Genomic DNA, 60,948 nt, shown 5'->3' with positions numbered 1-60,948 from the left:
TTTTGGTGTCGACATACTTGGTAAGCCCACGCATTTTTAGTTTCGCACGGCACCAACAGCACTCATGAATTCAACGAGGTGCGTAAAAAAGCATCCCACCTATTTTTTCAATAGTGTAGGAAACCTGATACCACTCTACAGTCCATGCGTGAAAGTACGATCATATACATTTGATAGAGTTATACGTGTCACTACCACCATATGGATGTTCTTTGCAGTTCGAATACGGCCGCCGTGGCAGGAAGTCGAACCTGCGTCCATTAGCATAGTCACACGACCCCCAATAAGGCTATGCTACCACGGCAGGTGAAAGCACAAAGGGAAACAGGCTGCGAAGTTTCACCGAACGTTTATTCGCCAGACTAGATTACAACCATCAGAAACTTTTTAAACATCACCATAACTAAACTTTTGTGAAAAGTGAACCAATGACTTCTGTAGGTTAAACCAAATTCTCTATCGCATTCGTTTTGAATTGCCCATGCCAGCACTGAGAAGTAGGAAGGAATTATGCACGCGAGCAGTACGTCTTTCTCGTCCATGATTCTCCTTTGTCGTGAGAAACTCAACACAAAATGCACTTCTAGTAGCAGCTGTGCACAGCAAGTAAGTACTAACGCTCACTCACCTTTGTGAAAAGAGTATTCCGAATCCAGAGTAATAACCACCACAGCCACAGCGCTAACAACAAAATTGTGCCACGCACTATGATTGCAAGTTGACACGCGAAGCGAATCGCGAGAAGCATCTGAAGCAGAAAAGTATGCAGGCACAACATTCTATAAAGTTATAGTAAACTTGCGCACTGCAGCGATAGTTCCTCCACTCAAGTATGAGAGCTGCCGCGGTGCCAACAGCCACTGTCATGGCTCACGAAAAAATACCGTCGGATGCGAGGTCATCGCTTATTTATCTCGCAAGACCCGCGTTGTAACGTACGTATACACTGCTAGGACGGTCGTTACCGCATCAAAAACATTGTCATTGAAGGGCTAGTGGTGTATTATATCCATGGCTAACGGTCACACTTGTGGCACGCACGTAAAAAGAATATAAGCAAACGTTAAGACGAAACAACTAAACGAGGTCGACGTGACCACAGAACAAAAAGTTTGGTCTGCATGCTGCGCCCTCTCCAAGTAACAAGAAGAAAAAAAAACGTGACCTCCGAAATAGCTAACGCGTAGCAAGTGTTTGCTCTCTCAGAGGCTTCAAGAAAAAAAAAGTAACTGTGGCAGTGGTCGACAGATGGCGCAGCGTTCGAAAGGCCGTGGGCATTCTAAGCACGGCTTGGGGCATCCAACTTCGTGAAAACCTGATAAGCTCTAGTAATTAATCCGTTCATTATTGTGCAACCATTTCTTAACTAAGGTTTGCCTAAGCATCAGATACAATATATTTACGCGTGCGCATGTTGTGGTATTGTTAAAAAACGTAAAAAAAGTGTAAGAAAACTTACTTGTACCTGTGCCACTCAGGTCAGTTGAAATTCATCGCTATATAAGCTGGCGCGCTTCCATGGTAGAGTGTGAGTAAACACGTCGAGGTGTGAGCCATTGGTTTTGGATGGTTGATTGTGCTGTTGTTGTGTACTTATTAGCGTATACGCAAGTGTACTTATTGCGTACTATTTGTGTACTCTGTGACCATGTGTGCATGTGTAGCTATATGGATTGCATCAGCACATAATAGGCTTTCGGTGTCCGTAAGTGGTCTTGAATGGGTTGATGCGTAAACAATCCGCAAGGGAGCCGTGATAGTGGGTAGTAACAGCAAACAAACGTCGCGGCAGTCAACTTTTTTTAATTTTGTTCAATTCCTCCAGATGGCGCCACCACCTACTTCATTGCTATGACGCTCTCATACCTCCAGTCATTTATATATCGTTGAACATCTATCTATCAAAGCTGCACTACGGATTCGGAATGGTTTCGGTGCGATCGAGTGTACGGCTTGGAGGCACAACTCGTGACCTGCGGACCCGTAAGCGCATGGATAACGTCGCTACACTATGTGAATCTGCGAGAAATAAATACATCAAGCCTAGCATGCACTCTTCAGGTGAGGGCTCTGCAGAAACCGTGTCTTTCGGAGTGAACGTGGCTTCGCTGACCGAACGAAACGTACTTGCTCCATCGTTCTCTTTCGCGATGTGTTCACTGCCACAGGTTCGTCTGCTTGTTTTTATAATCATTTCGTTCAATATCAAGCTCAGCGGGACCGTTTTTTGTAACTTTCAGTGCCGTGTACTCCTTACCAGTCGAGAATCGTTGCATTTGCTAAGCCTACTCGCTTTGCCGGGGGGCAGCCATGTTGATTTTCATAAGGAGGAACGTGTTTCTCCGTGGATGAGGGAGCAACGTTTCTCTATTTGAAGACGAACATTGGGGACATCACCGTTCCTCCCTAAATGGAGAGTACGTCACTCCATTTTTTTTAAGAGTGTACCTTCATTTTGTATCTTTTATTCAGTTTAATTACAATGCCTACCACCCTTTCATTAATGCTATAGAAATCCTCTATGTTGCCAGCTATGTTTCTGTGAATTAGGAACCCTACTCCCAGTTCTCTTCTGTCTGCCAAGCCCCGATAGCAAATGACGTGCCCATTCTGTAGCACAGTATAGGCCTCATCTGTCCTCCTAACCTCACTCAGCCCTATTATATCCCATTTAATGCCTTCTAGCTCCTCGAATAATACAGCTATACTTCCCTCACTAGATAACGTTCTAACGTTAAACGTTGCTAAGTTCAAGTTCCAATGGTGGCCTGTCCGTATCCAGAAATTCCTAGCACCCTCTGCTGCTTTGCAGATCTGACCGCCGCCGTGGTCAGTTGCTCCGCAGCTGGTGGAGACTGAGGGCCGTGAGTTAATTGACGAATGCCTACGGGAGGGGGTGGCCAGATACTGCACCAGGGTGGCCAATCCTTCTCTGGTGAGATCATCGGTGCGTACCGGCTTTAAGCCGGTACGATCAGACAGTAGACAATGCAATAATAATCATCAAAACGTCCATCTACTGCAAAAACCGGATAGGTAGAAACACAGCACATGATACCTTGAATAGAAAAAGGTTCAAGCTATTTTAATGAGAACTGTATGTAAAGTAAACCATTGAGTTCATGTTTTTTGTTAGGGGTGAAGTTCCTTACGCCGTGGGTTGTACGTCCCGTGTCGCCGTAGTTGCAACTTCCCGCTTAGTCCTTAGAATGTCCGCTGGATGGCGGTACTTGCATATAATTATTGATGAATATATGATGAAAAGATGCGAGATGGCAGTATTTGGAGTGTTCACTAGATAGACGGACGGATGGATGGACAGACTGAAAGACAGGCAGGCAGATGTACGGATGGCAGGACGCATAGATGGATGCCCGGGCGGACAAACGGACGCATGGACGCTTCGCCCCACTCATCAACATTCACTCCGTGAATATACTGTGATTTCTTTTTCGCATTTCATATGCTTAAATAAAATTTCCTCTTGCACTTCATGGCTGGGTATCATTAAAAACGGGCGTGCAATTGCAGTTTGCTAGGAGGCAAACCCCTTAGAGATTATGGATGTTTCCTGTACTTTAAACACGCCGTCTGTGCTAAGCACTGTAACGCAAGAAAACAATATGACATTTGGGATGGATTCGATGAATCTATTGACATGGCGAGTAGTGCAAATGCTCCTTGATTTCTGGTTTCAGACACTTTCACAAAATCAGCGCCACTTTCACGGGCACTTGACATGCCCCCTGCTTCCTTTTTTTAACTTATTCAATATATTTTAGACTAAACACAGCAGCCTCTCAACCAAAGCTTCCCAGTTGCCGCCTGATCTCCTCCGTGATGTTCTAAATATGCGTCACCCCCTAAATGCACTCTCAAATGAGGCAGCAACACAATATCCGTTCTAGGCCTTTACCGTGTCGTTACCGCATTTTTATGATGTGTGTTCAGTGGAATTAGTGTATAGATATAATTATTTTTTTCACTAAAGGTCCAGCCATAAAAAGCCTCTAATCACTCACAGATAGTGGCTTTTACGACTTAGAACACTTTCCGAGAACCGCCGATGCTGCAAGTTCTCCTCCGCCATGACGTCTCAGAAACATGTAACTAATTGACGCATTAGCACGGATCCCTTTGGCATAGAAAACACGTTTCCGACTTTTGATCGTTTATTTTAAGTTATAACCTACTCAGTGTAACCTACTTACGGCACTTTGTGAGAGGTGTCAGCACACATTCATCGCAAGAACGTTCCGCTTGGAGAGGATACCTTTTGAGATTTCCCGTTTGGGCGTACATGAATCCCGAGAGAACAGAAAAAGAAGCTAGTCAGGATAAACCTTGCGTGTTCGGCCCCATTCGCTAAATACGATAGGGTCGTAAGGTCGAAACTTGGTTCGAAGGAAGCTACTCAACTACCGACTACACATTTCACTCTGAACATTCCTCCTCTAGCTCTTCCAATACTACGCACGCACCTGTTAACACCGTTCAATCGTTCACTGCACTGTTGCGATTGTAAACGCACACTAAAATTCACTGAATTTGTAGTTGTATGCGCACGCTAGAATAAAGAAATGGGCGCCTTTTACTAAAAGCAGTTACTGACATATACCATTATTGATGGAACTGCATACGGGAGTCAGCTTTGTCGATTTTGATGAACCAGCGGTGAATCGTGATAACGGTGCACGAAGGAAAAACTTCTGCAGGCGCAAGGATGCATGCGTGGGCAGCGCAAATGCGATGTATAAAAGAGCGGCCATTGGCGACCTGTCCTGTAACATCGTCACAGGAGGCCGCATACCACACCTAGATGTGGCAGCTGTTTCAAGCCCTTCTTAAGTAAGTGATTTTAAGCCTTGTGTATGACGCCCTGAGAGTTGCTGCGTACGTTTTATAGGCAATATGCGAAATTAAAAGTGCCATCTAGTGAATGCAGCAGGTACCATATCCGCCATTTTGATGCTGGAGAGGTGTGACCAGTATGCGCGAACGACCCACTTGTGAACGTACGCGTTTCAATGCCGTTGACATCTGTTATGCGTCTTCCCAATCCCGTAGGTCAAACATAAACAAAGATCTGCTCGTGGAACTACCCCGTGCGTCAACGAGGAAGCTTCAATAGCTTCGGCAACTGTTTGAGGTGGGCCCCACACACTTATGCCATGGCACGGCCATTGAATTTCGTTAGCTGCAAAAGTGGTAGTTGTAAACCTGATTGGCCAAATGGGCGCAATTGTTGCATTCAATTCGGTACGACGTGCCATGACCCCATCGGGTCATCGTCATGGCGGAAGCGGACAGGACTGGTTGGGATGTTGTGGCCTAGCTAGCGCTAGATGGGCAACAGCAAAAAGCGGCCTTTTCCGCTTGCGGTAAAGATATTGGCCCGGTCCTCATGTCGTTCCTGCACGACGGTGCACTCGCGCTGATGCGCGCCCGGGCGTGAAATGTCGTGAAAGTAAAGGGCATATGGAATGTTAGTTTTACACTCGCAGGTCGGCACTAAAGAATGGACGTTACTATCGGCCCACAGCGCGCCCAGTGTGCTGCGGCTACAGTATCTGGGCCGGCCATTGTTTTCTTCCGTCCCTATGTCACTTGTGTCGTGCCACCGCATGTTTTAGTCACTAGACACGATACCAATCTCGGACCAGATCATGTCTGCGAAAGTGATAATCATGGTGGGTACCCGCTTTCCTCTCTTTTTTGTCTTTGATCAGACAATGCCTTTATAGTTTCAGGTTTGGGATTTCACCTTGGCCTCTGGTACATAATGTTCCTGCACCTGGTCATGCCTCAGATCGAGGACGTTCGTCCATTGTGACCTTTCCTCTCCTTGCGTCAGTAACTTTGCATATCCAACCCTGCACTTCGTTCCCTGCACGTAACTTTGCATCGAGCTTTTTCGGGCCGTACTGCGAATTTGTTGGCGAACACCGAAACGCTTGTTTATAGTTTTAGTCTGCACGATGGATTTTCGTCTCGCGTGTCAGCGTGTCCCAGAGATGAAATTCGTCAGGTGGTGTCTGCACTCCTGCGAATATGCTCTGGCAATCTGGCTCTGTTTTTCAAGTGGTTCATCAAGATCAAGTGTGTGAAGCCGCGTCAACGTACCCGAAAAAAGGTCAATATTGTCAATTAGGCATTAAAACTACATAAATTACTCCCTGTCGTTATAATACCGACATATTCTTTGAAATTCAGTGCTGGCATTTACAGTTCATTCTTTGTGCTCGCTATATGATAAGACAGCTTAAATACATAATTGCCTTACCGTATTAGCTCATACGCACTTATAAATTTCATTTCTTGCTATAAATTAGTTGCTGCCGATGTCCACTTCAGAGACTCATATAAAAAAACTATTGGTTCATTTTTGTGGTGCACCTCTTTGATGCTCTTGTTACCAGTGGCGTTCGATATCTTGCGTAAGGATACCACTCCGAAGAGTTAGCGGTGGTCTTGAAAAAAAAAAGAACATTTCTTTAACTGAAGCCTTTGGTGCACGTGTTGACTTCATTATCACCATCCTTACTACGACCACTGCAACAGGGCAAAGCCCAGTGGCATACTCATACACGGGCCCTGTGCTCCCACCGCACCCCGAAAGATTTATTTTTTTGACATAGCATACAGATTATAACTTAATTGACACTTGGCCACATCTACCCTGCCAAGCCCCAACTTGAGACGAAGTGCCCGCCTCCCCACCCGATGAGAGGAGGTTGCTACGCACGCATGACGATTATTGAGATGAGTTAAGAAGAACGTTGTACTTAAGAGGAAACCAACCAAAAACACGAAGACGACGAAGGAACCGGACAGCACAAGTGCAGGAATTGTCTTTAAATATTCAACCATTAAAGTCCCCATGCACACGCATATGAACAAGCTGCGCACGCATGCGTAAATGGGCCATTTGAGCAGTGTCCGCAAGGCGCTGATTATTCCAGGTCTTGCACTAAGACCAGTGATAGAGCTGGAACATTCGACAACACATGGATAAATCCTGCCATGCTTCAGCGATTCTCAGTTGATCGACAGCCGACGCTCTGTTCGCCGCTCTCAGTGCCCGCGTATTGCTGTAATCTGAGCTTCAGCTTCCTGGCCGCGACTCTAGCCGGATAAAGTTTCATTTTAGCATCGAGTCTGCGGTCTTTGTTTACGTCATGACCCCATGGCAGTATTTTATTTCAAGTATACCGTGTTGGAGCAAGCGGAGGTCATGACACTACAGCACTTTATACTCGGAAAAACAAAAACAAAAATCACTTCAGAGGCAAAAAGAAAAGTGCGAAAGTCGGCTTCTGACTTTTCATATTCGAGTTTCGTCTTAGAACATCATGTTTTTGAGTAAGTGGTAACTCACCTTATAAAACTAATTGTGAAACGTAAGCACGATAGCAAAGCAACTAGTACACAAATAAAAAAATTGGATGAGACCTCGTTGATAGTTTTGGTCGCTATTGTTGATTTGATTGATTTGCGGGGTTTAACGTCCCAAAACCACCATATGATTATGAGAGACGCCGTAGTGGAGGGCTCCGGGAATTTCGACCACCTGGGGTTCTTTAACGTGCACCCAAATCTGAGTACACGGGCCTACAACATTTCTGCCTTCATTGAAAATGCAGCCGTCGCAGCCGGGATTCAGTCCCGCGACCTGCGGGTCAGCAGCCGAGTACCTTAGCCACTAGACCACCTTGGCGGGGCCGCAATTGTTGACGACGTGCCGATTTAATGAATGAGGCTCAGTTTGAAGCAGTTGCAATGTTCAGCTCATTTCCTACTACAAAATCTCTTTTTGAGTCTGTGTAATAGTCGGCGACGGCCCATTTCGATTCCAACTGTTTTAGAAGCTAAAGTTACTCAGACGCGATTTACACTTCTGTAAAATTTAGCCTAGCTCTAGTTTTTGCGTTTGGCTCTCGCCAGAAAAAAACAAAAAAAAACGCCACGCTTTACCTTGTTTCTGTTATTTTATTTCGAAGGTTTCACAAGGCTCACTTTGATCTTATTTCTTCTTTTGCCAATGACACTGACTGATTTGAAATTGGGGGCGCAGCCAGAGCTTTTGCTGCGCAGTGGTACGTAAGAAATTACCTTGACGTGCGGACGTGTCTACAGCGGTCAAAAGGGTCGAGGCAGGCTTCAATGGCTTGCTGTGCGAGCATGGCAGTCTACTTTCTACAGGCACTACATGGTGGAACTTCCCTCTGCGCTGCAAAGGCTCTGCGCCCCTGTTTTCACATCAGTCAGTATCATCGGAAAAGAAGAAATAGGATTGAAGTTAAAGTGTATGGAAGCCTTCAAAAGAAACAAAACAGGGCAAAGTGTGATGTTACTTTAATTTATAGAGACCGGATTATAGGCAAATCCCAGTTTTGTTCCTTGCGTTCCTACCGTGCCATTTTGATATGCGTGCATGAATTAGAGGTTATAATAAGAACTTTTATGATGTTTTTATAGTGCCTATAAATGCATATTTCGGGTGTTGTAGCCTAAATGCCTATAAGTACCTATAAATGCTTATTTTCCTAATTAGCACCTGTATGAGCGCTATTTATGCCCAAATTTTGTTTTCGAGCTCAATATAAAACCGTTATTTATGTAAAAAAGACAACATTGGTATTTTCAACCACTATGAGGTTCAACAACATCCTCTATTTCTAACAACTTCTGCAAAAAAATAAAAAAAACGCTAACCGCAGTGAAATGGCACTCGCTGGCCACCTTACGCCACAGAGCTGACATGCTCCAAGCGATTGGAGGAGGAGCATGAGGAATGCAAAAGACGCTGTTTCTGCTGCCCTAAGTGGAAGCATATATCTCAGCGTCCGCAGGGGAAGGAGGTTAACGAGTGGAAGATGGGGGGGGGGGGGCCCGCCGCGGTGGTCTAGTGGCTAAGGTACTCGGCTGCTGACCCGCAGGTTGCGGGATCGAATCTCGGCTGCGACGGCTGCATTTCCGATGGAGGCGGAAATGTTGTAGGCCCGTGTGCTCAGATTTGGGCGCACGTTAAAGAACCCCAGGTGGTCGAAATTTCCGGAGCCCTCCCCTACGGCGACTCTCATCATCATCTGGAGGTTTCGGGAAGTTAAACACCACATATCAATCGGAGTGGAAGATGTGATATGAAATAAGAGCAGCGTCTATGGGCGAGGACGTGGCGACCGTCTTCCACAGTCAGTTGTCCAGTGTCCTGAAGGAACGGAAGAACCGCCCTAAAAAACCTAGGTGTTGCGGTAAGAAAGAAACAGCAGGTTTTTCTGTGCAGCCACGGGTAGAGGGAGAACGAATGAAAAACCATGGAGGGCCACACATGGAATGCTCGCCCCGCCACGGTGGTCTAGTGGCTAAGGTACTCGGCTGCTGACCCGCAGGTTGCGGGATCGAATCCCGGCTGCGACGGCTGCATTTCCGATGGAGGCAAAAATGTTGTAGGCCCATGTGCTCAGATTTGGGTGCACGTTGAACTCCAGGTGGTCGAAATTTCCGGAGCCCTCCACTACGGCGTCTCTCATAGTCACATGGTGGTTTTGGGACGTTAAACCCCACAAATAAGCCATCTGTCAATCATGGAATGCTCATATTGATTCAGTGGTGGTGAAGGCCGCCAAATCGTTATATGTACTATACAGCCTGAGATGGGTGCCGGCATGGGGGAAGTGACCCTAAATGAAAAGAAGATAAAAGTGAGCCTCGTAACTGTCTCTCAGGGGGAGGACACCTCAAAGTAGCTCACGAGGAATGGGGGTAAAGGAGGGATTAAAAGGATAGGCTTAAAAGGTAAAGAGATAGAGAGAGAGAGGAAGGAAAGAACGAGGCGCAGTGACAGCGAACGACGGAAGTAAGGAGAAGATAGGGACGGTCGCAGGAGTCCGAGGAAGGTGCCGGCATGTTTAAAATTATAGGGTGAATGTATTTAGTATACATTCACCCTATGCCTGAATACGCTTGTGCCGTACGAGATTCTTTGGTATATATCTGTAGGTGAAAAATATTAAGAAATACAGAAGAGGGCTGCAAGGTTTGCCCTAAGCCATTCTTCAAAAAATGACAGCTGCACCAATATTAAAACTGAACTAGTATGGAAATTTATCATTGCATCGAATGAAACTGCGGTTAAAGCTTCTATGCCAAGGGTTTAACGGTAAAACTCGCGTTCTAAAATGAATGAACCTAAACAGTCCTCTTCGCGCAATGGTAATTGTTTTGAGATTTTAGTATGCATCAGATCTAATATTTATATTATTTCGGTTTTTGTTGCATTCATGGCTGAATGAAATGGCTTGTGAAGAGAAGAAGCGTGCTGTATCTATGAATGTGTGTTTTTTTTTTGCATTGTAACCCACCCGCTGCAGCACCTTCGGGTAAAAAATGTGATGTGCACACGGCTTTTGTTTTGTTTGTAATTTACTTCTTTAAACACCCCTCTTTAGCTGACATAAGAAGTTGTAGTTAGACACTAGAAGTTCTTGCGTGACCAATGAAAAGGGTTCTACCACGGCGATTTTTCACATTGGTTTCCTACGAGCCACAAAACCATGATGCGAAAAGGCAAGCTTGGATCCCGTCCGATCGCCCCACGTAGCCATCTCGAGTCTAATTCCTTCCCTGCTCTCTTCGGTGTCGGAGCTGGAGGATCGCATGATGCATACGCACCAAGAAGATCGTGCGTTAGCAAGGTCACGCTCGCATGACGTACGTGCCCTAGCCTACGTGCGCGCATACGCCATCGATGTTGTGTCGTTTCAGCGTTCTCTGTTGTGCATTGCCCGCTTCTGTGGAATGGATCAGTCAGTGCGCGTACTTTAGGAGAGGCTGGCATGGATCATGTATCGTGACCGCGACACACGACGTCGCTCCGCTGAAACTGCGATCGGAGACGAGGCACCAAACACAGGCTAAGCGTTGTCAGAGTTGGCAAAGACACGATGCAGGAATGACGAGAAGACGAACGCGAGCAAAATAGGGGCGTAGTAGTCATAGCATATAGTAGCTGTAGTAGTAGTGGTAGTATATGTGGTTTTACGTGAAAAAACGCCATGATTACGAGGAATGCCGTAGTGGAGATCTCCGGGAATTGCGGCGATCTGGTGCCCTTTAACGTGCACTAACATCGCGCAGTACGCTGGCACCTACCTTTTAGCCTCCATCTAGATGCGACCACCACCACCTGAATCGAACCCGTGGCATTCGCGTCAGCAGCGAAGCACCCTAGCACCGAGGCGGAAGCGAGAAGAGGGCCGATTAGTGTATAGCATCTGGCGGCCATTGAAAACAAAAATAAAAGCAACAAGAAGCTTGCGTTCTGCTTGCGTGTTTTATTTTTCTCAGCTTTCATTCGTTGACTCATTTTGAAAGGGCAGCGCAGACACAGGAAAAAAAAAAAGACTCGGAGACAAAGAGCGCTGTCATTTTTTTTCCTTTGTCTTTGTGCTTCCCTTTGAAAATGATATGAAGCAGCTAGCCCAAACCAAAGTACTCCTTAGTCATGCCACACAACAGAACACACAAAGTACACATGCCAACTAGAATAATGTCACATGCAACTCTCTCGTAACCCTTCGTATCCCAGCGTCCACATATGTGGAAAAAACATACGAGCAAAGTGAGACTGTTCTAGCGAACGCTTCACCATAAAACTGAGTTCAAAAATTGGCGCTACTGTGATGTTTTATAAAAACGCCACCAGAAGGCAACAGCTTTCCAAGTCGCACCGGCAAACGAGCACATAAAGATGGCGTGCTACCCTTTTTTTTTTATTTCTCTATGGTGCTACACAATTCGTGCTTCGAGGTAAGCATGGAGGGGTTCTTCCGTGGAGGTAAATGTACAGTGGCTTCTAGCCACTGTAGTAGGTGCCTGCCTTTTCTTTATAAGTTTGGGATATAGGCCGTAAATTTTTTTTTATTATTTGGTGTTATTCTTAAGAAGAAAGAGTGTATCTTGTTTTTATGCAAGTTTTGTTGCAATCCGAGTGCTTCACGTTCAGTAACACAAGTCGTTGTGGCGGCGTCCACGTGTGTGGACAGCAGGCCTACAGAGTTCAGTGAAGTGTCAGGGGAACGTTGCATGGTAATAAGGGACGCGTTGCTGCTGTGCGGCTATGCACAAACGTTTGTTTCTCTGTAACGTGGTGAAATGAGTATTTTGAAACTTGCGTTTAGTCTTTCTTTTGTTCGTTTCAGACGTGAACTAAGCGACGATGACATACAGGCCATACGTTTTGAATGGCCCAGTGGAAGCGAATGTTTCGATATGGACAGCTCCGATGACGAGCGCGTTGAGGCAGAGCCATCGAGCAAAGGTCCCATCGACAAGTATGTAGATGACTCATCAGATGAAGATCGTCCACAGTAAAAAACAAGACGAAAAATATTTGGCATTGGGTGAAAAAAGATGTCCCTGTAAATGAAGGCTTTCCTGCGAGCGAACTTGTCCCGCTGGTGACTCCTGAAGAGGCGAAAACGCCACTTCACATGTTTTCAAAGCTCGTCAATGAGGAGTTGTTTGAACATTTGACATTCAAAACTAATCGCCTTCGTGTTCAGAACAACAGGACAGAAGTGAAACACGTAAGAATAGATGAGATCAGAAAATTTCTATGGGTGGTTCTCTACATGTCACTTGTGTGTCTACCATTCAGGCGCATGTATTGATCTCGACTACTGCGTCAGCAACACGTTGCAGATTGCATACCCCGAAACCAATTTGATGAAATTATTACCTCTTTCATGCCGCAAACAATGATAATATGAAAAAAAAAGAAGATGGGTATGATTGTCTCTAAAGAGTGGGCCCAGTTTTGCAACGCCTAAACAAAAAAATTTCGGGTGCCGCTGAGATGGAACCATGTCTGGCAGTTGATGAAATGATAATCCCTTTCAAAGGTAGGCACAGCCTAAAAGTCTACATGATGAAAAAACAAAAACAAAAAATGTGGCTATAAAGTGTGTACACTCGCTGGTAGGTCGGGCTACGTGTATAAGCTTGAGCTATACGGTGACAATCTTGTTTCGGAGCTGACAGGAATTGAGAATGTAATTGACGACACTGTAGCACTCTATACCCTATATACTCTATACTCTATATAAGTGGGAAGATAGTGGTCCGTTTGACAGAAGGCTGCTCAGGAAAAGAAGTGTTTTGTGACGACTTTTTTGCATCTGCAGAACTCCTCGCTGAAATGAAGCGGCGTGGGTTCGGCTGCACTTTAACTCTCAGAAGCGGGAGGACTGGCAACTGTCCATTGCAAAATAAAAAGGAGCTGAACGCTGGAAGTCGCGTCTCATCTGATTTTCGCCGGAAAAAAGAAAACGACCAGCTGATTTGTCAGTGGTACGACAATCGAACTGTTACAGTTGGGTCAAACAAACATAGTGTGAAACCTATTGAGTCCTGCCGGAGATATGACCGAAAGCAGAACTCATTCGTTGAAGTGCAAAAGCTAGCATTGTGAAAGTGTACAACCAAAGTACGGGTGGCGTAGATAGGGCAGACCATCTGCTTGCATTCTACAGGAACGACCTGAAGACGAAGAAGTGCTACGAAAGAGTAATATTTCACTTACTTGATCTAGCCGTCGCCAGCAGCTGGCTGCTATATCATGCCACAAAAGGATCAACAATGCAGCTGGCTCACTACAAGCTTCAAATTGCATTAAGTTTGATGAAAGCCGAGCAAGCCATAGGAAATATTGAAGAGCAGAGGGTATTTCGCTGCACTAGACTCTCCAACAGGGCCTCGGATATTCCTGGCGCAGTACGGTATGACTCTATCAATCACTTTCCCATAAAGATTGCTTAGTCGAATGCTCAACGCTGCAAAATTCCAGAATCTAAACAGAATACCCGCATACAGGGCAAAAAATGCAAAGTCTACCTGTGCATTGAGGAAGATGGTCCCACAAACTGCTTTGAACGGTTTCACCTATTGTAACTAGTGTTCTCACTGTCTACATATGTGGACACTCATTTTCTTGCATAATTAAACTTATGATTTCTAAATTTTCTGCGTAATTGCTTTTTCTATGTGCTTTTATTGCATATATGACAAAAAATGTTTTCACATTTGTATAGCACAGGGGAAACAAAGGGTTAATGAGGTACTGTTTTAGATGCAGGATACAATCATCAGACGGGACATTTGTAATCTGTTTTTCTGGATATAGCTAGCGTTTAATCAAGTTCCGATGAAGAGTGTACGGTGAGTGACGACATAGCCCAATGTCAATGTAAAGGAACGATGTAAAAGCAGGACCATTGCTTGATGTACGTCACTCCATCTATCTTGGGACACACGCCCGTGAGAAGGGCAAGCGACATTCAGGAGAAATTTAGAGTTTTTCCGGGACATGTAGCGTTACAACTCTTTACAGGCACAATCCTGAGTGCCAAGTGCCTCCATTACGCTTGACAGCTCGAAATTCCCAAGCCTATAGTGAGGGGCCCTCTAAGGTGTTGTTGCGACTCCGGGTCCCATGGGTCTCAGTTTGGTAGCGGGCTCCCGTCCTAGGACCCATCGTTGAACAAGTCAATGAGGTGCTCGTAAGAACGACACCAATGTATTTAGATGGTTAGTAAATGAAAATTCGAAAAGGGGTGATCAAGTGATCGAGTAGAAGTGAAGCACTATACAGAAAAACTGTTGAACTGCAGAACGTAAAAAAAAGCCTTCCGCTTTTATAGCGCCGCGTTGCCAACTCTGGGCGCATTGTCCGCGGCTTCAGCCAATACAGCATTCGATGGTCTAGGTGCTCCACCCACGAAGGCGGGGAAAGACACCACACAATGCACGTGGAGAGAGCACAGTCTACACGATGCCCAAATATGGTCACAAACGAACTGCACCGACGTTTCGCACACGTCTCCAAGATTTCCCACACGTCCGATGATCTTAGATGACCTTGGTTTCCAAGAACTCTTCTGCCAGTTGGGTGAGATTTGAAAAACAGGCTCCTGGTACACATGGCAAACTTGCCTGACTGCGTTCGGGTAGGACAATGTAGTGGTCCTCCAGCTTATTGTCAAACATGCCATTCCATTCAGTCGATCCTATGGAGAAAGGGGAAAGGAGGAGTGGTCGACTAATCCCTCGACATCGAGGTGGGCTCCCGCAAGGGCTGCAGCAGATAGTGACTTTTCCTTTCCTTCAACCTCACATACCCATCCTCTTTGCTTGCTAGAAGGTGCGGCTTAGAGGCTAATTTCCGGGGCTCCGCTTCTCCTTGAAAGGTGCAGCCACGACTAGTTTGGTTTTGGCTTTCAGCCAAAACTGCAAATATCACGCTGGTTCCGATCTTTCCAGATCCTCGGTGACTTCGAAAATGGCCCCGCCGCTTCCTTGTTTGCCTCCGAAGCCTTGCATAGAGTCCAGCTCACAATGGCCTGCCTTTCTTGGCTCGTGCGTTTTCTTTGCGCGAACCGGTCCTGCACCCCTCGTTCACTTTTTGCTGACCGGAAATTAACCTGCCTTGACGGCACATCCTTGCTTGGAATGCGTCGAAATATTTTCGTCTAGTTCACAAAAAACTGAGGGACTTCAATAATGATGACGGGAATAACAGTGTTCACCGACAGAGGAGAAATTGATCCTACGTGATTAGGCCTGACATTTATCCCTTCTGGGGTATCAGTGGTTTGGTTATCTGCTCCTGCGCTACCCTTTCCAGCCACGCCGAAAGAAAACAGACCCAGAAGAGTGTTCATTGGACAGTGGCCACTTGACTGTAGACAATAGAACGAAAAACTGTAATCTCCGAATCGCGTGGCAAAATGCATGCCGATGTTCAACCGTTGGTGCCTTTGTGCTATTTTAAACAATATTATTTTTTTGCTTCTTGTCGTAGATACAAGTGACCAACGTCATCGTTTTGAATTATTTCAATTTTGTAAAAATCATTGTGCCAATATTCATGATTTTGAAGGCTTAAAATGGTGCTTTACCTGTCGGTCTTTGGCGCCTAAAAACACTTTCTCAGTGCCTAAAAATCCGGTCTCTATGACCAGATGTTTATATAAGTGAGCCCCAGTTTTCCTTACAGATAAAGAATTTGGGTTTCTCTAGACAGCGTGGGCATGTGGCGTCGATATGTGGGGTTCTATGGAAACCTACTGTTTTTACAACCTTGACACGCTTTGTGGCTTTGTAGTGTTAGGTGTGTAACTGCGAAACTGCTCGGAGAGCATATTTATGCATGCGCTGCTGCTTCATGTGTGTGTGGGGGTGGGTAAGGGGGTGGGGTTTTCTTAAATAAACGTTTAGTTGGAAGTCCGGCGTTTGTTCTGTCATGACTACTCTTCACTGTTGAAGTTTTTTGCTAGTTTCCGCTTCCGCATATTCTAAATCAAATCTGCCAGTAAGCTGTGTTAGTGACAGGGGCATAGGCAAAAAGTTTTTGGGGGGTGGAGTGGGGGATGAACCCTCTTAAAAAGGTCATTTTTCGCTCTGTATGCGATGGCGAAAAAATTCAGAGGGGGGAGGGGGCATGGACCCGGTGGTTCACCCCCTGGATACGCCAATGGTTAGTGATATCCTGTTTCAAGCTCTTATGACAAATAGGTATCTAGATATAGTTAGTCAAATTCAGTCCCAGCTACTCGATCTGATTACTAGATTTGATAGTCTGGCGTGGAGCTTCACATGGAGTGCATTACAAAGCCCACATCTTAGGGTACCCCCACACTTTAGGGTTTTGCCCACATTCATGCTCTGTGCGTTGCTTTATACGAACTTTATGGTGATCGTCATATCGTCCAATTGTTGCTGAATCTGCCAACATATAATTAAGGTATTGTTTCTGCTTGATAGAGCATTTTGTCGATTGTACTTTTTCCTATCTTTCTTATATCTCATGCGTGTCAATTTTTTTATGCGAAGGCTTTGCAGAGTATGGGATCTTTGCAGCAAAGCACGCACTAGCCAATATTACGATGAAATGTGAGCAGAAACGCTGCCAGTTACGCCACCACCTGGTCTTGGTATACAATCTACGATTGCGTTATAGATCTGGCATGTTGGTGTGGGCCCTAAAGCACACGAAGCGGTGACTGCAGGTGAGGATTTGGATGTGCACAGTCAAGGTTCTCCATTTCGTAGAAATGTATGGGCTCTGCAATGTCGCAGTATCATTAAATGTTGACTAATGATGATGAAGGGTAAATGGCGACGATTGCATAGATGCATTCCGTAAAGGATACGAGTAATGATTTTATTGACTATAATCGCGTCCCATCAAGTATCCTAGAGCAGGAAGAACTTCATAAGTCAGTCACGTGCCATACGCAGGGACTGCACGCATACAGCATCCATGCCTTGTCACATCATGATAGTAATAGTATCGAAGGTCATCGCCCAGATCGGTCGTCGTGGCAAAATGTAATAAGTTTAACACATGGCACGCACGTGGACTCTACACACTTGCAACGGACGTGGGGTTTAGCAATGGTAATCTTCATTGTAGGTTTTAGGAAAAAAATATAGGAAAAAAAAACTTTATTAGAACATCAGTCAATGCACGTCAGAAAAAGTCTACCTCTTATGTCGCACGTGGATGTCGGCAAAAATTCTTGGAGCTGCGGCAGCATTGAGGGCTTGACTGAGAATGCCCTGCTGGACGTTGGGGTTTCAACTTGGAGCAGGGACCTCCAGGCTTGATGAGGATATGTCCAACTGTGTACAAAAGTGTCCGTGTTCTAGGTTGTAGGAAAACAACACACTCGCCAAATGTGTTGGACAGACGGTAGAGAGTGCTTCTGATAAAAAAAGTCACAGATGGTTTCAGAAACATTTAATTAAAAACATTTCCCTAAAATTTTCCTTCGTCTAGCATACCTTTAGTGAACGGTTTCGCCACGGTGTTTGTTCCTCGCTAAATGATACGTTGTCAAACCCTTCGCTATCACTCGATGGTTTAGCGTTTCATGTGTATACACAAGATGGTGGTCCAGTACCGTAGAAGCATTGTTTTCTTTTATTGACAAAACGTTTGAGATAGATAAGACGAGCAGTGTAGGTGTATAGCTGCCTGGTTCGCGAGAAATCCTGTCATTTCCGAGTCTTCAGCCTGGGCCAGCTGGTGTCCTAGGGGCGTTTAGCCGTAGCTGGGCCTCTTGAAGTCGTAGGTGTCGTCGTCGTCGTCTTGCAGGTCGTTTTTGGCGTATCCTCCCTGGGACCGGGATGGGTAGGCTGGCTCGGGCGCAGATTCAGCGGGCCTGCGCATGTGGTGTGATTGTGGTTTACGGTATACTTAATGGTAGCATTAACGTAGCACGAAGTAGGCGCGTTCAGTTATGTTGGGCAGCATGCTAGAAGAGCTTTTGTGTATGCAAAATTTGGTCGGTTTTAACCGATCGAGGGCTTACAGCGTCAAAGCTCTCTTCCCCCTAAACCGATGTATCTTACAATGTTAGATCAGAGCTCAATTACAGTTGACACCGTATCACGTTACTAAAGTGATGTAATTGTTAACCTGGTAGTTTGCTGAGTAAATTCATGGTATTACGGCTGCCGATAGGTTCACCAGATGTCTCACAATTATCGTTTTTATGCCCCTATTGTTTCTGTATAGCTTTCAAAGTATTTAGGGCTGCAGATGGGACGTTATTCGTAGCAGGCAAAGAATGTACAATTTCTGCCCATCTTACTGATGTGACTGATTCAATTGAACTACCTGTAATTTTGCCTTCACGGCAGCTCATTCAGCATTACTAAACGAGCGTCTGTCGGTGCTGCATGAGAATCCTGTCGGTCGAGACAAAAATGCATACACTTGGTAGCATGCCACCAAATTTCAGATGAGACGAATGCAACTAGATAACAGATAGACTGTGGCGACTAGAAAATGGTCCATGCTGATATGTCTATACAGGGTTGTACACTGGCACACTGTTTCCTTCCGTCGTTGGCTCAGAATGCAGCTAAGACACTTTTGTGTGTTATGAAAATATTAGGCTTGTACGAGTGCCTTTGGCTAATTGGTTCTATCCTTCATACACATGGGGACACATTTGCAACCTCTTCTTTCATATTGGTGCCTTCATGTTGTTAAGGCCCCAGCGTATAGATAGCCAACCAGAGGCTTTTATGTTTAACATACCCTTGGCTTTTCGCTTTGCTCGTTCCTTCCTCCTCCCTCTCCTTCTGGCCTCGATTCGCGAGGCACAAGAGTGAGTGATGCTGAAGAAGTTCAGTGTCATGCATTCGTTCAGCGTCACTCGATCTAAATTAGCAATTTTTGCTAAGCTAAGAAAGGGAGGGAGATAGGGTGAGTTATCGAGCCTTCTGTCATTTTGCCCACGAATGAATTTAGATTTCTCAACGAGTACATAAGATAGAAAATCTTCTATCACCTTCATCTCTCGTAGGTTTCATTGAACGCATCTGCGCATGCACCGCATGTATACATAACGTTTCATTATGACGTTTTGCAATAAACAGTTCCAGTAGCGCTTGTCCCTTGTGTGTCTTTCTTGTGTGCTGCATTTCTTTTCCTTTTGCGCTGCGTGATTCTCGTTAGTGCTAAGCGTTGGTCTTGGCCGAACCTGTAGTAGTGCGATCCCGAGGGCGGTGTCGATGGCCGCGTATGCCGGTAGTAGGATCCGGGCCGGCTGACCACTTCGTCCTGCCACGGGTAGGGGCCTCCGGGACCCCGGGAAATGCTCATCTTGTACGAGACGCCGATAGGGATGTCACCCTTGGGACGCCACGGCTCGGACGGCTCGTTGTAAGCACGGTACGTCTTGTACGACGGCTGGGTCCATGGTTCGTACCTGCGGGTAAGAAAACATGTTTAGTGAAATATTTTTGCCAGGATTACGATGAGAAGGCACATCCGTCGGTAAGCAGTGACATGAAAGATATATTTCCGCCTCCTAACATGTAAGTCTTTAACCTTTTACTTGCCAATGTTCCAAAATTGGAACATACGAAACCTAATTTTTTATTTTCTCTCCAATATATCGCATATTAAAATTTTATGTTTACGCATACTCATTGATGCTTGTGAAAAACGTAGCAGTTTTAATTTCTATTATGAACCTATGAAGAATCATTAGATAAATTTTTAAAAACAGGCATATTTTGTGCTCCTTGACCACCAGATGTTTGTTGCATTATTCCGCAGGAAAAAGTAATGTTGCAGTGAGCAAAGCAGAACTAAAATATCGGCAAATAGTTCGGAATTACGCGGCAATACAATAAAAAAATAACAAAGACAATCTAGTTTTCAGCTTGAGAGTTTTGTGCGGATGTTCCTTTTTTGGAACATTGGCGTTTCACAGTGTCGAACGCAGTGTAGACGCGCACGAGCGTTTTGCCTCGTTCTTTTTCTTTTTTTGCCTTGTCGATGGCGCCCGCTGTACGGCGCTTGGCAGAAACGTGAACATAAGCTTTCCTGGGCGTCATTTTGAGTTTGCCAGACACGTGGAAAGAGCCGCATTGAACTACAGTGCCTAGCTGCATCAATCCCTGTGAATGTAAGTAGAAAGCTACCTTGCGGCTGGTTTTATTTTTGTAGTACTGTGCTTTACACCGCAATAACTTTCGTTGTGGGTCATGGCACAACGCTTCCTCACTTTAGAGACAGCAATTGACCTTTTGTTCAGCCTTCCTGATGACGAACTCGATGGTGCGTCTGTATGCCAATTGCCGCCTGTTGGAGATGGCAATATAACTGACGAGGAGCACGTGAACGAAAACGACTTTTCTGAAGTTGTTCCCGATGATGTTTGTGGGCACGTTGAAGTTATGCAGTGCAGCGATGAAGACGTTGATTCGCCTTCTGCATGTTCGAGTCCTGAGCAACGACGAAAGAAACCAGCGGGGCGGCAATTCGCTGCTGGAAAAAGGACGCAAAGCTTCAATGAACGCTCGGAAAACAAATGCTCCGAAGCGTTCCCATACACCAGTATGGGGTGAACATGCCACGTTTGACAAAACACTTCCAGCGAGAGTCCTCCGTTGTTGCTAGAGGCATTTCCTGATCTTGCAAACATGAGCCCATTTATGCTGTTCAGCAAGTTTATTTCTCCAGGGTATCTTGGTTCACTGGCTGAACTAACTGCAAGATACGCACTCCAAAAGGGGGAGGAGGTGGACGTCACAGAAGCGGACATAGGTCAGTTTTTCGGCCTCTTACTTTTCAGCGGGTACCACTCCGTTCCGTGTGAGGACTCGTATTGGAGCACTGCAGAAGATCTTTGTGTGCCTATAGTTGCGACAGTGATGGCCCGCAATAGGTTCTGGCATCTGAAAAGGTTCTTTCATGTTGTTGACAACACTCAGTTGAAAGCAGGCGAAAAAATGGGCATACTTCAGCCGTTCTACGACGAAATCTCCAAATGTTTCCGCCAGTTTGGAGTGTTCAATGAAAGCCTCAGCATCGACGAGTCAATGGTGCCCTATTATGACCACCACTCGTGCAAAATGTTTATTTGCGGTAAACCAATTTGATTTGGGTACAAAATATGGATGATGTGCTCTTCGAATGGGTACCCCTATGCGATGAAAATATATTTTGGGAGGAACGAGAAGGACGACAACACACCTCTCGGGATCAGGGTTGTTTGCAATATGGTGTCGGTCCTGGAAGCGCCTGATTATCACGAAGTCTACTTTGACAACTTTTTCACTTCGCACGGCCTCTTGACGAAACTGGCTGACCAGGGGATTTGAGCGACAGGGACTGTGCGAGATACAACAACCAAGGGTTGTGCACTGAAGAGCTTGAAAAACATCGAAGAGGAAGAAAGAGGATCTTCCCACTAGAAGTGTGACGGGGCAGTCTGCGCATGCAGGTGGAATGACAATGCAGTCGTCACAGTTTCTTCTAACCACCTCAGCCACGAGCCTGTTGGAAGTGCGAAACACTCCTCACGATGCTCAAACAAAACGATGGACATTCGTCAACCATAATTGATCAGAAAATACAATGAGGGCAGGGGCGGAGTAGATGTGATGGACCGCCTCCTCGGAAGCTATCGACCGAGACTGAGGAGCAAGAAATGTTGGGGGAACCTTTCCAGAAATGGTTTGAACATGGCTGTCGTCGCAGGATGGCTCCTCCACTGCGAGCTTCACAAGAGTAGTGATGCCGCCGTGACGCACATCGCCTTTCGGCGGGACGTCACCATGTCCTTGCTGCAGCTCAAGCAGAAACTCACTGTAAGACCTGGACGCCGGGTTCATCTGAGACATGAGGACAGAAAAACTGATGGCCACTACATCATCTCAACAACTCAGGGAAGGTGCGCGGAATGCAAGAAGAATATAACGAATCAGTGCCAGCAGTGCAAAAAGCGGCTGCACAAGAAAGGCTTTGCCGCTTACCACGGTTTGTGATTTGCTCACTGTAGTACAGCCACTAGTATGAAAAAAGAAATTTTCATAAAGTGTTGTTATAAATATTTATGCTTTTCAGAGACATCGTATGACGCTAAATATTCTTCAGTTATCCTGAATAAGGAAACCCGGCTGAAAAGTCAATAAAAGTTGTTACAGAGAAAATGTGTGTTTTGCATATGGGAAATGCCAATGTTCCAAAAATGGAACATGCGAAAAACCATGCTTAGTCATTGTGAATGTGGCTGTATTTTTCATCATAGATAATTTAGAAGGCCAATGCAAATTATCAACATAAATTTTAGTTTTTTTCCTATTGCTTCATAGTGCGGCATTTAAAAGGTTAAGCACGACAGAAAATTGCCTGTTTCCCTCAAGAAACATCGCCGCGCTGTAGCCTAGCAATCAATAACGCCACAGCTGCACACCACCTCGCCCAAGAAGGTCTAAAAAACAATTGTGGGAGTGGAACTTATGTTTGAAAGGTAAAACCAGGCAGTCTCTATCCTACTGCACGCACGGTAAACCATTGGCGCACAGTGAAGGAACAATAGCGTTTACTTTTAACGCTGTACATGTTTAATCGTGGCAATTTGCTAGTATATCTATAAGTACTGCTCAGCGGGTATCCTATATAATGTCACTGGTTTCTGAAAAGAAAAAAAAAACCAATAGAGCCTGGCCATTAGGAATCAAGCTGCCAGTCTTCATTTTATTACCGTTGTCTGGAACGGCGGTGTCTTATGCCGCGTTCAGACTTGCCATCGAAGGGACCGAAAGCGGCTGAACTCACCGGACTTCACTCGCTTCGCTGTCCGAGCGGCTGGAAAACCACGCCGCGAGAACGGAACGAAAAATATCTTTTAACGACCGATTTTCCCACCACGCGAAAGCGGATCCGCTTCCCGCTTCACGGGTTTGGCTGCACTAGCTCAAAACACGTGATCTACCCAGCCGGCCGCGGATTCAGCTTCTGCAAAGGCGTCGGCGATGGCACGCATCGGCTCAAATCGCGAGCTAGCCGTGGAGCTCGACGAAGATTGACGGCCTCAAAGAGGACGTGTTACTCGAGGCTTGGATTACGATTGCCGAGAACACTGGAAGTAGAAGGTGCAGCAGCACCAGCGAGTCGGCATATACAAACGTTTCTCGCTTTTGTGTACTCATCCGGCTGAATACGCCGCCGCTGCCAGTGCGTTCGCGCGTGTCGTTTGTCTCCCGAAACAATGTTTGAAAAGGTGCTAGCTGTTTCTTTTCAGTAGTTTGCAAGAATAACTAGAATTCGGTACAAAATTCATTGCTCAAAAATCGGGCAAAATGAAATTAATTCTCAAGGTAGCGACGGCGGAGGTGGTGGTAGCATGGCAGAACGAATGTGAACATTTTCGAAGCGCGCGGACGTGATTTTCTGGCCGCTCTGGCATTTTAGTTTTCGCTTCACTTCTCAAGTTTGAATGTGCCTTTACTCAGTATCAAGCCATCATTCACGCTCGCAAAAAAAAGCAATTTATTTCGGATTGGTTATCACGCGAGAAGGCCTATATCTCGAGGTAAACTCCACGTAAATGTTGCCTTCACCTCTGCGGCTGAGCCCTTTTGAATTCTACTACTTCAGAATTTTTCTTAAATGAGCTCCTTCCCTGAACTCGCCTTGCTAACAAGCCAGCTAATGTGACGTCACGCCAAGCTGTTCATGTGTCGTAGCAACAGCTGCGGAGGAGTCACAGCGAAGCTACCGACATAACCAACTATAATCGTGCCCAGCCTCAAATAAGTGTTGGGGACCGTTAATAATTAACACATTTAAAGGATACTAAAGTTATAACAAGCATTGTTGTAATGTGATGAAAGTTCGTGAACACGGGGTGACGCTAAAACAGATATTTCGAAAAGGTAGCTTGTATTATTCAAGACGAGCTGCATTATTTGGCACGTGCGTGTACCTAGCTTCGTAAACCGAATCATGTACGCACAAAGCAAACACGTAATATGGCTTACATTCAAAAGGAACTTAAAGCGCGACTAATAATGAGCGACATTGGCAAAGCCGGTGAAGTAAGAAGCGTGTGGGGGCTCAACCCACTCCGCAAATATTTTATGTTTTGCATGTATGTATGTTAAGTCTTGCTCCCTAAGAAGGCAGAGTGGTTCATTTTTACCAATCAACAATTACGAACGACCCAGCAGATGCAATCAGAATTTATGATGTCAAGGCAAGCTACGCGGGAACGATTGAGGCACCGTCACCACCTTCTTTTTCTTTGGGCGTATCGTCTGGCTTATGAAGCGTCCCCTTATGGCCGGAGTGGAATTTGTTGGTTTTATGGAACGATAATTTACTAATACTAGTAAAGTCATCTCTAGTGTGCTTTAAATAACAGCAATGCGTGCCTTGTGCTACGAAGGATTAGACGAGTACCTTGGCGCAACGTAGGGTCCCCTCCTGACCGAGTAGCTGACGTCCTGGCGAGTGTTGACGTAGGATGGAGGTTCCGGCCGTGACACGACGCGTGCTGTCACCTTCGGTCCGCAGTATCCCGAGCACGAAGAGCCGCGGTAGGCGGGTTTCGATGGCACGTACACCTCCTGCACCTGTCGGGGTGGCGTCGGCGGAGTGTCGTAGTAGGTTGGCCGCGCCGGGGGCAGCACTTCTTCTCGAGCCGGCTGGTACGACAGGCGTCGGGTCGGCGGGGGACGGCGACGGGGAGGCTCCACAACTACGGGCTGCGTGTGCATAGATGTTAGGTTGATTGATTGATTGATTGATTGATATGTGGGGTTTAACGTCCCAAAACCACCATTTGATTATAAGAGACGCCGTAGTGGAGGGCTCCGGAAATTGAGACCACTTGGGGTTCTTTAACATGCACCCAAATCTGAGCACACGGGCCTACAACATTTCCGCCTCCATCGGAAATGCAACCGCCGCAGCCGGGATGCGAACCAGATGTTTGGTTAAGACAAGAAATAAATGTATAGAGGGTAGCGCTGTGGGTAAAAAGGCCTCGCTGATATCACACATTGACCAATGTTGTCACGAACTACACGTCGTCATGGCTCTGTTGAGCCAATCTCCACTGAAATTACAAGGACGCCCGAATTGGACGAAGACAGGCGAAGACAAAGTGACCAGTGAAAGACGTTTTTACATCTCCTAGTACGTCTATACGCTGTGGGCATAGTGGATTAAGAGTTTAACTGTATTGTTCATGCAGGGCCTCCATGGTACAGAGCCCACCAGAAACGCCTATTGTTTCACCATCCGTATAGTTTGCGCGCACACATTGAGTGAGGTGCTTACTGAGCCTGCATTATGCAGGATTCATTGCCTTGTAATGATTAACCTGCAACGAACATTCGTTCGATGAACCTACTCAGACTGCACTGGTGAACATAATATATGTGCTCATCTACGTGCGGCATACAACGTTGCTTGGAAGGCAGTACGGCCCGTTGTTCCTCACTCAACTGAACTGCTCTCGATGTGACATACTGTAATACTGAAACTACATACCTCAGATGGAACGTAGTAGGTTTTTGGTGGGGATGGAGGTGGAACGTAGTACGTCTTGGCTGGCTGTGGTGGGGGGACGTAGTAGGTCTTGGCTGGCTGTGGGGGAGGAACATAATAGGTCTTTGCTGGTTCGGCCGGAGGTTCATAATTGTGGATGGGCTTCTTGACGACAACCTTGCGTACGTAGGTTCGCGCGGGTGGTTGTTGCACGTACGTTGGGGGCGTTACCACGACCTGCTGCACAGGAGGAGGATACACCTGCGACAGTAGTGGACGGAGAGCAGGAAGGGGGGTTACGTTAAGGTGTACATTCTTGCTGGATGGCCACACAAGTAGGGGAAAGACAACCAGGTAGTATGACTCTTTTGTTTGGTAAAATCTGCTCAAAGCCTCTATAATGCTACATTGCCGTACTGCAGACTCAGGAGAAAGAGACATTAAGGGCAGCAAGGACGTCGCAACTCGTATGCCGACTCCGAACATGCCCTGTGTCATTGTCACGCACTGCACATACACATACAACAAGCCTGGTGTCCACACCATTTCCCAGAACTTCTAGCGAAAACAAAGCGGCTCCTACTCATCCCTGCATTTCCACTGCTTTTGCTGGGCGCTCGAAGAAGAGGGAGGAACAGGAAAATAAAGGCAAAAAAAGAAAGGTCAACCAGGCGCGCGTCCGGTTTGCTATCCTATGCTCGGGGAAAGGGGATAATAGATTAAAAGACAGGGATATAAAAAGAGGCCATTTCGACACGGGGTTTTTGAGGACTACTAATAGATAAAGAGGGCATTCGAAAATGTCTCTCTATCTAGCAGTGGTCATCATAAACACCGTACTTGCATATTCAATACGAGCTACAACACTATCTCACACCTCCGACAGCCCCTCTTTCAAAGGCTTGTTCTAAGTCGTCTCCCCTCCTCAATTATGTGATTTATGTATATCAAGAAATTATATGCATCATGTGAGCAGAATACCGTCTTTTCTCTGTAACGCCGTAAACCAGGAATATTTCAATTTAAACGAATTCCGTAATAGTTCTAATGAGTAAGGGGCATGTTCTGTCGCTCACCTTGACAGATGGAGGCGGCACGATGACCTCCTCGTGATGCACGACCGGGGGTGGCACATAAGCCGGTTTGCGCACTGGTGGTGGTATGACGACGGGCGGTGACGTCACCACGATCTGGGCCTGGGCCGGAGGACCCGCCGGTGGCGGCGGGTTGCCGCAGACACCCTTGATCGGTCCGCGAGGTACTCCCGCCGTGCCGGGTGCCGTGGAGCGGACGCTGACGTCGGCAGGGTCCTGGTTGTCGGTGCCCTGCTCGTTGGTGTCGACCCAGGCCCGGAACCCGTGCTCGTCGGCCACGTAGCACACGACCCGCTGTGACCCTTCGTCCGTGGCCAGCGTGTAGTGGCCCGAGACACGGCCGTTGGCGTCTCGTGTCTCGTGGCGCGAGTGGCTGCCGTCGTGCCCGCCGGCGAAGTACGAGAACTGGTAGGGCATGGACGCCTCCTCGGTCAGGAACTGCCCGGGCTGATGCGGCGCACGCACGACGCAGGGGCGAGAGAGAGAGAGGGAAAAGACCACGCGCCTGGTGTCGTATGCTCTTTTGATTTGCATTGCTATGATAATTTGAGGGTAGTGGATGGTTAGGAACTGTAGTGGGAAGGTTTGTGGGCTTGTTACAGGTAGCAGGACAATTTAGTGCGGTTGTTGCAGGGCAGTAGTAGTTATAGTATGACGGCTGTTTATTTGCAGGAGACTGGAAATGGGGAAGAGCTTTAGTCTGTAATTTATGTATAAAGGTTTCGGCAATGGCCTGTGTGGACCTGATGAGTGCAAGACGGCCGTTAAATGTGCCGTGTGGAAACAGATTTCCCCTTTCTGAAGTGCGGGAGTGACAGATTAAGCGGGAGAAGGGAGAGGGTGGAAGTAACTCCCGCGACGTATGACACTCTCTCAAAGATTGATGCAAGTACGCCTCGCCGTGCACAAACGCCGTTATAGGGGCGGGTAGTAAAGATTCGGAAATCTATACTCAGATCAGTAAAAAAAAATTGCATAAGTAACCATTTCGACCAATGGCCTCTTGTGTTGACATTTTTCGGCGGTGACCACACGGAGTGCCACTTCCTCGTATTCAGCATGCCGACGGTGACATTCAGAGAAAAATGGTGGCATTTGTAGACGTATGTGGCAACATCAATATCTGTGCCTTTAGAATAAAATTCAGCAGTTTTCCGGAATCACGAAGCAGTTATTGCGATAGCGGCACCCTGGAGTAAGTTTAAGAGAAGTAGCTTTTGGGGAGGTGTGCATTCGTTTTGTGACTCTGAACTGCGGTATCATGTCGACAGGACTCCAGCGTGGGGCTGCAGCACGTCGTACGTGCAGCTGCCCGTTGTTCCTACTTGCCGACATGTGTGCTAGCGGGCTTTTTTTTTTTCACCGTGACCATGACATTTCGCTTTAGCCTTTGGCTGACGTTTTGACGACACGCGAGATGTGTAGACGTAATGATGAGATCAATGCGCCGATACGCCGGAGACACGTCTGCCCGAACTCATTGGAAGGAAGCGTGCATCGAGGAACCCCATCATCGGTGAGAATTTCGCGCCACTTCACGAGCAATGCGTGAAAATTCTGTGGCACAGACGCAGCTCACCGTCGCTTAAGACCTTGGCTGAGCTTGAAGTTGGGATATACGGAACAACTTAATATGTGTGTTTAGGGAAGTGGTTAACAATTTAGAGTACTTGGTACTTGACTATAATAGAGCATAAAGCCATGTCGTAGACGTCGTCCTTGATGAGGACGTGTTGAGAAAAATTGCGCTATGATCCCTGTTTTCCCGGCGAAGCTGTGTAAAGGCCCTTGCCTTGGACCATTTTCCTTGCAAGTTTTCTGTTTAGAAAAGAAGTTTATTTACAATATGTGCAGAGAAGAAACATTTCATAACATTTCAGTAAGAAGGACACCTACAATTTGGCACATCTATGTACCAAGACAAACATCACTGCGCTGCAATGACGACATGAGTGCCAAGTTTTCTGCCATGACACAAGTTGTATCTATGCTTGCTTGGCTCAAACGCGCGCGTTTAGGCATATCAGAGTACACTCATGCTGAACGCAACTGTGCCTCACGGTAAAGCTGCCCTGCATGATATTCTATCTTGCATCTACATTTTGTGGTAACAGTATGGAGGAGTGCCTGTTGTTTTTTGTAAACCAGGTCATGTAGCCTTTACATCAATTTTGATTTATTGTTTGTTTGTTCCTACTGTTTTCATTGATGTAGCAACTTTCGTATTCACTTTCCACATACAGATAGCCGCTGTTATTCTCCACAGCAATGAAAACAGAAATGTATGAACTGCGTTGTGTAATACCGTCCGTCTCTTCCTCTCTCTTTCTCTTTCCCTTCAGCGCCACATCACGCCGAGTTTTCTAACCACAAACACGTTGCACAGACTTTTACTGCCTACTTGAACTATAGACTCATCAGAACTAAAGTTTTAATTTATTTCCCCTGGAATTAGGTGCACTGAAGGTTCGCATTTTTCGAGCTCTGGCTGCGTGCTGGCCAGCTGAAAGCTGTGAGGACATGTTTCGCATGGAATATTTATACGTAAGCATGATATGGCCTAAGTGTAAGTATCTAACACAGTGCAAGAGAGCTCTCGTATTAAAAGAATCATGTGATGCTGATTGGTTAGTAGCTTAGTCCTTCGCTGTTAGATACGAAAAATGAAACAATCAGTGCACCCAGAAAAAAAAAAAGAATTCATTTATTCGTAGGGATGTCACGTACTGGGGCTAAAATTGTCAGAAAATCTTCTAAGTTAAACTTTCACAACGCCACTTGCTTGCTCAGCGAAGCTGTGCCTAATCACTGATTAAGCTAATTGATGAACTGCAGTGACATATTTCCTACAGTAATATCCACGGTATATAATACAAGGTGCGGGAGTGATCTATAGTCCATGACCACGAGCGTACTTATTTATGGATTATTTTATGGCTTTCCTGTTTCCTGGTGCACGACTTTCGATTAGCAATTTTGTTTCTGAAGGATGCGGGAAGCGTTTCTTTTTTTTTACTGCTGGCATTGGATAGTACTGGTAGAAGTTGTGTGTGCCCGCAGTAAAGTTCAGTCAGCAGTCGACACATTTACATCAAGTTTCTTTCCACCCTTTGTCCGCAGTTGTGCTGTGTACACCTTCACTAGCTCACTTACAGCACACTTTCACTGACTAGCTCACTTACAGTACCCTCTTTCTTGTGCAATTCGTTTTTTTCCCTTTAATTTTCAAGAGAGTTGCGATAGTAAGCAGCGTAAGTACGATTGCATTGCGGCTAGCTGTAATAACACACAATTCTACTCAAAGAAGAGTGCTGCAAAGTAGAAACACACTGGCACGAGAGGGCACAAAAGAAGCGCGTTCATCTACACTTTAATAGCTTATTACCTGGCGGCCATTCTTTGCATGGCTACCGCCCACTCTTTCCTTATTAGAAACGAACAGCGCGTCGTCTGCATCGCAAACCATACCTACCGCTTCCCTCCTCTTCCACTACCGACCCATGCTGCCTTCACGCCGTCTGTGCGGTGCACAGAGGGCAAGCCTAACCCACATTCTCCTGGCCATCTCCTACCGGCGAACCGGTGTCACTCAAAACCTAGGATGACTGGGAGACCTCGCTACTCTCCACAGACCCGGTAAGCAAGAAGATTGCTGCCAGTCAGGGTACCAACGTTATGAGCTTATTGGACATGAACGTTTGGACACGGCGAGGTCGTGCATTGAACAAGGGGGCCAGGGAGGTCTCGAATCACCTTGCGATAAAGTTTTGTAGATTCGACTCGACTAACCAGGGTGGTTTGATAGATGCGCTTTCGGCAGTTTGGTTTCGTCTATTTTTCTGCTTCTGTTTTGCAGCGCTGCTGTTTAGTATGGCAAGCACGGCTTGCTTGCACCCTGCTAATCTCTCAACGGAAGTGTAGTGTACGTTAAAGCAATTGAACGTCAGAAGGTGGTGCCTGAAGGGTTGTCAGCAGGGCGTGCAGGAAGTGCTATTGGGAGAGTGAGTTGAACTAGCAGTGCACTCACCGTGCTTTCATGGTTGTTCAATGCAGTCGCCGGCTCCAGACCGCTTTGCAGCAGCAAGAAAGCGGCCACGAGGATCAGCTGCAAAAGAAACAAGAGAATCATCCATCTTGAATATCTGGCCACCGTGACTTGTAATTGAGCCCGTGTCTCGGAGCTTATCAGTGCAGTACCTTCGCAGCTGACCTAGCACAGAGTAGTCTCTCTGAAGTCGTTCACACTTTATACTCGGCGGCAACTTTTCTTGGCATTGGAGTGAAGGCTACAGAGCCAAATCACGGGCATGAATGTAGTTTTACAACAGCGACCACATTTTCACCGTGAAATATAAAAGTGCCCTCTTTATATACTACGTCGAACTAGTTGAGAAAGGACGCAGCTCCCACCACTAAGATAGTCATATTTACTTTAATTTATTCGTTGTGACTTCGCGTTTTTAAACGTGCGAGATAGTCACCCCTTTCTACGTGCAACTCAAACGCTAAGCGGTGTCTGCATCTACATGAAACGCTCATGATGCGCCCTAGTCACTTTCCATAGCGTTAGGCGATGCGCGTCAAAACTGACTATTTCGCATCGTGCTACAAAAACAAACTCTGCCCCCGTAGCTTTCCCTTCAGTGCCAAGAAACGTTGTCGCCGAGTATAGACCCTTTCACTAAAATATATTCTAGGCACTGTACTTTCACCAGTTTTCACCGATTACAAACACGGGCCCCTGATGACATCTGGTTTCATCCACCGATGTGCCCCAATAGCACATGTTAGCAAGAAGAGCTTCAGAAAATAACCTGTTCAATTTCTACACTTTCCTTTCTTTGTATGGCAAAATATATTAAGATAGATGTTCCTTTGAGCTATATAAAAACTACAAAACATTTCTTAGTACTTTGCACACGTTCATCTGAAATGCTAGAAAAAGACTTTCCTTAACCTAAAAAAAATGGCAGGTTCCAGGTACAGTGGGAATCACTGATATGCGAAGCAGGAACGAAAAAGGTTGATATTTCATTATAAAATTGGCACAACGTTACGAGGTGCAGGTAATGATGCCGTACATGGCTTCCGTGTCATGATTATCATGTTTGGATGCGCTGTTTACCTTCGTAATCTACTCACGTCTTGTGATACCAAATTTAGTATATGTGGAGCTTGCGGAACGACTGCGAGCACGCTTCACAGCGTGGTATGTTGTGAGGTTCTTACAGGACATGTGTGTCAGGATTATCATGTTTGCATCAGTTACATATTTTCATCATTCATTAACGTGACGTAACACAAAATTTGGTATATGTGGAGTTAGCGAAATGGCGGCGAGTGCATCATGAAGGGCCCAATATACTCCGATGTAGCGTCGACGTGCGCACCGTGGGCACAGTGCTGCCACGATAGCAAAACGCGAGCTATCTACAGTCTGACGCCAGGCGCGACCAGCGTCCGTCAACCGTCGGCGCGGCCAGACAGCAACCGGCGCGAAATGCGGCATGCTGCATTTCGCGCCGATGCGTTACCCAGACAACACTGCGTCTCCCTCTTTTCGTGACGGAGGGACGCCGGACGCGCTGAAACGCGCATGCGTCAAAGCAACGCCTCCTCTAGAAAGATGCCCGAGGAATGGCTCACGCTCCCAACGGAGTTGGCCTGCCTTCAGTTTTAAACAAGCCCCGCACGGTGACGCTCGCGACCGACACTATCATCACGGCGGCGGCCGGTATTAGCTAAGCGTTTTAGATGCGGAAGCATCTTATACTCGCGCCTTGTAGTGCGCCGTCCGCGCCGTCCGCACCGCTTCTCGAACATTCGACAGCTGACGCGCGCGCATGCGCCGTCGCGCCGTCGCCCACCATCTGTGCCGCGCGCGCTTCTCCTTCGAGAACATTCGACAGCTGACAGCGCATGCGCCGTCGCGCCGTCGCCATCTGTGCCGCGCGCGCGCTTCTCCTTCGAGAACATTCAACAGCTGACAGTTCATGCGCCGTCGCGCTGTATATATACTCAAGGTCGGCGCTCGCTCGCTCAGTTGCCGCTCGTCGGTTGGTTTGTACGGCGCGTCGACGTCCAAGGTCGCGGTGAAATGAATTCCAACGAATCCACAAACACAATGATCGACGTCCCTTCGACCAGCGCCGTCCTTTCGCATACGTGTGTACGTGTTCACTCATTTAACACCCCCTCCTACAACCACGTTAACCAATTCAGCCATCGACCCAAGTAAGTCGCAATTTAACACCCCATTTCACAACCACGTTAACCAATTTAGCCATCGACCCAAGTAAGTCGCATTTTAACACCCCGTTAACCAATTATATGCTCCGCATCCTCCTCAGTGTTCCCCCGAGGGAAGCTGCGGGCATTTTTTTTCATCTGCGGCCCACAAGAGCGCGTCAGTCGAGGGTTATTCGAGACCTGCAACTGAGCACCACTGTTTCAGAGGCTATGCAAAGTGTTGCGTTGTTGCACCGTCCGCCACAGGTGACGCTAGCGACCAAGAACGTTTTAAAATGAAGAAGGGAAAGGGTGTGGCAGCTGTTTTTCTTTTCATGCAGCAGGCATCTTTCTAGAGGAGGCGTTGGTCAAAGCAACGCAGAATGGCACGCACCTGCGAGTACATGGTAGGACCGGTGCCAGGCGTGGCAACGCCGGTGTGACCCAACGAAATGAACGCCGGCGAGCACGCGCACCATGTCACGTCCAAATGTATTGGCGCCTTGACTGTGACATGTAGTCGTGTTCTCACATGACACGCATCTCATAATTATGTTTTCACTAGTAACATACCTTCGTCATCCATTGACGTCACGTAATAGCAAATTTGGCATATGTAAACCTAGCGAAACGGCCGTGAGCGCGTCATGAGTGTGGCATGTAGTCATGTTACATGACACGCATGTTGTGATTATCATGTTCGTATGTGTATGTACCTATCTTGTCCATTCACGTCGCGTAATACCGAGTTTGGTACATGTGAAGCTAGTGAAACGCCCGCGATAGCATCATGAGCTCGGCATGTCATGTTGTTACATGACACGCATGTCATGATATTCATGTTAGGGTCTGTCGCTTGTGTTCGCCGTGCAATCATGTCATACCGTACCAGTTTCGCAACATGCCATGTGAAGGAAATCACCGCAAGAGTGGCAGGACCATGAAATGTAAATCATGACGTTCATGTCACGATTTTCACGTTATAACCAGTCAAATATGTTCTTCATAAAGTCATGTTATGCCATACTAAGTTTGGTATCAATACCATTATCGAAACGGCCACGAGAGCTAAAAGTCGTAGGCGGCTAGATAGATGGATACGCGCTAAGTCACCGAAGTTCGCTAAGAAATGCTTGGCATTAAAAAAAAAAAAAAACTTCAAAACGTGCTTTCAGTTTTGATGTTAGGAGCTGGTAAATGAGATGACCGAAAGTTTTTTTTTGGTAGAATGCTTGTAATCTTGAAGCCGTCTATAGCAATAATCACAAGCTCTATGCCTTTCATTTGTGCAACAGAGTAAGACTTAGTGGTTTTCAGTGACCCTTCAAGTACTTTTTGGCTAATAATGCAAATACTGTGCGTACAAAAATTAAAGGTTTGCGTCTCTACCCTGAATATTTCATTTGTTTGAAAAAGGGTGTCAAAATCTTTGCGAAAATTTGGCAGGAAGTTCAAGATTTCAAGTAAGAACCAATGACACCAAGACGTGTCTGTATAATTTGGTTGCCTATCCGAAAAGTCAAGGAGTGCATTTTGTCTGTAGCAATACAATGCCCATTCCCTTAGCTTCGTTGCTGGGATTGCCACGGGACGGCTTAAAGCTCTCCCATAGTAGAGTAACTAGTACTCGAAATCGTTACCTTTTTTTTTTCAAACACTTTCGCGCCTTGATGACACGGCCTCATGAAGTTTTTTGGACGGCAGTATTCAGCGAACCGTGGTAGAGTGCACCGTACTATATTCGTCGAACATTTTGTTTAAAATGGAACTTTTTCTGCTAAATAATTTTGCAGTTATGTAATTTCCACGCCCCATCCATCTCTTGTACATATTTGCGGAGATTTCCAACTAGTTTCATATATTCTGTATATACATTATATAAGTACATGGTATAATTATGCAAAGTGTTTGCACGTTAATTCTCAATGGCACGTGTTAAGGACACCTATGGACTTGGGCATTTTCGTAAAACGGCTTAGTCATTCGTTTTTGTTATTACGCTTGATGTATAGACACTGTTTTCATGTTTTGGTTGCGCGCCACGAGAATAAATTTTTTCGAAAATGAATGTCTTGACTTGTAGCTTGAACTGTAGCTTCATAACCGGGACAGCTTGTGGCTTTCCCAATTTATTCTCAACAATGTATTTTGGCTTTCCCAATTTATTCTAGGCTATCTATGGAAATAATCCATGCGTGGTACACTAACAGCTGAGGGCGGAGCGTATATATATGTTGTGAGGTTCTTCGTAATCGACTGTATAATTGTTAATCGCGCTAGTTTTGAATGAGGGTGTAACAATATGAACATAAAAAGTGACTCTGTGCCGCCTAAATTTTCATAATTGTTAAACATTTTCGTACACTATGCTCCCATTCTGCACGCGATGGCGCAGCTGGAAGAAATGGCCAGTATACTTCGAGTGAGCGCGACGTACAGAAGTATACATTCGCATTTATTCGGTTTCATACCTCATGCGGTCGTATGGTTTTCATCGCAAGCTACCAATGCATGTAATATAGGTGGCCCAAGAAGTAAACTACATAGCTTAGTAACGCCTTCTTTTGGGCTAGTAGGTGCCTATATAGCCAGGAAGCAATTGGTAGGCGCGTACCAGGAAACACGGGTGATAGAAAGGGCATGAACAAGCGCTTCTACATGTCCTTTCCATCGGGTTCCGTAATTCACACCTACGAATCGCTTCTCAAAAAAGTATAATTTATAATGACTGACTAAGTGGTGAGTCACGGCTAGCAATTACAGTGTGATTGTTGCATGCCCCGCCGCAGTGGTCTAGTAGCTAAGGTACTCGGCTGCTGACCCTCCGGTCGCGGGTTCGAATCCCGGCTGCGGTGGCTGCATTTCCGATGGAGGCGGAAAGGTTGTAAGCCCATGTGCTCAGATTTGAGTGCACGTTAAAGAACCCCAGGTGGTCGAAACGTCCGGAGCCCTCCACTACGGCACCTCTCACAATCCTATGGTGGTCTTGGGACGTTAAACCCCACATCAATCAATCAATCAATCAATCAATCAATCAATCAATCAATCAATCAATCAATCAATCAATCAATCAATCAATCAATCAATCAATCAATCAATCAATCAATCAATCAATCAATGTGATTGTTGCAGGGAAGAAGGTTTAAGCAAATTCAGTTTTGAGCTCTAGCCCTGTCGGGAAAAGGAGGGCATGGCACGTGCCCGTTTGACGCACAACATTTTCCCTTTAGGAGCGAAGCTGCTTATAGGACCACAGGATGTCCACCCGGCTTCAATCCGTCCGGGTGCCGTGCACATCCTAACTGCAAGTGCAAAACGGTCGACAGAGCCCACATGAAAGGTACCTGCTATACCCTATGACGATGAAGATGGTGATGAACGATGGCGATCACGGACAACGACTGGTTTGCGCAGTGTATGACGTCTCGATATGCTCTACGATGCATTTCTTATGAATGGAAACAGCCCACAACCACGAAGGGAACGTGCAAAGGTGTTTGCCAGCTTCAGGCTAAATCCGATGCCACAAAGCAGTAAGGATGAAGGCAAAACTAAATTAACTACACAACATATCATTTATGACCAATAAACATCGTATACGTGACTGTACACCGTTTTGTTACTCATTTACATGCGTGAGTGGTGAATGTCACGGGTGATTTACGGTAACACCGAATGATCCCACTGCTTCTCCCACCCATCATCACTCACTTCAGGTTGTTGCCATAATTTTTTTCAATTTTATAAAACCTCCTTGATTGTAGTAAACTCGAGATCACAAGAGATACCGTATAAGTGCTGCAGTGAATCGTAGCTTTCAGGTGTTAGTGATAGAAATTCGTATTATGCTGAAAGTACCTGAGGGCTTCGCGTCGTGATTGTTAAACGCGAGCTCGTTGTGAACTCCGGTAATCACCATGTGCCCGCAACGAGCACAGTTTTCCATGTGTGAATGCAAACTGTCATTTCTCGCTCACGATCGCGTAGTACTTATAATACTGTGCCTGCGTTACACCCAACCAATTGAATGCGACATGCTGATAGCTCAAAGAACGCATAGCGGACATTGTATTGAACTTTTACGAAATTATTATGGCGTAAATTAACCTACCACGGTGATTTAGTGGTTATGGGGCGTTTCTGCTGACCTCGAGGTCACGGTTATGAACTTCGGCAGGGGAAGCCACGTCTCACTTGAGACAGAAAGCTTGAGGCCCGCGTATTTCGGCTTACGTGCACGTTAAAGAAAACTAGATGGTCATAATATCTGGAGCCGTCCACTACAGCGCCCCTCGTAATCATATATAGTGAGTTTGGGTTGTAAAAAGCGGACAGTTATCAATTATGAGTTAACTGAAACGAATTTTACTGGACGAAGTATATTGCCCTTTCCGTTAAGAATAGCAGAAAGCTTGGTCAGTTGATAAGCATTCATTTTGAAGGATAGGGCGTGCAAACACGGCCGCAAGAAGGAAGTTAGGACACTACAAACGCCTACCAAAGACTGAACAAACACACAACGGTAAAAATAAAGAAAGAAGACGTGAAATCTTATCGGCGCATGCTCATGCAGTGTGTGAACTTATTAACCTGGCATGCATGATGGTCTACCTAAAAGATAACTGTTGAGATGTTTCATTTAATCTTTATGTATATTAATCGAATGTTCGCTATAGCGCATGCGCTACCCCTATTATCTTCATGCCATGCCTCAATCATAAGATGCGTTTTCACATTCTTATGCCGGCACGAAACTGCGCATTCCTTGAATTTTGGTGTGAATTTACACTCACGGCAATGTAAACAAATATTAGACAGTGAGCTTCCACTTAGTGATCTCTTGCGTTCCAATATTATCTGGTTAATGCAGTGTGCAGGTGATCTACGTAAAAACGGCTGCAGTCGAAAGAACCCGAAAGGGACTTTGTCAATGAGATATAATCCTACCACCTTGTAATTCTCACTCAAGCGAAGCACAGTCCACGGCATTACTTTCCGACATGCACAAAGATATGCCAACGTGCCGAACACGTGACCCCTTCAACGAACTGGACCAAAGCGACACTATTCTCGCCGTACGAGAGGAGTCTTGAATGAGTAGAAGCCATTTGCGTAGTTGCCCACGGGCAAGAAGAAATCGCGTGGCGTGGGCTTGGGCGTCATTGTCGAAACGTCCTTTTCGGGGTTCCCTCTAATGCCGGCCGCCCTCGTGCTTCATACGAGGTGTGAGCTATTTAAAGCCCTCTCTCATTTTGTTAAGTAGCGCACCTGGGTGCGCCTCTTGTACGTCACGATTTTCAAGGACGCAAACTATAGCGTGTCCTTTCCAAGGCGCCTCGAATGTGGCGTGGCCGTAAGAGTCAACTGCGGCAACGCGAGTGGTGGCCGTGGTGCACGGCGTATAGTGTGACCGCCCCCGACTCCGCTTCGCGATCGTGGGCGAAGCCAAACCGCTTTGTGGTTCCGCTGTGCGTGAGCTGGCGTGTGCTTTTGCGCGTACGCGTATGTGTGTGTGGGTTCGCGAATCGTTAATCTGGGCCGGATGCGAATGACGTCGACAAAGGCGGCGCTGAGGCGGGCCGCACACGCATTGACAACGACGCGGTGGTGGAAAAGGCAGCGCAGATAACGCAGAAAGATGGATTGAGACGGCGAGCGGGAGTTTCGGGGCATTTATTGTGGAGTTGCGACGACGGAGGATTGTTGCTAGCTGGTTGTTCCAATTGCAAACGTTTGCAAGTTGCCAATGCGCACTGCAATTCTTTCACCCACGTTTATGGTAGCGTAGTTCCTACTCCTCGAGCAACGATGTCAACTCGGCACTTCGTGGCTTTTTGTCGCGAATCACTTGAAATCTTACTCGTTCGAAGAATCTAGGCCATGGCTTTCGCGTACCGTAGAGGACACAATCTCGGAAGGCTCGTATATGGTAGACAATTACTTAATAGCTATAGACCGCAGTGACGACACGCAAAAGTGAAGAACTTAAAAAAAAATCCGCCTTCTTTCCACATGCTTACTACGTGCAGTATATATCATTACACTTACACTAAACTTTCAAATATACATATTTGTGCGAACGGCGAGTGTATGTGTAAGGACATACAAAAATTTCCGTTCATGGCTGAAGGGTCACGCTTTTCTTTTTTTTTCCAATAGGATGTTTACAATGCTTGTGGGGCTCTGCCAGTAAAATAAAATTTGTCTATGCGGGATAATAATAATAATAATAATAATAATAATAATAATAATAATAATAATAATAATAATAATAATAATAATAATAATAATAATAATAATAATAATAATCCCTTACCTTGCAATGAGCTTTCTGAACTTCGCAAGCTCAGTATACATAGTGCGAAGTCTGAGGATAGCTTTAGCTGATTGCTGTAATAGCTCAATAACCGGAGCAGCTGCTTTATTTCTCAAGGTGTATGTACAGTGGTGTCAATATACGCAAAAGGTCTTGTCGTATCGGCAGCACATTAGAGCTCCTGGCACTCACTCTCGGTATGTAGAGTAAGCTTTACGAACGCGATTTAGCAGAATGTTTTTGAAAAACTAAAAAAGAAAAGAAACAGTTACCAAAGCTACGGAACCAATTCGTATGCGGAAGCCCTACGGACTTGTTATAGACTATGCGACACTTACTTGTATATTGAACTGATTTATCATTTCTATACTGATATCCTTCTCTCTTGATTTCGTGTCGTCCACCACATGCAGTGGTGTAGCGGTCAGGGTGCACGCCTGCTGACCCGAGGGTCTCGCGTTCGATGCCGGCTGCGGCGGTAGCATTTAGATGGACGCCGAATGGTGAAGGCTCGTGTCCTGTGCGATGCGAGTGCACGCTAAAGAACACCAGTTAGTCGATGTTTCCGGAGCCTAGGCACAACAAAGGCATCCTTCATAATAAACTTAAAATTTTGGAATGTAACAACCACATATATTGTTGTTAAAGTGCATGTCTTTGAATTACGTTTGCCTTTACCCTTGCAGGTCGCAATTCTACTTTTGTTTTTTTTACAAGCTTCCTTTTCTTTTTCTTTACTCTGTTCTGTATATATCTCTCTCAACATTGAAAGTCACTTTAGTGATGAGATCTGGTAAGAAGTTGGTCCTGGCTTGATAACGGCATTCTCAAAAGGGAGAAACTAACAGTGTTCTGCAACGGTGACGACATTCTACGGCACATTTAAAATCGATTTTCGGCGGCCTAGAATTGTACTGAACACGAGCGAGACTATTTCGACGAGAGCAGGCAAAGTTTCTACGCGGCTAGCCTGAAACTCGAGGAGGCGGGCTTTAGTGACAAGAGATGAGCACCTGCCTCCCACTTAGTATGCCATCACGACCGGCAGGTGGCCTTGGCGTCGCCCCAGGTGAGTGATCAAAGGAACGCACTTCCGTACTCTGCGCTTGTCGCGTCTAGTGATATTAGGGCACGCCGAGGCTTCGTGACCGTCGAATGTGCATTGCGTCGCTGTTTGTGTCACGTAATCGACGGATTCGTGATGCCTGCCACGTAGACGCGTGATCTTAGCGCCGTATTCAAGAGCGCGCCAAGGCAACTGAGAAAGTGTCAGTGATTAGATGACGAAATAGACAAAGATTGGTGACGAAATCGGCGAAGGCGGATAGAGAGAGAGAGAGAGAGAGAGAGGAAAAGCCGGGAAGTTAACCAGATACTGGCATCTGGTTTGCTACCCAGCGCTGGGGGCGGGGAAGTAGGGGCAAGAAAGAAGGGGCAGATAAAAAAATTGCCCGCAGCTTCCCTCGGGGGAACACTGAGGAGGATGCGGAGCATATAATTGGTTAACGGGGTGTTAAAGTGCGACTTACTTGGGTCGATGGCTAAATTGGTTAACGTGGTTGTTGGAGGGGGTGTTAAATGAGTGAACACGTACACACGTATGCGAAAGGGCGGCGCTGGTCGAAGGGACGTCGATCATTGTGTTTGTGGATTCGTTGGAATTCATTTCACCGCGACCTTGGACGTCGACGCGCCGTACAAACCAACCGACGAGCGGCAACTGAGCGAGCGAGCGCCGACCTTGAGTATGTATACAGCGCGACGGCGCATGCGCTGTCAGCTGTCGAATGTTCTCGAAGGAGAAGCGCGGGCGGCACAGATGGTGGGCGACGGCGCATGCGCGCACGTCAGCTGTCGAATGTTCGAGAAGCGGTGCGGACGGCGCACTACAAGGCGCGAGTATAAGATGCTTCCGCATCTAAAAAAACGCATGCGCACTCATGTGAAAACGCACACACACACATGCGAAGGCGGATAATGTGGCAGCATGCTTTGTGTGTATGTAGGAAAAGAGGGGACATCCTAGGAAAAGTTTCTGGGGCTTTCTATTGACGTCGTACGTGTTTACCAGAGTCATTAGCAATATTTGGTTATGTTTAGTAGCGTATACAATCGTCGCCTGAACCTTTTGCGTGCCTGATTTGGCTATGTAGAGGCGCTGATATATTTCATTGACAAAGCGACATGGTCTGAATAGTGAGATGAGTACAAGTTACTACTTGAAGCCGCATCGTAAACATTGCAGGCCCGATACAGATACTGATATTCGTCAGCACGTCATTTTAATGGTCACGTTGGTATTTACGCATTTCTTGGTGTTCATCAGGCTGCACGTTGTAATGTGCTGTACTGGCGTGTTGTTATCGTGACCCCGTCTTAGTTTCCCTTTACAAGATAACAAGTCAAAATATTGGTTGGCACTTCAGTAATCAGCATTCTTACCGGAGCAATGAGGGTGCCGCTTAGAATGAAATACGCTAAATTGCGCTCAGCTTCAAAGCGTAACAGGCACTGGATAATTAGAAATGCATAAAAACAGAGCTAGACAAAAGCGAAAAATGAATGTTCAGCACAACCTTTTCGTCATGATGGGAACAACTTAAACTACGTGAAACGCATGCAAGCAATCACTGCATGATATCTAGAACAAGTAATGTTATCAATTTGTGAACAGGAAGCCCAGCGTATCATTTCATCACGCGACGTTCGTTATAATCCTTTTTTGAGTCCTTGAAAACTTAACGCAAATCATGTGTGACACGAACCTTTATAATGAATTATTCAGAAAATCATTCATCCATTCGTTGTTGCTATACTTGTTTTTGGCTAAGTTACCGCATTTTGCTGTATTTTGGTCATGTGAAAATGGGATGCCAATACGAGCAGTACTGATGGTGACCTGAAATTATCCTCCGTTATTGTTGGATTGCGTCTGAAAAGGCGAATTTCACAGCTGAACGCCAGACAGCCGCAGCTAAAAATCAGTTGACTGAATGAAGCTAGGAAAAGTGATAAGCACAGGGAAGAGTACTGACCAAGCGTATTAATTATTAAAGATTAGTAAGAAGGACCTGCCCGTAGTGGGCCGTAAAGGAAGGTGACGGTTAGGCAAGGAAAGCCGTAACAATGGCCGCTCTCTGAAATAATGTTAACCGGACACTAAATGATTTACGCATGAAAATGCTACGGATTGTCAGCAGTAGAGCACGGTCTTAGATGTGGCACCAGATTGACGAAACTTTTCTTTAGTAAGTTGGTTAGTAGGTTGGTTAATGATTTGTCCTGCATCGGGATTGGTATTTCTCTTTCCTCAGTGCATGAAAGCAAACCGGATATTTTCTTCTGGTTAAGCTCCCTGCCTGTCATTTAACCTTATTTTCTCTACCAATAATAACTTTGTCGAAGTTTCGTGAAGAAGGACAAGTTACGTTATCGCCACTTTTTTACATAGTATATTTATCTATAATTATTTAGTAAATTCATGTGCATATATATCTAGTGCTGGTCGCTCATCTCTCCTGAATCGGTAATTTAACCCAAAGCGAGAAACTTTTAGCAGCAAGTATTGTAGCACGCTTACGTCAGTTCGACAGTTCAACTACAAAACAAAACACTTATGAAAATCTTCAAAATACTTCTGGGTAGTCATGTTGCAGGGTGTATCGTATCTGAGTTGCTTCCGATTTTCGAACCATTTGGGTACAGTCCTGGCAGCGGAGCGAATCGCGGGCGTCTAGCTTCGAGTACACTGAACCTCCGTCTCGAACAATATGCCTCCATTTGACTAATGACAACACCGGTTACACGTGACCATTTTCAGGAATTACTGATGGCAAGTTAGTGCGTGTTATTTTATATGTGTGCGTGTATGTATATACAAACGCAAAACAAGAAACGTTCGCGGAGAGGGGGCGGTTGTAGAAAGGCTCATTGGTGGTTTTAACCCACTGCCCTCTCTGGCTACACACACTGCTATATTATGAAAGTACTACCACGTTTTATAGGATGTAATGGAAGCCGCATACTTCGGTTACAGCGAAGACCTTTTTGTGTGTCGTAATCATTGTATGGACATTGCTCGCACATTTAGGCGGTAATTAAAGTTAAATATTTAATATGAAGGGAGCATGTCTTGCTGCGGAGAGAATAAAGATTCTCACGCAGGTAAAAACTTGGAGGGATATATGTAAAGTAAATAACGTGGTTTTACCCACGTGAAAATTTAGAGGGACACTAACGAGAGAAACGATCTCTCGTGTATTAGCAATTACCCGCCCCGTACCTTAATCGTTACGTTTACCGCGAAAGCACGCTTGCCAAGTGAGAAAACGTGCTGAAAGAAAAAGGAGGTTGTCGACCGCACCTTTAAACTCCCGCACAAACGGCCGGGACGTCATAGATTCGACGGCAGCTACTAGCGCCTATATATTTTATAATAAAAAGAAATCAAGCATATTGCCTTCTGAGTGCGCGAGAAACTTTACATAACATTTAGGGAAATTTATTCGAACAAATTTCGCAAGAATACTATGAAAGACTGACCTTCATGACGACTCAGGTGGAGATGTGAAGTTTCGAAATAAAACTTTGATCGTAATCTTCCTTTTCATTATAAATCTATGATGGTGAAATCAACAATGTCAGAGTTTCCAGACGATCTTTTATCAGTCTAAGCGGATTCACTATTTAACTTGGGTGTCTCTTGATGGGTTGTTCTTCGTAGCAACAACAGGACTTTCATTCTGTGAGTGAGAATATTCGTTCAATTCGAAACTGGGGAGTCAAATCCTGCCACCTCGACGCTCTTTCGCTTGGATCCGTACTGCCTCGGAATATAGTTGTAGGCACGTTAATGAGGCCGTCTTGAGAGATCGGTTGGTTCGCCATACTAGACCGAAAGTTGCGTTATGCATGAGGTGCTCAGCGTGTGTATGATACAGAAAAAAAAAAGGAGTTCCTCAGGGAGGAGCAAGTAGCATCCTGATCGGACCCCAAAAGATGACTAAGTGTCACAGCACGAGTGGTACGCGTGTCTGCCGTGGTGGAGCAGTGGCTAAGGTGCTCGGCTGCTCACCGGAAGGTCGCGGGTGCAATACCGGTCTGTGCATTTTGGTGGAGGCAAAATGGTAGGAGCCCATGTACAGTGCGATGCTAGCGCACGTTAAAGAACATAAGATCGTCAAAATTTTTGGAGTGTTCCATTACATCATCCATCATAATCTTATCTTCGTATCGGGACGCAATACCTTAGGTAATATTGAGTGCCGATTCTTTAGAAAGTCGAAGCTAAACAAATGCCCCATAAACCCAGATATTACTGGGTGTAAATTCTGTCGAACACTAATGCTAAACAAATCATTTACCAGTATCAAATGATATAACTTTGAACGCATAATTGTATGCAATGACGCGCGTAAACTATTTAAGTCATTCGCCACAGTGATGCACCGTGCAGAGAATTTTTACTTCTTGAGCCAAAGGAAAAAAGAAAATCTTCGTGATATTGCAGGGAATTCCAGGAATGTTAAATTATCCTATGAAGACCGATAATTAGCGGCCATAGTGCGCCTTCATGTGCTGTATTCGGTTATGGCGCATGCACCACGCAAGCATTGCCTTTGAGATTTGTGTCCGATATGCACGTGGAGAGATTTCTAGTTCCCTATTGCTGTTAGAATTGAAGCCCAGAATGTGCAGTGTACTAACAGTATACGAATCAATAAAATCATGCTTTTGTTGTGCGGCAGTGGAGAGGCTATATTCATGATTTCGAAAGTCGCCAGTACGCGAGACACGTTTAATTATATTATGTGTGTGCGTGGATGTGGGCGGAAATTAGTACTGTTGGGCAGGTAAACATTCAGAGAATTTCGTCAACGTTTGCATGTAAAAACTTGTGAAATAGAAAATTTTCATGTCTTTGAATGGGAATTCTTTGGCGTAGTACGGAATATCACTGGTTCACCAGCGTGTTTCCGGCTAAGTCAGTGCTACGACAGCCGCTTGTCATTTCAGGTCACAAAATACCCCTCTTAAACTGTGTAAATCTAAACTCGTGCCCTTAGCAATATCTTACGTTCATTGCAGTACCTGGAATAGACCAGTAAGAACTTGGGATCAATAGACCATTTTTCAATATTGTAAAGTTAGCTTTCCTGCTATGCAGTTTGAACAACCAATGGCGGCTAGTCACTTACTGCGAATAGCCTGTTCAAGCGCGGCTTTCTCACGCAATGACGTGGAAAATGTAGGGTCGGCTTTTTTGGTATAGACACCCATAATAGACAAGCTCTAGCACGCTAAACTAGAACCACGTCTCCACTTGAAGCACGATAGGGGCCGTCAATACACGGGCACATATGCAAGGTAGAGAAGCGCACTTGCGATTTATGAAAACAGTTTACATTTCTAAAAACAAAACAAAAATATCATTGTTTGCATTAGTGATACAGTGCTTCGTGTGCTCGGCCACTGAACCGAATATCCCGGTTTCGATACGAGCCGCGGCGGTCAGATTTCGATGGGGGTGAAACGCTAGCGTCCCGCGTGCTGCCAGTTGCACGTTAAAAGAAACTTCAGGTGGTCGAAATTTCCGAAGCCTCATTATCATACCTTGATCTCGGCACGTAAATCCCAACAACTTATTATTATTATAATTGTACCTGCCCTATTTCACGATGTGATGCTTTTTACGAATAATACAATGAACCCACCCAGCCCTCCATATATATTCTAATTATCATGACCCTAATTTTATTCTGAGGTGATGCGAAAAAAAGTGAAACGAAGTCGAGGTGATAGGATTATACTTCTCTCGTGAAATTAGCATTTACGGCATATTTTCACGCCATAAAGCAAAACCACGACGTCGTAGCCTTAGCACGTGAAACTCCAGAGTCGGTTACCATTAAGAAAATTGTTCGCTGGTCAATATCGGTGATTATCGAAGCCGGTATGGGTGTAATGGCGTGAAACGAGTCTCGAGAAGTCTTCCCTGTGAGTACACCAGTAAGGCCGGCGTTTCAGATGGCGAGAATACATTGCCGGTGTCCGGAGTCCGCACTCACCCTGTTCTCTCGCATGGTGGCCGTAGTCGTCGCTGCCCGTCGCCCTTTGGTCGATCGAGCGCCGCGCGCGTTCTAAAAAATCCTGCGTGCCGAATCCTCGTCGTGGACTGGAGTGAGGCTCTGAGAAGGAGTGTCTCTTGTCCCGAGGGCCACCCGAGGACGCCTTTGGACACGCCAACACACGCTCTCTGAGTCGGCGTTGAGAGCGCGGGCGTCCCCCGCTGAGCGCTCCTTATACGAAAGTGGCCTTCGGTAGCGAAAAGGAAAGGGCGACCACACTGTTGAGTCTCCTACCTGCCTCAGAGCACGCCACCCTCGCTTGGCCCGCAACTCTTTGCCGCCGTGTCATCGCGGTGATGACGATTGTCGGGGACAGAATTCACCCCCGCCTTCGTTCGCGCTTTTCCTAAGTTTTTGGGGCGTTTTCCCGCCGCTGCACTAGAAAAAGCCGGAAGCTTTGCGCTTTGTAAGTTGATTAGATGGGCATCGCGTCTTGTTTTCTTTACCTTCACCGACTTGATGGATTAATTAGGACTTTCAGCCGTGCCACGAGAAAAGCGTGGGCCAAACGTGGAGTGGGAGCAATCGCCTTACACCGGGCCAGTTACTGGGCATATTAAACGACTGGTTGAGGGATGTGTTCACAATCTCGCAAGAGAACAAATAGAGAGAGTAGTACTAGTGAAGAATGGGAAGGAAAAAAATATGAAAAAAAAGAAACGCGGAGAACCGAAGCACCGCGCACCCACAAAACCGCGTATACGCATACCCACACACTGCTCATTGTTAGTCATTCAGCAATGGTGCATCGCTCGTGTGACTAAACCAACCAGATCCATTTAAGTTCGATATTCAAGACAAGCACCACGCCCACGAAACGCCACGTGAACGCATACCCATCCTTCGAGACTTCCAACAAAGTTACTTTGTTCATGTGACATAACCGAGCGAATACTATTAGAAGGACACTAAAGTAAAGCTATGAGTCAGTTTAGACCGACAAGTTTTGCTCTCGATACTCTACTGTCGTTCATTTCACTAGCATAGGTCTATCAGTGAAGGTAAAAACGAAACAAATCATTCATTTTTAAATTTCGCGCTTGGATTTCTGCACGTGACATCGGGGATTCCAAGCAGTTCTTTAATTTCATTATTTGGGGACATTGCTTCGACAAAACATCCTGAAACTTTGTACGCTGCATCTCTGGTCCTCGCAGATGATAATGTTTTGAATATGCATCAATTAGGAGTTGACTAAGCGGTAGTGGACCCCATTATAAACTATGACGTCGTGGTGAATGGTGCTGGAACTTCAAGTTGGCGTCGCCGCCCTCTTTTTGTTTTTCCGCCCCTGCTCTCTTGCCAAGCGTCTACTCGTGGCAAGCGGGGTGATTGAGGTATTGTGAAATAGAAATTTACAGATGGGAGAAAAATGGTTTATATCTTTAGTGTCCCTTGAAGACAGATATTCTAGACCAACGATCGGCAGCCAGTGGAACTAATTTGGCAGGTTATGATATGACCCCCCGACCCCCAACCCTGCCCTCTTCATGTACTTTCCTGTCTGTTGGCCGAGATGGCAGTTTTTAACCTCTTTTTTTTTAATTAAATGTGTGTAAGGAGAGGTTGGTGCCAATGCGTGGCGCCGGCTACTCCTCTTCTCTTGCACAAAAGTCGGCATCGCACATTTTGTAGCAAACACAAGGCTATACATATGTACAAAGCACAACACTTACACAATGAGTTCATGTTTTTTAACACTGATTGTCCACACCACACAGAAATGGGTCCACACTGCATAGAAATGTGTCCGCACTACACTGAGTTTGTAAGAAAACACAAGTAATTACGTCAATTTAGGTGTTCACACAAAAACGTGAAAGTTCAATGAAATGTCTAAGGTGATTTTGTCGCTTAATTACTGAACTGTTTTCAGGAAGGTTTTCCCAAAAATATCGTAGTGAAACACGAAAATACTGTTTCGAAACATACCGCGGGTAACAGTGAAGTGCATTTGTTTTTCTGTTTAGTACTTTTGAGCTATTTCTGATTCCTCCAGAAAGTGAACGACTGCACGCGCTGCAGTGGCTTTTAGCTTTCCTTTTGGCCGTGGACCCAAGATTTTTGCAATTGATGGAGGTCGCTAATCCAGAGAATTGAGTATTTGAAAAAGGTTCCTTTGAGGTACGTCATGATTTTTACAATGCAGAAGATTGTACTCCACGTCTTCTTGAGCTTCTACACATGAGCAGGTAGGACTGCCAGCTTTCCTTATTCTATACATGAAAGCCTTCGTGTAGGCTGTACCAAGTCGAAGCCTATGGATAAATGTTTCTACCGATTGGCAAACCTTTAACGGAATATTAAATTCTATACAGGGATCAATGTTATACAACAGAGAGTTTTGCGCACCATTTTCGAACCAGGTTTCCTTAGACAGTTGACAGCTCAGCTTATTTATTAGACACCGTGCATCGCTCATCGATAGAGATAGCAGTGATATATTATTTTCTTGATGTGCTGCATGGGAAACGTGATCAGTTATGTCGTTTCCTGTAATTCCACAGTGGCTTGGCACCAACTGGAACATTATGGTGCGGTTTAAATCTTTTGCTATAGCGTACGTTGTCTGCATTTCATATGCGAGCTCACTAGCTTTGTTGCCCAAGCTTATTCCTTTTAAAGAAACTAATGAGGACTATGAGTCACTGATAACTACCTATTGAAGTGGACCTGGCTGTAAACATATGAAGCGTAAAGCACACAGTATTGCATAGAGTTCTGCTGTTGTGGATGTTGTGAAATGGCTGAGTTTAAAAGCTTTTCTCGCTTGGTATGCAGGTACAAAGAATGCCGACGTAGAGCTTTGATTCAGACATGATCCGTCGGTGTACACGTGAGTATAGTCTTCATAATTGATATAAAGGTGTGTTAGAGTTAATTGCTTTATTACAATTATGGGCATAGCATTCTTACAATTTATTCCCGGAATCGAAGTTGTAACATCTGGGATAGAGAGTCGCCATGGTGGGTGGGATGCACATGGAGGCCAATAGTCATGCGTAGGCAGTATACTCTTGAATTCTACTATTGTTTTTTGTATTCTTGCAGCTGATCTTTCCTGAATAGCTCGGTATAGGGTATGATTAGCGCGTTGAGTTGTTAACCGAAGATAATGCCGGCAAGTTTCCGTAAATCTCATAGCATGGAAAGTCAGTTGACGAGACTCCGCAATTACTAAAGCACTGGCAGGAGCTCGCGGTACACCAAGACATATACGAAGGCTTCTGGACAACAATCTTTGAATCCTCTCCTCTAAGTTACCTGATATCCCATGTAAAACAGGGGCAGAGTAAGCTATTCTTAGTCGAATTATTGCTGAATGTACACGTAATAAAGAAGAACATGAACTACCCTATCTCACTCCGGTTAGTCGACGTAATATATTGATTAGAGAGTTGACTTTGTCCTCTAATGATTTTATCTGTCGCGCCCAAGACAGACGTCTGTCTAAAATAACCCCTAAAGATTTGTGCTGTCGCACAAGTTGTAAGCGCTGAGAGTCTATCTGAAGTTTGAATTTCTTAAGGTATTTCCTTGGGAATGAAAGTACAGATGTTTTCTCATGAGAAAGAACCATGCCTCTACTCTTGAAAAAGTCATTGATGATTGTCAGCCCATCTTGAAGTTTTTGCTGAACTGCCTGAATGCTCTTGTCTGATGCCCAAATGCACAGATCGTCTGCATATATAGAATATTTCAAACTAGTAGGTAAGATATGGGATAGTTCAGCCATAATGCAATTAAATAAAAATGGGCTTAGTATGTTACCCTGTGGGACTCCTTGACTAACTTCATGCTCTTTATTTTTACCGTCAACCATGTCAATGAAGATTTTCCTGTCTCTTAAGAATTCTGCAATCCATCCTAGTGTTCTGCCTACTATTCCCAACTGAATTAAACTGTGTAGTTTTTGTTGTTGTGTCAAATGCTCGCTTTATATCTAGAAATACTGCAACGACAATTCTTCCACAGCTCCTCCCATGATCTACATAAGAATGTCTAGAATGGCATCCATGGTGCAGCGGCGTTTACGAAAGCGTGCCATATGTTCTGGAAGCACGTTCTTACATTCCACCCACCACTGACGTCTAGCGTTCATCCTCTTTTCCACAAGTTTACAAAGACAGCTAGTCAGGCTGACAGGACGGAAAGAATCTATGGATAACCTCTAATGAAGCTTTCTCTGGCAACATACGTTTTTGATTTGCAGCCTCCCGACGAACATGCAGTGAATAAACGTTATTTTTATTTGGGTATTGTAAACTCTCAATTCGCCCAAGCCTTGCTCCTTCCCTCAAAAGCCCCTCCTCCCTCTCTTAAGGTGCTGTCCGACCTCCGTTGGTGTCTGCTTCAGTCTCGTAGCCAACGAGGATGGTCTTGACGTCCCATCCACCGCCACAAATTGAATTGAAGGTGTGTGTGTTTTACCTACGATAAATAATAAAAATACAGGCTTTTCAAAGCCTTAAACAAGCTTCACCAAATTGTCAGTGTATCTTCGGTGTGAATGATGATGAGTGGGGTGAAGGGTTCGTCTGTCTGTCTGTCTGTCTGTCTGTCTGTCTGTCTGTCCGTCTGTCAACTATACGAAAATCACTAACGCCATCTAGTAATATTATTTCCAAGGACATATACACAATGCCGTCCAGTGAGCAGTTATTAAAACCATCTAGAAGTGGCTGCTACAGCATACTATTAGAGAGGGGGGAAGGATTCACACGCAAAGAAACTTTGCCTCTAAAAATACAGGCTACGAGCCTGGTCTGCGCTGCCAAGTTGCGCCGCCTTCTCATAAGTTTGCCGACCTCTGTTCAAGACAATACGTCAGCTGCCTTGAGTCGTACAAGTTACCTTGACGAAATCTGGGTTCCGGTGATATATTTCGTTCGACAGCTTGCCAACCTTTCATCCCGCAGCAGTTTAAGGACTCATAAGGACTGGCCTTGGATTGGGTGAGGGACTCGCAATCATTTTGAATGCTCGATTTTCTAGACCTGCACTCAAGGCATGGTAGATGAGAGTTATTCAACCATTCTAAGTGAAATTGTGCCCGGAGCATGCGAGGAGGTACCAGAAAAAAAGCAAGAGGATTAAGAAGCTACACAAAGGGAAAAGCATGGCGATCGTTCGTTCTTTTGCAAGATTCCGCCTTACAAGAGCGCAATAATCTTTCCAAGTCTTTCAGTGCGTACGTACAGTTCGAAGCCCAGAGCTTACACAGTGGATCGGTGGTCATGCTAATATGAGCTGTGTAAATTATTTTCTGTCAGCCTATCGAAGCCTAATAAAGGCTGCTAGTTTCATTTTTGTAAGACACCCTCTTCTCTGCCTCGACAACTTCTGCTATGAACAGATCAGCTGAATCCTAAGTGTGGTCACTTCTTCAACAATGACCTCGCAGCAAAGGGAAAAAATACGTTTTCTACATTTCTATACGTATGTTCTTGCGAACGTGTCTCCCATAATTTCACTGGGAAGTTCGTCTCTCGATTGGCGATCCATGCAAGCTTGAAGTCTATGCAGCGCTGTCTTCGTGTCACAATTAACTATTTGTGGGTTCATAAGTATACTTCACGTGGCTACGGAAACTACAGCTGCGGAATATATTCAATAACTTGCTCATAAATAGTGTAAACTGGTTTTTAGCGACATTTTAACCACCGAACGTCATTGGAAAAGTAGGACAACACCTGTCCCATTGTCTCATGAGGCTATGAGGCTCTATTCACTTAGACATATAGTCCTTGCACAAAAAGACTCGGTGCAAGTCGCAGGGAAGGAGACTTCAAAAACCACGATAAGAAAAAATTGTGGTGGACCTTACTTCTATATATAGGATAGAATGGAATAGTATATTTCGAGCATATTTACAGACAACATGATATATGTCCACGAGGCAAGGCAAAAGGAGACTCGCTCGTACGTCTTCTGACGAGGCCTTCACCTCGGACTCACACGTCGAGCAGGCAGGAGCAAAACCAGAGAAAATGAGTACAATGCTCCAGAAAAACATGTATATAAAACAGTAATATTACTTTTATAATTTATAGATATTGAGTGTGTAACTAATTCTCTAGTTATTCTGGCACCAAGCAGCTTCAGTACTCGCATTAACAAATCCACTATTAGTACCGAAATGCATGCACAGTTTGTTTCAAATACGGGACATATCTTAGTCGCACGATGTCACGCTTCGCGCGTCGGCGTTGTCTACACCCCCACTACGCATGCTCGCGTCTCGTGTCAACTGTTTGCTCCGCCCTCCCTCTCTCTCTCGCCTCGCAAGGCTGACGCAGGCAGCGTCTGCTTATAAATATGGACTGCTCGAGCTGCACAATCGTTCACTGGCCACCTCATACATGTAAGCACTGGATCGCACACCAGCGTCCCACCACTTCATTGAACAAATAGGACTAATAAAGACGAAATAACATTTTAGCATCCCCAAACCATGCCGAATTATACAAAATTCACGTGATATGCTTACCACTCTGCGACGTATTTACTCGAGTTCCCCCGTGGAAAAATGCGGGTGGCATTTTTTTGGTTTTATTTATTTCGAGCAAAGAAAAAAAATACTTTTGACGTCGAATGATTGTCGAACATGGTAGTGTATCCCACTAATTGATCGTCTGCAGCAATACACAACATAATGCAGGAAGTTAAACTATCCGACCAGTTGTCTACAGGCCTGCACGAATGTGCACATAAGTTTTAAGCCATTTGATGGTATACGCGGTGCGTGACGCGTCGTTGAAGCTTGCGTGCACACCGTGAATGAAAACGACAAGGATTCTTTTTGGGGCGAAGCTCCTTATAGCGGCACCCGTTCGTCCCTCGTAGTCGTAGTAGTAGTGTGTAACCAGTCTTACATTTTGACCTCAAAGTGGTGTCGGTGGGAGATTTCTTCTGCGCGTTGTTGAACAATAAAAAATTCGCAGCGGGTGCGTTAACCTAAAGCCGAATTCTCCTGTCTCTCATTCCCCCTTAGCAGCCATTGGCATGTACATTGAGCACTATCTGACAAGAAAGGGGTGCCACGTTATACTCGCTGGGCGTAACATCCTTGGTTTTAGAAAGGTTTAGCGAGCGTTGGGCCGCAGTGCCATGAATACAGTGAACTAGTATATACGATGAACTCGAGGTGGTTAAAGGTGGGAAGCAGACCAGAAGCGCAAGCCGTAAGAAAGTGTGCGTGTGCCACCTCTCGTTCAGTCTTTGGAATGTCCGCTGGATGGCGGTGCTTCTATATGAGGAATGTATGATTAAAAGATGCGAGATGGTGGTACTTAAAGTGTTGAATAGGTGGACGAACGGACACACAGACAGATGCATGGACGGACGAACGGATGGCTGCACGGACGCATGGACGCAGGAGCGGATGCATGGACGAACGCAGGGACAGACGCACACATGGACCTGCCGACGCACGAACAGACGCACGCACGGATGGGCGGATGGATGCACGGGCGGCCACACAGACGCAAGCATGGACGGACAGAAGCAAGAATGAATAGAGGGGTAGATGCTTCGCCCCACTCTCCGTCATTCACTCCGTGGATATGCTGCCATTTTTTATTTGCATTATTTTCTCGCGCCTGGCACTTGGAACGCCCCCGGAACGTGGAACGTGGGAGAAGAACAAACTAAGCAGCTGTGTTCAATTTCGTGCCTTCCCTTCGGACTCTTTCGGATGATGGTTTGGCTGACGCTTGGGTGAATTTGACCTGTTAAAACTAACTGACATTGATTATTACTTGTTTAGGTGATAGAATCAGTGGTAATGTCTAATTTAACTCCTGGCCAAGGGCACAGTCTTTGGTCAGCCTCCTTGCTTAATGATAATTTGCCATTGGAATATTTTTTTCCGCTGTGGTGTTGGCAGCATCCCTGTTGCGCTGGCGCCCTCGTGTGGTGGATTTATTAGGCTCAACAACTCAAAGGCGATCCAGGCGGAGCTGCAGACCATGACGCCACACTTTCAGCTGATAAGTGATGTTCGTCAGTTAGAAAGAGGTGGTTTGGTATGCAGATCGTCATGTCCTTCATGCGTTTCTGATATCCTAATGTGCAAGACATTTGCTCTGGTCCCGGTGAGTGCGTTTATTCCGCCTCGTTTAGCGGGCACTAAGGGAATCGTATGAGGAGTTGACTCTAGACTAACGCCCGCTGAGACTCTGGAAAAGCTGTCTGATACTGAGGTCATAGCTGTGTATCGGTGCAACCGCTTAGTTAACAGTGAGAAAGTCCCCACTGAGTCGGTTATTGCTACCTTTTCCGGCACTTCCTGTCCATCAGAGTTGAAAATATGGCCACTCATTTTCAGAGTCAAACGCCTCCATCTCGTCCTCTCCAGTGTCAAAACTGTTGACATTTTGGTCTCAGTGTAGGGGGCTGTAAATCAAATTCACGTTGCCGGATCTGTCGCGATGCCCATCCATCGAGGGAGTGCACTGCCGAAATGGAAAAGTTCTGCCTCTGTGCAGGAAATCATGTGGCCGATTAATGAACTGCACCGCAAGACCTAATGAAACCCAACTGCTAGAAATCATGAATAGACGTCGTTGCTCGTGGTGAGAAGCGATAACATTTGTGAAGGATTGTGCCTTTAGATATGCCGGAGTCACTTGGAGGCACGAACAACTGAGACGAAGATTTTGAATCTTATTGAAGCAGCAGTAGAAAAGGCAATGTCGAAAGCGCTGGAACATTTAGTTACGAGTGTAAGGGAGGGCACCTCTCAAGTGTTTTGCTCACAGATGACACAGCTGCTTTCGGCAGTACCAGTACCGATAGCCAAGTCGACACCTTGTTCAGTGGAAAAGGTGCCGAATTTAGCTCCACAGCGGCAATCCCAAGAAGAGGAAACACCTGTTTTGTCTAAACTTTCTACATCAACCCACGCGGAGGATCAGAATGAAATGGACGTATGCCAAGATTTCAGGCGTCAGAAGCACACTGGATCTCCTGTAAAATCTCCTTGCCCGAACTCAAAACCTGAAAAGGGCAAAAATAATGCCAGTGCACTTATTAAAGAGAGTATTTTAGAAGCCACCGTTGTTGAAGTGTTTCGCTCGTCAACGTAGATACCTTGAAAGTAGTACAGTAGAATTGTAGGTCTTTGATTTCTGCTTCTACTGACTTACTTTACTTAATTAATTAATTATATCCGGATATATTCTTATTACAAGAAACCTGGCTGAACCCCGCTAAGAATTATCATGTAAACAATTTTAGAGCAATTAGGCTAGAGCGTCAATCAATAGAAGGTGGTCTAATTATACAAGTCTCGAATAAATTTTGCCCCATAGCGAGCATAGCTTTTCAGCTTATGTCCTCAGACTGTGAAAATTTGGTAATACACCTCAGTCGGCCAGGGCACCGCCCTTTTTCACTTATAAAAACATATTTTCCTACAGGTTTGCATAATGTACTCAACAATTAGATGCTGCCTTAGCTAATTGCAAGAATGAATTCCTTCTGACTGGCGATTTCAACTCACATCATGTTTCGTGCATGCACATGTAGATCTGGAAAGTCGTATTCATATTGCCCGTCACAAAAAAAAAACAGTGTGCGGCTTTAGTAAGGAGAGGAGGAAGAGGAGGAAGAGGAATAAATGAGGAAGGACCGGGAGGTTAGCCAGTTCTCAGACCGGCTGGCTACCCTGTACTGGGGAAGGGGGTAAGGGGGATAAAAGATGAGAGAAAAGAGACGTTGTAAAAAAAAAGAGAGAAGGTCATCAGACGATCCACGACGCTGTTTACAGTCTGTCTCTAAGACCACTTGCCCGCAGAAAGCGCAACAACGCTCTCAATGCCTTGCGTGCAGAGGACGGTCTCGGCCAGTGTCCTAATACCCTTTCTTCCGACAATTGGCGATTGTCTATTCTATCTAAAGCTTTTGACAGTTCTTTTCTTGGCACGCTGAAGCGGGGACACTCGCAGAGAAGATGGGAGAAAGTCTCTGCGCAGCCACAGTTGTCACATGTCGGGCTTCTGGCCATTCCGATTCGAAACGAATAAGCATTCGTAAAGGCCACCCGAATCCACAGACGGCACAAAAGTGTCTCCTCTGCTCTGGTTGTTCCTGATGGAAGACGGAGCTGTAGGTGTGGGTCCAAATTATGAAGGCGGACGTTGGTGAATGCCGGTGAATTCCACTGAGCGAGTGTCAGTTCTCGTGCAAGTGATCGAAGCCTTGCAGCGGCGTACGTTCTTGATAATGGTATAGCTACACAAGGGGCATCGTTATGAGCAGTTCGGGCTGCTTCATCTGCACGGTCGTTTCCATCAATGCTGCAGTGGCCTGGTATCCATTGATATGCTATTTCATGTTGTTTCTCTATAGCCCGGTGATGGAGCAGTCGTATTTCAGCAATTAGCTGTTCGTTTGGTCCATGGCGATATGGCGAGGCAATTCCCTGGAGAGCTGCTTTGGAGTCGGAGAATATTGACCATGTCTGTTGCGGTTCTTCAACTAGGAACTCCAGAGCGGCACGAATGGCGGCGAGTTCTGCCGCCGTGGATGATGTCAGATGCGAGGTCCTGAACTTTATCGTGATAGATTTATCCGGAATTACCACTGCGCCTGTTGAACTTGTTGAAGTGACCGACCCATCCGTGTAAATGTGAATCCGTCCACTGTGTTTCTCATGCAGAAACAGTAATGTTGTTTGTTTTAGGGTCAAATTTGACAAATTTTTCTTCTTTTGCATTCCGGGGATGGTTATCAGGGCTTCCAGTGGATGTAGACACCACAATGGTAACGACGGTCTTGCTGCGTGCGTGAAGTTCGTGGGAATCACCGTGCGATGTGGGGCAATAATAGAGCAGAACGCAGAGCATGGCCTGGAAAGTGGAAGGGAGGCAAGGTGATGTGATTGAATCCGGGTGGCATGTCTTATGTGCGTTCTTAAAGCATCGACACGAATGTAGGTTGTGATAGGGTGTTCATGAGCGATTGCGACAGTCGCGGCTGAGGATGCGCATCTCGGCAGCCCGAGGCATATTCTCAGTGCTTGAGCTTGTAATGACTGGAGAACGTGAACGTTTGTTATGCGGGCCTTGCCAAGCACAGGTGGGCTGTAGCGCATGAAGCCAAGAAAAAGTGCAGCATACAGTTGAAGCATGGCTCGTACCGATGCACCCCATGATTTTCCCGCAAGAAACCTTAGGACGTGGGTGATCATGGTCAGTTTCTTCTTCATGTAAGCGATATGAGGGCTCCAAGACAAATCACGATCTATTATTACTCCCAGGAAACGGTGAGTCTTTTGATAGCTAATTGTGTGTCCATTAATTCTGATGTGGTATGGCGTCATTGTCTTGCGCGTAAACGCAACTAGTGAGCATTTCTCATATGACAGCTCCAGTCCTCGTCCTTGAAGGTAGTTTGACGTCAGTGTGGCCGCTGTCTGAAGCCTGGCTCGTACGTGTAGACGCGTGACCCCTGATGCCCAGATGCAGATGTCGTCCGCGTATATCGACAGATGTACGGAGTGTGGCAGGACGTCAATGAGGCCGATGAGCGCAAGGTTGAAAAGTATGGGGCTGAGGACCCCACCTTGAGGTACGCCGCGATAAGTATGATGTTGCCTTGTTGCGCCATCTTCTGTCTGAACGAAGAAGGTTCTGTCTTTCAAATAGCTGTAGACCCATTTGTAAACGCGGCCTCCCAATCCAATGCTTCCCGAGGCGTCCAGGATGGTTTCATGTAATACATTGTCGTATGCAGCCTTAATATCCAAGAAAAGTGCCGCTGATAATCTCTTTAGGCTCTTCTGTTGTTGTACAGACGTGACAAGATCAACAACATTGTCTATGGAAGATCGTCCACGTCGAAAGCCGGTCAAAGCCTCGGGGTATATATTGTTATGTTCCAAGTACCACTCCAGGCGAGTCAGCACCATTCTCTCCATCACCTTTCCAAAACAGCTGGCAAGCGCGATGGGGCGATAGGAGGCCATGTCCAAAGGCGATTTGCCTGGTTTGAGCAGGGGAACAAGACGGCTGCACTTCCACGAAGGAGGAACCGAACCGTTGCTCCACGAGTCATTGTATACAGCTAGAAGGGCACGCCGAGCTGTTCGTCCTAGGTTAGCAAGGGCCATGTAAGTGACTCCATCGGGTCCAGGCGATGACGAGCGCTTGCATGCTGCCAATGCTGCCTGAAGCTCCTCTAGAGAAAACATATTGTTCATCCGAGTGTCTCTGGACACCGGCGCGTTTCGTAGGTTACTCATGTTGATCCCGGACCCCTTTTTTGCAACCCTGGCACAGAAGTCTTCCGCTACATCGATTTCACGCCGGCCTTGGTGGAGAGCAAGGCATTTGAACGGACAATTCTGTTGTGGCAATGCTCGTAGGCCGCGGATTATTCTCCATATTTGCGAAAGAGGTTTGTGGGGATCGAGCGACTCGCACAGTGACTTCCATCGTTGCGACTGTAGTGCATTGATTCGACGTTGAATCTTCTTTTGTAGACGTCTCGCTTCCCTCAAGTCGTAGATGGATTTCGTGCGCCTATAGCGTCGTTCGGCGCGACGACGGATTGCGCGAAGTCGCTCCAACTCCACCTCATATTTGCGAAAATCTGGCAAAGGTCCACAATTAAACGTTGCCTCTTGAATAGCGGCCTTCATTATACCTTCTAGGCTTTCAAGAGAGCCTTCTTGGTTTCTCTCGCATTGCTTCTCTGTGGATGATCTGTACTTTGACCAGTCTATCCGGGAAGTGGGCGCGATTTGCGACTTGCTTAGCCCCTTGATTTTTATATAGGTGGGGATGTGATCACTGCCATGCGTTTCATTGTCCGCAAACCACTGCACCTTGGTGTTCAGGCTACTCGACACAAAAGTTAGGTCGAGACAGCTACTATATGTCAGACCCCGTAAAAACGTGGGAGCGCCGTCATTTAAACAATGTAGTTGGTGGTCAGATGCAAAGGAGGACACATCTCTTCCCCGACGGTCCATCTTCTGACTTCCCCACAGGGGGTGATGAGCGTTAAAATCACCGGTAATAATCCATGGCCCAGGTGTCGCTGATATAATGGCGCTTAATCTTGCTGGGTCGAAGCGGCCTGAAGGCGAAATATATACTGCCACTAGCGTGAAGTTCACGTTCTTACGCTTAACTGTCAGGCACACGTATTGGTTGCTGTCGTCCTGTGTTACTGGATGCTCAATATATGTGAGTTCGCACCTGATGTAAACAATGACCTTACTGGTTTCGTTACGGGTTACAGATCTGAAAGCCTCGTATTTAGAAAGTCTTATAGCATTGTGAAGACGTGGTTCACAAATTACGATAATTGGAAATTGATTCTTGAAAACATATGGTCGAAAATCCGAAATGCGGGGTTTAAGACTTCGGGCATTCCATTAGAAAATTGATGCCTCTTTCACTTGTTTACGGAAGGGCTGCAGGGAAAGAGCCATGGTGCTTCTGTAGATTTGATAGCACCGGATTTAAAGCGTCCAATATTTGAAGAGCACTGTGGGCAGCCGGAGTCTGAATATTATTCAGGAGTACTCGAATTGTCTTCATGAGGGTCTTAATCACGTCTATTATTTCGTTATCTTGACTGTCATGACTTACTCGCTCTGAAGTAGCTTTCAGTGGGCGATGCTGCCGTTCTACTGGTGGTGTCACTGACGGCAGCGCTGGCCACGCGTCAGGGTCAATGTTTCTTGCGTCTTTCTGAGGATGCTTGTTGTTGGCACTTGTTGATGCTTGTGGTGGTGAGTGCGTGATATGGGGTAGCGGTGTATCCCTGGCTTTGGCAGAGGATGTCCTAGGAGTTTTCCTTCGGCGCGATCGCCGACGTCGCACTTTGGCAGCAGCCTCCCTGTGGGTAGAACCGTCTCTGGCCATCTGCCTCAGCACTTGCATTTCCTTCCTCACATTTGGGCACAGCTTTGATGACGCCTCGTGAGGACCTTGGCAATTGCCGCATTTGCGATGTTCTGCCTGGCAGGCTTCCGTGTTGTGCGACTCCGAACATCGGGAGCACACAGCAGAACTTGTGCAAACAGCACTCACATGTCCTATTTTACAGCACTTCCGACACTGAAGAGGTTTCGGCACGAACGGCCGTACTGTGTGTCGAAAATGACCAACTCTTACTTGAGTTGGGAGGCTGTCACCCTTAAAAATTAGTTTCACGCATCGTGAGTTCCCGAGACGGCGGGCTTGCAAGATTGTAGTAGCTGTCGTCACTGGTTTGATTAAAGTTGGAAAGTCAATATCGCTAATAGAAGTGTCGACGTCGTAGATAACGCCTGCCCTAGAGTCCTTGCCATCTGGTATGAAA

The 60,948-nt window shown here is 46.0% G+C and overlaps 1 protein-coding gene across 2 annotated transcripts; it reads right to left on the bottom strand.

Moving 5' to 3' along the window:
• Positions 1–17,963: 17,963 nt before the first annotated feature.
• Positions 17,964–46,722, bottom strand: LOC142784672 (uncharacterized). 2 transcript variants are annotated; one of them, XM_075883131.1, is made up of 7 exons: positions 46,570–46,722; positions 30,986–31,063; positions 26,941–27,405; positions 25,868–26,125; positions 24,773–25,077; positions 19,557–19,784; positions 17,964–18,227 (listed from the first exon to the last, which is right to left on the bottom strand). In XM_075883131.1, exons 1-7 carry the CDS (start codon positions 46,582–46,584, stop codon positions 18,107–18,109), a joined length of 1,470 nt encoding a protein of 489 aa, XP_075739246.1. In that variant the 5' UTR covers positions 46,585–46,722; the 3' UTR covers positions 17,964–18,106. The 2 variants fall into 2 exon arrangements, with proteins under 2 accessions (XP_075739246.1, XP_075739247.1); XM_075883132.1 differs by having other exon boundaries at positions 26,941–27,363.
• Positions 46,723–60,948: the final 14,226 nt, after the last annotated feature.

This window comes from Rhipicephalus microplus, unplaced genomic scaffold, assembly GCF_043290135.1.
Source record: "Rhipicephalus microplus isolate Deutch F79 unplaced genomic scaffold, USDA_Rmic scaffold_15, whole genome shotgun sequence".
NCBI lineage: Eukaryota > Metazoa > Arthropoda > Arachnida > Ixodida > Ixodidae > Rhipicephalus > Rhipicephalus microplus.
The sequence above is the reverse complement of the archived record's forward strand: the minus strand, read 5'-3'. Positions and strand labels throughout refer to the sequence as shown.

Bases quoted from the DNA above. Each gene is read 5' to 3' on its own strand.
- LOC142784672 (XM_075883131.1), bottom strand. The intron at 25,078-25,867 runs GTATGTAGTTTC...ATGCACACGCAG, and splicing joins CCTACTACGTTCCATCTGAG to CCCGTAGTTGTGGAGCCTCC. The intron at 19,785-24,772 runs GTACTCGTCTAA...TCTTACCCGCAG, and splicing joins GGACCCTACGTTGCGCCAAG to GTACGAACCATGGACCCAGC.